The 68,266-nt window shown below is 39.7% G+C and overlaps 1 protein-coding gene across 1 annotated transcript; it reads left to right on the top strand.

The window, feature by feature from the left end:
* Positions 1-23,759: 23,759 nt before the first annotated feature.
* BAIAP2L1 (BAI1 associated protein 2 like 1) lies at positions 23,760-58,921 on the top strand. The gene is made up of 14 exons (XM_027656572.1): positions 23,760-23,907; positions 31,850-31,925; positions 34,837-34,923; positions 50,389-50,450; positions 50,546-50,617; positions 50,933-51,070; positions 52,275-52,427; positions 52,836-53,003; positions 53,682-53,832; positions 55,011-55,218; positions 55,519-55,593; positions 55,927-56,080; positions 58,203-58,243; positions 58,770-58,921. The coding sequence occupies exons 1-14, from the start codon at positions 23,857-23,859 to the stop codon at positions 58,843-58,845; spliced, it is 1,512 nt and encodes a 503-aa protein (XP_027512373.1). The 5' UTR covers positions 23,760-23,856; the 3' UTR covers positions 58,846-58,921.
* The last annotated feature ends 9,345 nt before the right edge of the window (positions 58,922-68,266 follow it).

The raw sequence follows: 68,266 nt of genomic DNA, 5'->3' as shown, positions 1-68,266 counted from the left end.
ATTCTTTATTGGTATTTATAGAATATTTGGATCACAGAATGTTTTGGGTTGAAGGGGCATTAAAGATCATGCAGTCCTAAGCCCCCTGCCATGAACAGGTTGCTCCAAGCCCCATCCAGGCTGACCCTGAACACTTCCAGGAATAGGGCACCCACAACTTCCTTGGGCAACCTGTGTCAGAGCCTCACCACCCCCACAGTGAAGAATCTCTTCCTTCTATCTCATCTAAATCTACCCTCATTCAGTTTAAAGCTATTACCCCTTGTCATACCAACTCATTCCAGCCCATTCACATCCTTCTTATGCTGGGGGCCCCAGAGCTGGATGCAGCACTGCAGGTGGGATGGTGGGATCTCACAGGAGCAGAGTAGAGGGGCAGAATCACTTCCCTTCCTGTTGGTCCCACTTCTCTTGATGCAGCCCAGGACAGGTTTGGCTTTTTGAGCAGCCAGTGCACACTGACAGGTCACGTTGAGTTCCTTGGCCACCAGTATCCCCAAGTCTTTCTCCTCAGGGCTGCTCTCAACTGATATTATAAATAGTTGTAGGAATATTATAAAATAGAAAATATTCATCATTTGAAACATCCTATTTCAACAACATTCAGAGGACATTCTTTGTTCCATAGCGCTTGTTAAATTTGCAAATTGCATAGTAACTGAGATATATTTCAAGAAGCTGTACTCTAACATGGCTATAACATGCCATTAGTAGATGTATGGTACCGGGTTTTATATGAACCAATGTCGTCATCCCAGAGAGCAGATTTTAATGAATTGCAAACCCATGCACTTGAAGCAGCAGTAACACACCTTGGGGAGTACTTCCATCCTGTTGCTTGAGAAGGTTTGCATACAAAACAGCACTTCCTCAAATGCAAACATAAAACTCTGGCTTCTCAAGTAAAGACTATAATTCACAGACTGAATTTTTCACTGAAGCTGAGATGCACCCCACATAGCTGGGAGAAGAGGGGAGTCATTCCCTCATCTATCCACTATTCCCACAGCCATCTCAGACCTGGTGTAGTGAAGGACAGTTTTAGGGATGCTCTACATTATACCAACCCCCCAGGTCATTCTTCCAGTGTGCAATCACCTGTGCCCAACCACGCTGGCCAACTGCTTTTCAGTAACTCTCCAACCAAGTAATCTCTTGTTCTAGTTCTGTCTCCCCAGGATAGTCTTCCTCAGGGAAATCCTCAACCATCTGGTTAGCTCAGCTTTCAACTAGCTTTGATCCAAGAAAGTGGCTCAAAGCAGTAAGAAAACCAAAAATATAGATATTCCTCTTGGTATTTTGCATATATTGAACCAGACACTGATCTTAGTTTCATTAATGTAAATCCAGAAGAACTTCACTGAGGACAAGGATATAGGGAAGGGAACATGACTGTGCTGTTCTGCCCAATATCAAACACAGCTGTTTTTTAAGTAAACAAAGAAAACACCACCACTGTGCAAAAAAACAAAAAAGACTTTCAGCTCCTATAAATCAGCATTGCTTTGCTGAAGTCAAGTGAGTTATGAAAATTCACATCAACTGCACATTTCCTCCCATGTGTGATGAAGAGTGTTCTGTTTGCTCCCCTGGGCCTCAGCTCAGGCACTGGATGAATACAACTGGTTTTTTTTTCCAAAATGAGTATTAACATATTTCCTCCTGAGTCGCATACTTCTAGCTTTTACACACTGCACACTGCCAAGATGACTAAAAAAGCTTTAAAACATAGCTAAATGTTTTTTCAATTAAAAGAAAAAACCAATGACATTTTTTTTCTTACACAATTAGAAAACTCACCTCATTTTATTGCCATTTATTGTACCAAAATGCTAAAAAAGCAATTTGCAGTAGAGAACAGATCTCAGGATAATACAAAATGTTGAACAAAATGAAAAAGGAAACTTTGAGACAGAGCAACCAGCAGCCCTGAAAAGGCCACACAGAACAATGTGGAATGAGAGATTTTAGCCAGGAATCATAAGGAACAAGATACCAATAAAATTATAATGAAAAAAATTATGAGTCTGCACATAGGTAACTAACCGTAATCTTGTAATCAAAGTTATTCTTACATCAATTTTATGGATTGAAATTCAGACAGTACTCAGATTTCAGAAGATAAAACAGGCTAAGATCTCCTCCATTAACAAACAGGACACACAACATCAGAAACCTAAAGTTGGAAGTCTGTTTTTCAAAGAAAGTTGTCATGGTTTGGTCACAACTGGATGTCAATAAACATCATGTTATTATGTTTTCACAGAACAATGTTGCATTAATATTTTCAAAGCATACTCAAGACATTTGTAATTTTCAGGGGAAAGGATACATTTTAACAAATTCAGACACTCTGTGTGTATTATTGCATTGTCTCATGAAAAAAACCACTCCTAAACAGACAAAGGCACCTCTTCAATTCCAGATAATGTACACATAGTGTGCCCTGAAAAGTATTATTGACTTGTAAAGTCAGGTATGCCCAAGTTAGAAAGCATCAGAATTAGATCTCTTTGTGTTTATTGAATTTAGCAAATCCTTGTGTACATGCTGAAACCCTGGGCTGTCACCTTACCTGTCACATGCTCTCTAATTTTAGTGCACAACAGAGTCATTCCTCGTGTTGGGTTTGCTGCAGTAACATGAAGGGTATCCTTTTAATACAGAAATGTTTTATTCTTAAAGGCTTATTTCTACTGCACTGAAGCCATTACCAAAATGTCAGTCAAATCCAGTGGGATGATGATTAGTCATATTAAATCCTGCTTGATATTCTACAGATTTTTGTGGCTTTCTAACAGTGCTTACAACAGTGTGGGGGCTGGTGTAGAGGGACAACACCCCCCTGTTCCTGGGAAAGTCATCTGCCCATTGATGTGTCCTGCTCATGAGCCTCAGAGTGACAAATCTGAATAGTGTCAGTAGACCTGGAGACTGAAACTGCCTAAAATACCCTAAATTTTAAAATAATTCTGCAAATAGTCTTACACTGCACTGAAAACAAACTGAAATAAGGGACATTACCCCCCCCCCCAAAAAAAAAAAAACCCCACACATGAAGAAGACAAAAAAGTAATTTTAAGCCGTTCAAGTTTTGTAAGCTTGCAGTAGGCTGTAGCAACAGAATTGTTTATGCAGTTATACATCTGCTGAGATGGATAAAAACAGAAAATAAAATTATTATCCCTTTTATCAGCACAGGTAGGTAAAAATATTCCACTCCTTACTGACTCGGCAGCAACTTTGCAAGTAATTATCAATTCGTGAGATGAGGAGATAGAGCAAAAAAGGAGATTACTGCCCAGTACTCAATCTTCAGTGCTTTGTTTCAAGAAATATAAGATAGCAGTATTTTCTATTTTAAAACTAAAAATGTACTCTTCCTACATCTGAAGTAAATGAAACCTTAGCAACACACCCATTCTGAACTTTGGGGAAGTCTTGATTCTGCCTTGAGCTGCAGTTACTTCATTTGTTCTACATTTATTCAGAACAACAGTCTAGATCACTAATTTTACTCCCATGCCTATGAATTTGCATCCTGCACACAGTATCTTCATAGCAAGGCAGCCCTAAAACACTTCACACTTGCTGCAATTGCTTAACGCCCAGGAAATCAGGTTTGCAACTCAGAACCAAAAAGAATACTAGTTTCTGTAGAAATAGGGAGGAGATAAGGTCAGAAACACTCTGTTAGGATTTGGAAGAGATTATGGGATCATTTGATTAGGTGAACTGACATATTAAGCATCTTACATCAGGACTATTTATTCTGTGCTCTTTTTTGCTTCAGAGTTGAAATACAGATGCTGCTTTCAAGTTGTAAAGTCTAGGTAGAAAACTGCAGACTGTTTTTGACACAGAACCACCAAACTGGAACTCTCTCTGACCCATATTTCTCAATTTTCTGTTCTGTGCATGAAGCCCATTTCCTCCCCAGAATTTTGCATGAAATGGATTGGTACTGGAGGCCAAAATCGTGAGAGCTGATGGCAGTTAAGTCATCTTGTTGCACTTGCTAAAAATAAGGCTGAAGGATATGTGTTCTCACAACTGACAGTTATCATTCTGACATAACACTTATCACAATGTGAAAGTGCTCCCAGAATCCGGCAATGAATTTTTAATATGTACAGAACCGAGAGACATTTTAATTTCTTCTTTAAAAGGATGAAAAATCTAAAAAGCACTAAAAAGTAATTTTATTCTCTTTTAAAAGTGCTTTCAAAGAGAGTGTTAACAGCTGATTTATTTTATTCCTCCTACATTCGTCTGTTTGTCTTCACCATTTCACTTTGAGGAAAAGCTGTACAACTGTTTTAACTTGTGGGCTGTTATTTTTTTTTTAGGTTGACTAGCATTGTCACATCCAGTTCCTCTGTAAATCACTCCATAAGGCTCTGCACTTTTCCTCAAGTTTTAATTTTGCTCTGTTATCTGTAAAGTCTGCATCAGAACAATGACTCTGCTCATCCATTAAACTGTTGTACCATATGTCAGCGATACGGTTCCAAAATGCTTTTTAAGCTTTGCATTCCAGATAAACACTCTCACACACGTTTATTCACAGCAGCAGCTGCTTCAAGAACTCCTGTTGTGTTGAACACCTACAAGCATCCAGCCTTAGACAGAAGTGCCAGAGATACACATGTATTTCCTACCTATTAGATGTCAAATTTGCTGTCACTTCTACCACCCACAGGTGGGCTGAACAGTTTTTAAACATCCATTTCCAAATGCCCTCCTGCCTCCTGCTATCCGGGACTGCCTCCATGAGGGAGCATTATTGGCTTTCCATTAGACAATAGAAAGCAAAGCAGAATTCAGGAGAGCTGCTTTGCCTGAAATGAAAGCAATTAAGTTAAATGGTAAAGCTCTCAGCAGTCATTCAGATATGAGTGTGTTTTTTCAGTGATACATTGAAATCAAGTTACAGAAAAAAAAAAAATCTCATATTAGTACGTTTTACAAGTACACTGGCATGGCTGTTAAGATCACCCTACTCAAAATGCAGCTTTTATTGTATTACTTCATTTGACTCAGTTCTGTTTTTGAAATAAGAAAATGTAGACTGCACGGACTTTATCAAAAATACATCAATGGTTTTACCACCTCCAAGCATTAAAAATGCTGTTTTCTCTGTGGGATGGAAGACATTGTTAAGTATTAACAGTTTGGATTCACTTTCTTGCTCTAACACAAAAATGATGCTATATTCAAGTTGTATGACTTCTCTTTGCTTTAGTTTTCAAACTCTGAAAGAAACAAGAAGTTTCTGCACTTACTACAAAGTACTGTTGTAAGGCTTTGTTAATTCACACATTGTTTTTTCATTCCTCACAGCATCATCTCTACAACTAGTCCCATTAATTCTAGTGAAAATTCTCAGGAGAACTTCTATTGCTCTTTGTGCAGAACAGAGAAAAATTTTTCATTAAGAAACAAGAGTTTATTCCCACTCCCTCCCTCACCTGCCCCTGCCTTCAGTGCTTTTCCTAATTAAATCACATTAACTCCTTGAGAGCAACAGAAAGAAAAATACTTTAAGTTGTATTTCTTACCTGCCCTTCTTAAATGGGAAAAGACCCACCTTACAACTAAACTAGTTGAAGCCCTGGCAGCATAAACAGAAGTTTTCCCTTCTCACTATACTTACAAACATATACAAGTTCCCTTTCCTTTTTACTTTAGCCTCAGGCTCCTAGTATGTAGAAACCTGCTGCCTAAAATGAAACTTATATATTTAATAAGAATTCAGGGCTGTCTGAAGAGAATTGGCTCTTTTATTAACTACATAAGTCTGAAACTCAGTTAGGCAGTGTTCAGAGTTCTGTAAATATAAGTCTATATTTCACCATGGACATGTTCAGTGACTTAAAAGCAATATAAACAGGGTAATCCCTAAAGGGACATGGCATCCTTTTCTCACTGCAGTCATATCCATCCCAGTTACTGGGTGCTTTACTTTACTATACTTTATTTCTTACAATGTTTTAGTGGAGGTTTTGTGTTGTTTTTTTTTTTTTTGTACAAGAAAAAGTACTGGTAAAGAAAAAGCAGAATGTGAATAGCAAAGATGTTGCTTATGTTTTATACAACATCCAAAATTCAACAACTGTATAGAGCATGTTGGTACAACACAATGTTTTGGTCAGGAATAGAGCTACATTTCTGTGCTACCTAAAAATGAAACTGGAGGAGACTGCAGAGGGAAAGAAATTCCTTCCCTGCCTACACTGTACTGCTATAAAGGTTCCATATAGCAAGATATCATGCACATGCCATATCTTATACAGCAGCCCTATCTTAATTTGAAAAAAAAAAAAAAACCACAAACAAACACAAAGAGAATCTTCTTAAGCCTCATGTTTCAGGCAACTGTTGCCATTTTGCAAATCCTTTTTGGGTAAAGAAGTTGAACAACTCTTAAATCTAAAAAACCTCTCACAAGGTTCTCCTTGAAAAAAAAACCAAACAACACCTATTTTTTTCTAGACACATTGAACTGGCAATACTTCCCCACAGAAAAGGTCTCAATCTGCAAAAGATGCACCACTTTGACACACAGCCAGAGACTGTGGATGTAGGGGACTGGCAGCGTGGAAGCAGCACACTGGAAAGATGAAGGTGCAACCACTGGCACCAGCACTTTACCAGTCTGTGGGTACTTCTGCTGCCTCCTTGGAGAACATCTCCCTGGGCAGCCTTACTGCTCCACTGCTGGGATTGCACAGCCAGAACAGCACTTAGGCCAGGGCTTTAGTCTTCAGTAGTGCTGGTTTAACTTGCACAGAGCTAGAACTGCACACTAGAGTTGGCAAGGAGAGGAACCAAACTGATTTGAACAGGCACAGTAATTACTTCCACAGAGTCTAAAGACAAAAAGGATCCAATATGATGTAGCAAATAGAAAGGATCACTCAAGATGGATTTGTGGGCCTCGAGATTCACAGTGTTGAAGGACAAAGACTAGAGACTAGACACATTTCCTATGGAACATGTGCAAATAACTGCCAAGTGCAGACTGTCCTAAAGAGTGATGTCAAAGGATTTCAATTAAAGATAGAAAGGATTTATTTCTTCCATGGTTTCACAACAGAGTTATCAAAGACAATGTATAAGGACTGAAACTGTAAAACATTTTAATGCTTCTGGAAACAGATAGTGGGGAAACTGTTTTTCCCCCCAGATAGTACTAAAGCCTGGAAGAGTGAGCAGTCTATATTCATCCTCTGTGTTGCAAGGCAAGCTGGGCACATATCATTTGGGAGTGAATGACAGATTTAGTTGTACTGCTGAGACAAAGTACAAAAGCAAAGGATGTCATCAAAATTATGTGAAAAGGCAACCAGTGTAATCTAAGATGTAATCAACACCTTACTTTAAAAACTGTTCCAAATTTTTTCAGATCTCCAGAGACAACCGAAAATAGAGACTGAAATTACTCACTATGAGGCTCCGGAACCATAACCAAAATTAACTACAGTGACTAAGCATACTTGTCTTGCCAGTAATGAAAAAAAAAGAGACATCCTTTGTCCATGATAATTTGACAGTAGTTGTTATTATTAACATGGAAATAAAGTGATCAATGTCCTCTCTTTAAAATACAGAATTTTTCAAATTAACAGGTGACAAGGTGAGCAATCTCACTGGAGCCCAAGTATAAGGATACTGAAAGGGAATATTTCACACTGAATAGGATGATGCAAAGACTGCTGAAGAGTTGCAGAGAGCAGAAGTCCACTTCAAGACTTCTACACAGTGGGCAGGGATTAATAAAGCAATGGAGAAAACACCAGTGTCAGTGAAAATCCAACATGCAGTCAACTACATCACAGACTAGCAGAGAATTCAGAAAAGACTTATGGTCAAATCCACAACTAGTTAGTCATAAATGGCCTTACTGCAGACACTTGAGAGCAACCACAATGAACAATTTTCATCAGAATTTTCATTGTAACACACAGGTCTCTGAATCTTGCAGGTGATATCCTGCTCTCACTCTCTGCACCAAAGTTTCCAGTGCTTTCAGGAAAGCAGCAGAATTAAACAAGGCTGAAAAATACTGATTTCCATCATGTGGGCTGAGATTTCCCAGTCTTGGTTTTAGTTTAGAGCTGCTATTTTTATGTATTCAGGATTGTGAATTCAGCCATCATTTCATTATGGAAAGTGAAAAATGATGCTTACAGTGTTACTCTTTACTTGTAAGGGAACACCCTGCTCATGTAGCTTGACATTTTGGAACTTGCACATCTTTACAGAAATAGGTTCCCAAGCTTGGTTAGATCCAACACAACTCGGAAATCTGTTCCCCAGCAGCACTCAGAAAATACAAGCACCTAAATTCAAACACCCATGTTTTGAACAGCAAAGCTCAGAGAGGTTCAGAAGCACTTCAGTGCCTATTCCCAGCTAATTACAATTCAGCAAGGATATGAAAAGATGCTGCCACTCTGCCCACAGCTCTGCAGAATCCAACTGCAGCAGGAGTCCCCTTCATACTGGAACTCAGCTAGGGAAGGAAAGATGCTGGTTGCGCTCCCAGATCCCTGGACTATTTGTGCTTCCTGACCAGTGAATTCCCTGTTGACATAACTCCCAAATAAATAGACTGCAGAATTAGTGTTTCTGTTCATTCTCTCCCTCCAGGCCCACTTTGTGCTGTGGCCCAGCCTCAGCAGGCTGAGGAGGACCCTCTGTCTGCTCACCACACCACCCACAGCCTGGGACTGCAACATCTTCCATCTGGGTCTAAATTTTCCTGATTTGGGGAGCTGTGAACAGCTTATTATTGTATGTAGTTTGCCTAATAGGAAACCATAAATATCATTTTCAGAACAGACCTATTTTTCTGGTTCAAAGATTACAATTATCTTCAACTTAAGCTTTCACAGCAAGATGATATATTTTCTGTCTAGTTGTGGAAGTCTACAGACTGAAAGGTCAAATGGCCCTCTGTCCACTCAGGAGCCAAGAACTGAAAGAACAGGAGCCAAGTCCTTATCTGAAAGGAGATACCTCCCCAAATTTCACGGCTCTGGTGTCAGAACGATGGGGTTTGGAAAAACCAAATAACCTCAATATAGTTTTATTAGGCTTTTAATTTTTTTTTTCTCTTGGGGAAAAAAGAACAAACATTTACATTAACACCTGAACCTTTACTTTTAAACCTATGGGTCAGGTACCAGCTTGCCAAGCCATCCATTGTGAATGGGACTTGTGTGTTTGTACCAAGCCACTGGAATCTGGCACAGCCTCATGTGCCTGGAACACTTTATAGAGTGACTATAATCAATGATCAATAATGAAGAAGTGCAAGAATACAACCCATACAGATTTAGTGTCTATGCCTATATTGCACTTTTTACTATAGTCTTTACTTACACCATCAAAATACTGCTTTTCAAATATTCCAATATAATATCAAGCACTTTTCTTAAGGACTAATTTAGAACTGCACACGCTGAAGTGATTTATACTTTAATTCCCGTGCACTTATCTAAATTGAATTTAATCTGACATCTTATTACTAAGTTCTATTACATTCTCCTGGAGCTCTTAGTAATCTTTTCTAGTATTGCCTAATTTATATAAATTTATGGCATTGCCATGTATTGACACCCTGCTTTTCACCATTACTCTGGGCAGATAACATAGTAATACATCACCTGGTGTACAAAGCCTCAAATAACCCCAATACTTGACTTCTTTCTAGTCCTTCCCAGTCAGAAGACTTGCTCTTTATGTCTCCTACCTCCTCCTGCCTGGCTCAACTTTCCCCCTGCCTTAGTTGCTCCAATTTTACTTAATAACTTTGAACGAGTAACTACAGCAAAAACCTTTCAAATGTCTAAATATATGATAGCTCTTCGTTCTCTTTTATTCTATGTTTCATCAAATCCTTCAAGAATTTTTGGCAGTTGAAAAGATATCATTTACCTTTACTGAAGCTATGTGGATTTGTTCTTTGAATTACTTCATATAATATCACTCATAAATACATATATAATAGATTTTTTAGTACTTTTTATGATATTCTCAATTGCTTTTCTGGATTCTTCCTATTCTTCTAAGACAAATCTCTATCATTTAGAAGGATGAATAGAACCTGAGTACCCATCAATCTTTAGCAAGCTGTGGTCTTGTTATCACTGTTACTCTGAAAAATTCTGTAAGATTTCCACAAAAACTTCCATTAGAAATTTTCCACTATACAGATTTGAAGCCTAATTTCTTCCCTGACATTACAGAGGATTCATGAAAATTGGGTAAAGAGATGATGGATACTGAAGTACTTCTCTCACCCTTTCAAAGAACTGCCATCTCCTAAGACCAGCTGGTTTCCTTTCAACAAAAATCAGAAAAAAGGGCTACACACATTCTTCCAAAAAAAAAAAAAGTTGGAAACACTGTGCTCATTCCACTTACAGTTTTACAGCTCTCACCCAAAACACCCAGGTTCAAGTCCTGCCTCAAGGTGAAGTAACTCAGAGCTATAGTTGATATTTCACAAGAGAAAATTATTGTGCTCAGACTATCAATTGTTTCTGTATTTGTGTAAAATAGTTACTGGATAAGCACTAAGGAACTGGACAAAACACAGAAACATCTCCAGAGATAAGGTGTAGATCCAAAGGTTCTCCACTCACAGCTGACTTCATGGATCCTAGAATGTTACGATTGAGTTCATCCCATCCTTGGGTTTGGTAATGATAAATCTCAAATATTTTTCATGGATAGCAACACATTCCTGAACAAAAGAACTGTAACTTCAGGTGTCCCAAAGCTGAGGCCTTGGAAAGCTTTAGGATCACGATTCTAGACAGAGGAGCCTACACTACAGCTAAATTTACTCAGATTATTTTTTGACTCTGACATTATATTCCTGAATAACTGAAATGCATTCACTGTCATTTTGTAACAAAATCAAAATAAATGTTATATCCAGAGTTCATACATTTGAAGACTAGGGTCCAGTGGCAGCTGTGGCATTTGGCACAGTGAAAGATGACTGGTAAATGGGGGCTGAAATTGCACTTATTTGCCTCCCCTGCTCTCCTCTTTTGAAAATACTCAAGGTCAATGGCAATGCTTGGGTTTATTGTAAAGAAGACAGCTATCTGCAGAGAAATGTTCCCCTTGGAGTTCTTAAAAATTCATATTAAAGAAAATAACAATGAACATTATTTGAGTATAAATTGAAAAATATATTTCAGTTCTGTTAAGTTAATCAGACTTAAATCTCCACGGGAAACTAGCAACACTGCTCTCAGTTTAAATGCTCCCAAAAATTTACAGCTTCATTTTGCCAACTTTTCCCCAAAACAAGCTCCCCTGAATTTACACAGCCTAGAAGGCTATTCAACAACAGCTGAACAAAGTGTGTGAAGAAGAGGTTTAATATGCTGATGAGAAATAGTGCAGGAAAAAGCAGCAGCAGCTCCTGAAGAAAGTCCTCCTTTTTATTCAGATGAAAGATACCTCAGTGATGCATCACTGCTTTCTACACTTTAGATCAACAGTGGCACATCAATTTTCTTCTTACATTTGCACATCGCTCGATGACCAGAAATGTTAATTAGCATAAGTTTTCTCTGGCCCCATCATTAGCATCAAAGTGAGAAAATTATCAGGGAGGGGGACAGACAGAATGATGCAAAAGCTACTTAAAAGATGAACAAAACTTCGTAGTTTCTCATACTCAGTGCAGAAGTGCTGAACTGAGTCAGGCTGTAAAGCTGCCCTAGCACGGGATCTGTTCACAATCTGTTTACAGAGAGACCAGGTAAGTGTGGATCAACAACACTGTGGCTTCATCTATTTTTCACTTTTCTCTCTGAGCCAAGGCATAAAAATGTGTGACATTGGAGTAAATGCCAATGCTGTTGGTTTTGATACATTTTCCTTAAAAAGTACACAGGGCTTCCTGACCCAGAGGAAGGCAGTGCTGCCAACAGATCAGCCAGCTGGGATGAGCTGTGCTCCTTCCCAACAAACAATACAGACAAACAGAACCAGTGTATGTTGAATTTTCTTACCAAGTCCCAAAGGATGACATTAGAATTCAGATACTGTTTCAGGTTCTGGAATGAGCCAATGCTGAGCTGGACTCTTGGTGCTGAATGAATGCAAGGAAAGAAGGGGGCACCTGCCCCATCAAAATACATCACTCTGCTGGAACAATTCCCTCTCCTCCTCTTCATGTCTCTCTCTCTCTCATACACTGTCAGTGTTCAACTTCCAGTACAATACAATTGTTATATAAATGTCTGTGTGTAGAGAGGAAGGGATATAATAGGAATCATGAAGATGGATGAGTATTAGGATGTAGTCTTTGAAGTGGATTTTGTGTTTAGAAATTACTGGTTTTAATACAATAGGAATACAAAACCACACACTTGTGTGTTTTGCAATAAAGAGGTGAATTTCAGTTGTATTCTCGCTACAGATTCAGGGGGTTAAAATGCTTGTTTCCATAGTGAAACAAGACAAAAAGACAAAAATTTAGAAAAAATAAAAAAAATTAAAAATCAGGAACTGCTTGTTCTGTTCCCAGGCAAAGAGAACTGTATCCAGGAAAAACATTTGATGTAGGTAAGACAAAATGTTTAAAAGTATTCCTTATTTTTATCTTCTTTTAAACAATACGGAGAAACTCAAAAAGATTTCGTTTCACTGTAATACATGACATCTAATTAATTTCAGGCCTAAAAAAAAAAATAAATTTTTTTTTTCAAAAATTAAACCATCTCTCACATAAAAGCTCAGTTTCAATGATTTAGCCTTTCTAACACACACACAAAAAAGCAATCAGAAAAAGAATCGACTGTTCCAGCTCTCAGTAACTTACACACATTTGCAGTTATTTGACAGCTTTCTTGGTCAAGACTCCGGGAACTTCCTGTCATCCACTAGTTGCTGTGTTATATGAAGCTCCTCTGGAATCACATTTTCACACTAGTTCCTTCAATGAAAGACTGAATTCTATCACCTGCTCCATCACTGGCTGCATTTGGTTATTATTCTCACTTTCTTTGCAATAACTGCACTTAAGATGAACCAACTTGATGTTCCCAGGAGCAACTTCTGCTACAAGTCAGTCGACAGCTTAAGTTTCTGTCTCATTTTAGAAACTGTGTGATAGCACAGCTCTTATAACTGCAATCCCTAAGTAATAACACGATTGCACCGACCTCTGATGATTACTTTTAATTTATATACAGTTTAGTCCTTTTTCACCTTCTGGTCTTGTTTAAGAATATAACAACACAGCAACCTTGACAAAATTGGAATCAACTGTTAATTAGTATTCCCTATAATGGAGATGAAAGCCAAGGTATTCTGACTAAGAGGATGCCACACAAGGCATTCTGACTAAGAGGATACTGCATTTATTACATTAAGCTATATATAACTGCATCAAATGGAATTTTTAAGCATTTTAACTTGAGCATTTTATGCGTTAGTAATTCACTTAATTATTTTCTCTAGAGAACAAGTGGTATAATATCGTGCTGATGCACAGGGAGTTATATGAATAAATCTTCAGGCATCAGGATAGGATCAGATACCCCAGAGCCTCACTTAAATCAATAAAAGCAGGAGGAAGTAGGGGGAAAGATGCTGCTTCTGGCTTATTTCACAGCACTCTACAGCAGGTACACTGATCATGCTGGAGACCTACTTGCCTCAACTTAATGAAAATGTAATTCAAATTTTCACACTTCCATAAAAGTAAAAAGCTACCTGTGTTACATTCTCATTTAAAATGCCTCTGATAGACCTCTTGCTTCATGATAATCACGTTCTAATGAATCTGAGCTTTTAGGTCACATTATATTTCTGCAAGGTCACTACAATCTCAGAAAACAGGTGAGAATGAATCAGTGGGAAGAGTGAGAGGGTACAAAAAAGAAACTTCACCAACAATTCCCTACAGAAAAATTAATGAATATGTCACTATTCTCTAACACATAACCTCGCTAACTCAACTAAAATAGCCTCCCTTTAAAATACTTTCTGCACTGGGGCCTATTTTTATAACCCTAAATTTGATATGGGAAATATTACATCTGTAATCAATGACTGCAGAGAGAAATTGAGATGGGAAAGAGTCCTAAAACGAGCAGGAAGGGCAAGGAGTAAGGGAACATAATGTTAGAGAGCTGGAAATGGGAAACAGGACTTCTCTTAGTTTGTGTGTACGTGCTTTATTTTATACAATATTTTCATTCTATGACATTGGTAAATAGAATTTGTAGCTGGGGTAGGATAAATTGAAAGTTAAAGAAATAGAATGAGACTGGTACAAAATTTGCAATGAAAAAGGTGCTCAGAATTTGAAGTGCACCTGACCCAGCTATACCTGCTGCTACAGGTGGGTGGCACCCAGGGAGTTCCATCTTCAGACCTGGAACTCCACCACAGCTCTGGTAAAATCTGGATCACACTGTGAGTCAGAGCAGCATTAACATCAAACAGAATTCGAGCTACAGCACTGCCCTAATTCATGTGCTGCTACCCACTTTCTTGGTGGACTGTGTTGGCAGCTGAGACCAACTCAGAAGCAAAACCAAATTTCCAATTCTTGTTTTGTTCAGAGATTTCAACTGACTGGAGAAAAGTTTACTTTAAGGTGCTCTGGAGGATGTCTGTTATCAAGTGATTCCTCCTATGTGAGTGGGATTCCTACTTAGTCACTGTCTGCCTTTTCAACTACTCTGTGCTGCTGCAGAAGAAGGGATGTGAAGAGCTAATAAAATATTATACATTTTTACATTAGCTCATTAATATTACCCAAACAGCACAGACTGTTGGCTGCACTTAGCGAGCTGAATATTTCTGAATATTTTAGGAAAAATATCCAGTTGCTAGCTGGTGAATCACAACAAAAAAAATGCTCACATCTCTAAAAAGTTATCCATCAATGTAAGTAATGCGTGGTTTTAAATTCCCAGTTACACGGCCCATTTGTCCTGGCCATTTTGATGTCATTCCTGACGTGATGCTACGTAATTGCCACAGTTCTCTTGAGGTCATGGAAAGTTCCACAACAAAAGAAAATCAAAAGAAAGTAACTGCTCTTTTTTCCCTCCCTGCCTGCAGTTATTGCAGTGACCAGTTTCATTGCTGCTACTAATGAAGGTGTTCATGATCTCCTTGTCCATTTGCCACAACACTGCCTGTCTTTCACCTTTCTGTTTTCTGTGAGTATAGATTTTGGTCCTTGAATGTCAAGGATGCTTTTATTCTTTTTATAGTCATTATTCCACTATGAATACATATCACCCACCATAAACCACGATTTCAGCCCTCTCCTTAGTAATGGTAATGTTGTCATTGTGGCACTGTTACAGCTCTCATCTTACCTGTGTAATTTGCAACATCCTTTTTTGCCTGAAGTGCCATCCATGGGTATAGACAGACCTAAACTGGTTACACTGCCCACAGCTCTCACAGTAAAGCAGTTCTGCTGCTGAAAGGCTACAGGCTTAGATAAAAAAGCTTGGGGAAAAGAGGTTGTGGATATTCTCCCTGTGTATTTCTCCTGCAGCGCTGAAGAAGAACTACTTGTATTGATATTTTCATCAGTAGTATTCATTCTGCACACCACCTCATGCCTTAGTAATTTCCAGAAAAATCAACACAACAGGTTAATACTTGCAGTGTTACTTGAAGAGTTAGTCGTGAAACTGAGAATTAAAATGGACTAGAGGTGCAGGACTTCTTGAAAGAAAGACCCAGCTGCTCACGGTGAGGATTTTGGAGGATTCAGAAATTGTAGGAGAGAGATGAACCATCTGTTCTGTCATCTGGGGGAGGAAGGGGACTTAGTATACTGATCTAGAATAAACTCATAGTACAATATTACATCTTTTCTGGGTATTCCAAAAAAGGAGACAATCTTAATTGTCCTTTTTTTAAATTCATTACTATGTATGGTAATACTCTTGGTTCAACCTTATGTCTTGTTCTGTAAATACTATACACAGAACACCCAAAAGCAGAACTAGATGACCAGAACTCTGATGACTTTTCACACTTAAAAGCATAAAAGCAATGTCATATCCCTGATCATCTAAAAATTTCAGATCTAAACTGATACCTGAATTTTGCTGCTTAGGCCCTTGCCTCCATTGTAAAGAGGGAGTTTGAGTGGGTTTTCACTATTGTCCTTTTGATTTACTTTTAGTTGCTAAGCAGTGTTACAATAGTAACAAATGTGGGCAGAGATATAAAACTTTATATAACACTTCAGCTGCAAGTACGTGTGTTCCATGATACTAATGAAAAACAGGTTGACAAAGAAATTCCATCTACACAGCACAACCAAGAGATAGATGAAGAGCACCTAATACAAATGAGTCATGTACAACAGCAAACTCCCAATATTTTAGGAGTCAAAGGAGAAGGAAATATTATCAAATTGTTTCACAAATCCTGTCAGTGCAAGAATTTCCTGAGTAATTGTTTTCTCTCTTAAAAGTTCGCATTATTCAAAGTTTAACAAAAACTCAAGGGAATAAAAATGAAAGCTGGGCTTCAATAAATTAAATCAAAAACTCTCATTAATTCTAGTTCAACTAAATTCTGTCCTAAATTTAGGAGAAAGACATCAATCTCATGGTCAAAAGAAGATCCACTCCTTCCCTCTTTCCTAGTTTGGACAAGCAGTATTGTACAGGCTTTGTATATGAACAAGAGCCTTAAAATTTAACATATCATTTAACATTTCTAAATTTAACATTTAGAAGCCCCTGAAGTTATCTTGATATTCAATTCAACGAATTCTAGAATGGAACAGCAGTAATATGCAGCATAGAGCAATTTGATATATCACCTGCATCCAGAAACTAGGTTCTCTGCTTCCAGGACAGTTAGTTCTAAAATATCCCCACAAACATCTGAAACTGAAATTATAGTCCTTTATGTGAAGAAGACAAAAGAACAGTAAAATGCTTCTTTCTCAGAAGCCATACAACTGACCAGCTGCAATGTCTGTATTGAATCACAACCTAAACAATTCTTACCTAGTAAGTTACCTATAACTCTGGCTTAACAACATGGAAGAATTATGCCTTAGAACCCCACTGAAAGTCAGTGCCCACTGCACCATTGTCAGAAGCCAAGTGCTTTCTTCTCTTCACATGTCAGGTCAGGATGACAAATAAGCTCTTTAGTTCACTCCTAGATCCCAGTCCTCTTGATCACCCACAAAACACAGGACAGTTTACACTCAGGATCTCCTTTGTTGCTACCTTACCTTTCAAATGAAATTTGAGCTGCACCCTGAGAAAAGCTCACTGCAAGGAGCTGCTTAAAGGCCAAACATGTCCAGCCACACCGGAGCCAGCTGCCCCCACTCACCCTCTGCTGGAACACCCCAACGTGCCCTCTGGCTCTCACACCCTCTGCAGACCCCCAGGGCACACTCCCACACACCGAGTACCTGCATTGTCATTCCATGCAAACACCACAGGCTACAACACAGCCCTGGGATTAGTTCAGGCACTTTGAACAGAAAAACCAAACCAAAGTACTGGTTAAGGGTTCCCAGCCCAGGGTGGAGCCCAGCAGTGACCCAAACCAAGTGTTGGCCAGCACAGATGCAGCCAGCATGTCCTGGAGCAAACCTGCCAGGAGCCAGGTGGATTTGAGCCACCCCACACCACTTTGCCTCCAGGCTGAGAATCTCTCCTTGTGATACAGCCCACATATTTTATTTTTGAATGAGAAAGCTGAGCAGAAGTGACGAATGTCAAGCCAAGCTCTTTCAGGAAATTCATAGAAACTGAACTGACTTCAATGAAGCCAGTTAATCAGGAGCCAAAAGCCACCTACCTGGGATCACTCTGACTTCCCAAACCACGCTACTCTCCCAATCTCAATGTAACTGGAAGTCTAGTTTGACCCTAGAGCTATCACCTTTCAAACAGCCAGTGATTAATCAATCATCCTCTTCCTGCAAATCTCCAAGACTGCCTTTTGCCAGTCTGATCTAATCATCATCTTCCCACCTTTGCAGAACAGTCACAGCCTCCAACCACCTCCTTGCTCAAACATTTTGCAAGGTGCAGGACCTCAAGTGGAGACAGAAACTGTCAGCACCACTTTGGGTCTGCCAGGAGACACACTCACAGCACACACCAGGCTGCACAGACCCCTGGGACAGGCAGGATTAGAAACATCCATCACAGGCTGCACGGCTGCTCCCAGGATTTGCGTGGCTCTGCATCAACCATCACTGCCCATGCATTTTCTGGAAAACACTGTATTGTCACTAGCCAGTGGGTGTCTAGAAACAAGGAGTGGGCAGGCACAGCAGTGTTAGATTCTACTTCAGCAGCTTCCCAGAACAGCAACTGAACATAAGAGGAGAAGGCAGGCTCATAACGAGTCCGTACAAAGAAACTTCAGTGGGGTTCCATCCAAAAATATCCATGTACGGTTTTGGAATCATATTTTTATCACCAAAAAATAAAAATAGATTACTTTTTGGGTGTCAGTACAGCTTCTAAAAAATATCCACAACTGAATGGTAAGACAGGAAGAATATAATGTAATCTTTTTAATAGTTTGTTATTAATACCATCTACCCTGAACACTTTTCTAGTAATTCTCCATGGCAGCAAGGCTGCATAAAATAGAGGGGTTAATGAGCCACAAGTTTCTTTGCAGTGTGGAAATGACATTCTAGGATTTTTGCCATTTTTAAAGTACAATCAAACTACCAGTATTATCTACTTGGTCTATCTTTTCGTAACTGGGAAAAGGAAGAGGTAAAAGTACAACATTGAAATTTGAGTTCTCTGACGATACTCACAGGAGTGCTGCTTTACACCTGGTGCATGTTGAGTTCCCAGCCCAGCAACAGCATCACATTCCACTTGAGGTCTTTATGTTCTACCCCATAACAAAACACTGGCAACTCCTACTCTGGTTCTGATACCCACTCTATTGACATTACTAAGAGCAGCAAGGTGCAGATCTATGTTTAGCTGCACACTCGACACTCAGCCCCAGGCAAAACCAGTTTATCCATTTGGAGCAGTGCACACCTGTTCTTAGTTAATCCCCAGCTGACAAATTACAAAAGGGAGAATAACAAACACGCAGGTATTTAAAATACTGTTTTCAGCGTGAGTCATAAAACCCTGGAACCTAAATGGATTAGAAGTTTATAACAGGAGTTTCACCAGGATGTTGGCTTGCTGCTAGGGCTGACTTCCAAAATAAAGTTACAGATCCCAAGGTATGTTTAAGTTTCAATAACATGAACATACTAACAGCACTTACACTCTTGAGAAAAAATTCTAAGGCTGTGTCTGAGCAATATAAATGCTGTTTCATTTGCTTACCGCTAATATCTATCTTGTTACATTAAAAAGCACTTCGAGAAAGCCTTGTGCATGCAGATGATATTTCTTCTCCTCCATCGTGCATAGCTCGCTTGCCATCTAGTGGGCACAGCACGCGAATTAAAGCATCACTACTTTCAGCAAGAAATGAGCAGTCACAAAATGTGTGGGTATAGGAGTTTTGAACTAAATATTTCAATTAACAGCAGAAAACTATTAGCACAGCTAGCAGTACTGCTTATTAGGTTCCCTCGAATGTGAAATTTTGTCTATATTCTAGGCAATCTCAAAAAAGACCTTTTAAAAAACACATTCTTCCATAACACACACTCTTTTTAACGCTCAAAAAACCAAACCACAATTATGAAATCGATTATATAATTCATCTTATAAATCTGCCGAAATAATTTGCAACATGAGACAATTGAGATACAAAACACAGGCATCCAAAGCACTCATCTCCAAGATAAAACCATCATCCTATTTTTAGTCTGGAGAAAGAGGAGTTAATCAAAAGCATCTTGCACTTCTTTGATTCAACCCTGCAAAATACAGTGAATTAATTACACGTTTAAATTAGGCATTTGATTAAGTGTCTTCCTTGACCAGAGATCACAGTATCTTGCTGACCTATAAGTCTGAGTGACAGCTCATTTGCTTTGAAACCAGCTCAGGACAATGAACAGCAGGGAACAAAATGATTTTGTGCTTGCTTGCATCAATTAAAAAATGGTGTAAATCCTTTAAATGATCCAGAGCTGACTCAGACCAAAAGGGTCAGTAAACTTTCAGAAGTTTTATATAATTCTACCAAATTACACTTTATGTGAGTTTTAGTGTACATTTGTATTGTCAGTATGAAGGGGATTAAAATACTTGAATAATTCCTTATAAGTGTCAACTGAGGACAAAAAATATCAATCAGCAAAGCAAGCTGGTAGAGTCACTTTAATTTCCTGTTCAGAAAATTTTATTCTGACTCTGTTGTTTGACATCACTCAATAACACACCGTGTACACTTTTTTTTTCCTTAATCAAGTTAAACATCTGCTAATGACCACAGGGAATGAAATAGGCCACAGCTGGCTGTATCATGCATATGTGATCACTGCTTAGCCACAATTTATGTAATTAGTTACAGTCATATTAAGCTACTCAAAACACATGTTAAAGATCTAATGATAAGCTGACATTAATGGGCCTTTCCAGCATGCTTAAACCTTTCCAAAGAAGGTTCGAATATGTCACTGGCATGCAAACAGGACACATACAGAAAACAATCACACATCAAATCATTACTGCTTTTAAAGAAATACTCAAAGGAATATTTCTGAGTACATACATTTTCAAAAGCTATATCAACAATACCATTTTCTCACTACAGTCTCAGTTCTATAAGGCTGACAAGACATGGGGAAATTTTTACTGCTGCTACTCATGTTCCAAAACTTAAATGCTGCAAGGGAGAGCTGGCCTTCTGTAGGGAATATATATAAGGACTTATTTTGAGTGAGTCCCTCCCTTGACAGCGGTTTTGCTAAATCTATGTGGTTCTGCCTTTGGCCAGCATGGAATGAACTGCTGGATCTGGGCCCAGAGCAGGCACTGCCCAGGAATACAAGCAGGAAGCCAAGTTCAGGTGCCAACGGCCTCAGTCCCAGCCCAGCCCCTGTGCCTGGCTGCTCTTGTTCATACCCACCTGCCAAGGGCCAGGAGCACCTTTTAACCATGGCAAGAGTGAGACCAGGAGATGCTGAAGTCCAAGTCATCACTTTGAAACAGGGGGTCTGCTGGAATCATGCATAATTACAAGCCTACCAACATTTCAGTTTGACGTCAGGAAAGTGTCATGTGAGGCAGAAGGGCAGGTAATGAGGAAGGAGTTTTGTTTTCTCAATAGGCAACGTGTCACAGTCTAATATCCAAGCTCTCAATACAACACAGAGGATGTTAGTTAAGCTAGAGGAGCTCAGCTGGATGGGTGACTTCCCTCAGGGAACAGACCCACATGAAACGTTAACAATTATTGTCTCCTGTAACACTGTAGATGATTTTCTTTACTTGCCATGTTACAGGGTGTTTCAAATAGAACTCTCCATTCTGTTCCTCAACTGTTCCTTCCTGAAGACTTTCAAAATTGCCCTGGATGAAGCCCTGAGCAAGCTAATGCTGAAATTAGCCCTACTCTGATGGGAGACTGGACCAGGTAAGCTACTAACCTGCCAGGTTCCCTCTAACCTGAACTCAAGCAGTTATTGCTTGAGACACAGTGAAAAGAACAGACATAATTACAACAACATGGGTTCACCACCCAAGTAAGAATATTTCCTTCTTCCTCTTTCTGGACAATGAAACCCTATATGTATTAAAAGTAAGCGTCAAAAGAAGTAATCAGACCATTCTAACTTCTTGTTTTTTGCACACATCAGGATTGACTCCATCTAACATAACACTAATCTTAACACGATGTAGGATCAAAAATCCCCTATTAAGAGACCAAAATATTTACATTTGTATTACAAGTACAAGCAGACTTTTGTTTTCTAGTGAATTTGAAAATTTATGATTTATAGCAATGGTCTGGATACTTAAAGAGCTGGATTTACCTGTCCATATAGTTTCTTTCTGATATGCATATTTCATTAACACTTACATTGTTATTTACTATGACTGAACCTAGTGTGCCAACTGGAAACAAACACCCTGAATGCCAGGTGAGCTCCCAGAGCTCCATAGGGTTCAGAGGAAAGACAAATGTTTTGTCCCTAACAGGAATAACACTCTCTGCTATACAGCAAATTGCTAGCTCCTTTAGCAAGAATCAGGAAAGGAAAACCTATTCTACATCTTCCTTTGGGTACTTGCTCCTTCAAATTTGAATGCCAGCCTGTTAGGGAAGGAGATCCTTTCCAAGCATTGGCATATGGTAACATAAAAGCAGTAGTACCCAGGCATGATCTGTTTCCAAAGTTGTAAAACTCTCTTCAGACAAGAGACTTGTGACTCTTCACCTCCTGCTCAGGCAAACAGCCACATCACATTCTAGACAACTGATTGTATGAGCAAATACTGCTTAATGGGAACATAAATTGTAGAGCTGGGCCCAAAATAATTCATTACACCTAAAAGATAACATTATAAATTGAATTGAAAGGCAATTAATACCATACCTACCAGAAGTTTGCAAAGACCTCACCTGGGAGTACGAAGTGCCATAAAACCCCCTCTCTGCCCTGAGATTTAGCTGCAATCAAGATAACACTCTAAGTACCCACTTTTTTTTCCATATGGTAAATTGTAATTGTAATTCTAAAGGCACCTCCAATGCTCAAATGAAAACACTTTTACAGCTCTTGAAACCTGGTAACAACCTCCTTCCACATCAGAGTCCAACATCTAGGGTTCTGTTCCAAGTCCAGTTTTCTCTGTCTGCCATGATTTTATTGCTGCAATAAAGTGAGGGAATCAGAGGGAAAGACAGAAACCAAGAGAGGGATGGCCAATGTATCAGTACAGTGATTGCATCTCACACACTCAACACCCAGCACCAAATCTAGTTTTCAGTACCTAAGGTTATGAAATTCCCACAAGGTCCTTCAAGGTAGTGCTGGTATTACTTTATCAGAAAGATATCCCAACTAACATACTTTAAATTAATCTCACAATCTCTGGCCAATTTATGGTCCACAAAAATTTACAACTTCCCAATGCCTTCCTCACCAGCCCTGCTTCATGAAGGCCTTGTGAGTCAGTTCACAGAGGAAAGGTGACTGGGAGCACTGTTTTATAGGTGTGCATTTGAAAGAAATAGGAAAATGTAGCACGTAGCACAAAGCTCGGGCAGTGCACTGGGCCAGGGTCCGGGAGAAAGACATTGTTACCCGTGCCTGAGGGGCTCTGAGAAAACCCCCCTCATGGGAAGCTGCTGTGGAAGAGAGCAAGAGAATCACTCCTCGCCTCAACAGCATCACTAGGGCTACAGTAATTAATTTTGACAAGACTAACTAATTAATTCCTACAGAACCCTCACTTAATTGCTGGGAGAAAAAGTTTACCTCCGACTTCCCTGGGGCACCAACAGAGTTGAAATGACCTCCACACAGCCCAGGCTGGGCTTTGGCAGCGAGGCTGGGGCTCCCGGAGAGGGAGGCTGGGAGGAGGAAGAGTAGGAGGAGGGAGGAGGTGGCAGCTCAGGTAGCGGCGGGCGGGCCGTCCAGGAGATCCTCCCCTCCCAGCCCAGCCCTGCCCTGCCCTGCCCTGCCGTGCCCGGCGAGGCGCGGTGCGGTGATGCGATCCCGTCGCTCCCCGCCCAGCCCAGCCAGTCCTGCCGCGTCGGGAGCCGCGGCCCCGCAGGTCCCGCCCCGGCGGCGCTGCCCCGGCTGGTTCCGCAAGTTTTTGACAGTTTGTTCGCGGCCGAGGGGGAGCCGAGGCTGCCGCGGCGCTGCGCTGGGGCCGGGGCGCTCCGCAGGACCGAGCTCTGCCCGCCGGCACCATGTCCCGGGACCCCGAGGAGGTGAACAAGCTGACGGAGAACACGTACAAAGTGAGTGCGGGCCGGGGAGGGGCTCCCGCTCCCACCTTTGCCCCGGGGGCCGCGCCGGGCTCGGGGCGGCCGCGGCTCCTGGCGCGGAAACGCAGCGACCTCCTCTTTTCGTTGTTTCTGCCCCTCTCCCTGTCTCCCTCTCCGTGAGTGATCCGGCCCGCCCCGCTGTGTCGGGCCCCTCGCCTTCCCCAGCCAGGGCGGGCACGGCCGCGACAGCCCCGGGACAAGGCGGGTGTTCAGACCGGTTCCTCGGTTCTCCTGAGTTCCCTCGCTGTGTTTTGGTGATAAGGCGGTTTGGTGATTGTGGTCCCTCTGCTTGAACCGTTTCTTCACAGGGGCCACAGCCTAAAAATGGCTCAACGCTGAGTTAAGTTGCTTGCCGGCGTCCCGAGCTGATAATCAGATTTATGGTGGTGCACCCAAGCGCTGCCTCAAAGCACCGGCTGCTGCGGGCAGCCCCATTCGTGTCAGTAGCTTTTGAACTTTCCAAAATGCCTCGTTATTTGTAGAATTTAAAATATTTTGCTTGTGGCCACCAGACGCTTGTCTTCAACTTTTTCTCCCTATAAACGCAGTCCTTCCAAAACACATCAATTCTAACTGGGCAAAATTCCCTTTAGAATCGGACTTTTGGCTGGGCAGCATTGGATCCGTAATCCTCATTCTGTACAGTGTGTTGAACTAGAGAAAGCACTCAAATTTGCATGAGTGAATGCATTTGCAAATTTAACTTACAGCTGCAGTGCACTTGCAGCTTTGAGCCCAAAGGAAAGCTTTCTGAGGGGTTGTTCTATTTTACTGTTTACTAAACCTTACTGGTTTACTACCAAATGTTTTCATATTTTTGAAGATGTTGTTGTCATCACTGAAAGGTCTCTGAAAAGATTTACTGGGAGTAAATTTTGATGTTTGTTACTTCTGTTGTTCTTCAACACACTTAAGTCAATTTTACCCCTTTGATTACACCGGTTAACTGGGGACATGTTGTATTTGCTGTTTACTTTCTTTGGATTTAGATATCAGTTTAATGCAAAATTACTTTAAAAAAAAAAAAAAAAAAAAAAAAAAAAAGATTACCTGGCTATAAAATTTGTCCTCTGAACCAGAGCAGGTCATCTTAAACAGTCTGGTGCTTTTTGATATCAGTTACGTTCGTGGCAAGGCCATAAGCAAACATAAAATCCTCTCTCAGAAGAGCACCCTGTAAATACAGGCTCACAGAAGAGAAACCTGGGAAGTTGACTGTTCAGGGCTGTGCCAACAAAAGAATGTTCTACCTTGTCTATTGACTTCTAGAATGTAGCTAAAACAGTTTTACAGAGGAGGGGGAAGAAAATATCCTGTGTGTTTTAATGGGTATGATTTAAAATAGGCTTTAAAGGAATAACAGACCTCTAAATAAGCAAAACCTTCCCTGTTATTCAGTACTTATTTCCTGGGAAAGTTTACCCTTTTGTTTTGTGTTTTAAACTAATTCAAAGGGATACTTAAGATTGAAATAACCAGCAAAAACACAGTAATACAAAGTTAATGTTGACAGTGTGATGAAATGCCTTCTGTGTAGGTATGTTGAGAGGTCTGGTATGTTGTATCACATAGCTTGAACTCACAGACCTGGAAACCCTCCTGCCCTGCCCTCATTAAAAATTGAAACTTTATCCAGATAAGGTATAAAGGCTGCTTCAGACAGAAAATGGATTCAGCATCTACTTTAAAGTAGTTATTTCTATATCAAAGTTGAAATCTTAAAAAGTTTGTCACTTCTTAGGGGCAGAGAGGAGTAGCCTGTGTATTCAGCACTGGCTGTGACTGTAATCACAGCTCTCTCATCTAAAACAAATGAACACCTCTTTGTGCTGTGCTTCAGCCTGCTCTGCTTTGTTCAGTGGTGCTCGTGGAACTTCTGCTCTTGCTGTGCCATCCTGGCCGTACCCTGCTTGAAACACCGTGCTGGGATGGATGAAATTCATAGCTTCTGTTTGTGCCTCTCCTACTAGCAAAAGGAAAGTCTTGGTCTGGGAAAACCAATTCAGTGTAATGCAGTGATGGCATCTGTGCTGCAGGGCTGAACACAGGCTTTGGACTTCTCAAAAAAAATCAACTTTTGGATGACCTGGAAAAGTAATAGAAAATTAAATTTAATACCTTGCTGGCCTGCTATTTTTGGGAGGTTTTGTTGTGTGTTTGCTTTTTTTTTTCTTCTCACAGTGCTAATCCATTGGATTTATTAAATACATAGTAACCTGTGTTATACAAAGCTTCAAAATACACTCACAGAATTCATCAGGTGACCCTTTTATTTTTATCTTGTTCTTCCTTTCTGTTGGCAACAACACCAGAAAGTGAATACCTCAATGTTTTTCAGCTACCCTGACTAAGTAAACAACATAATTCACAAATATGTGTGCACACACAAAACCCAGGGCTGACATTTACCCTTTATGTAATACCTGAAGAATCGCCCTAACGCATGATAGGAATGGCTCGTGCAAAATGAAGCCCAAGGGTGTGGGAGTCAATGACTAAAGAGGGCACAGCCTCCCTTCTGCCAAGGAACTGCTCAGAGGTTCCCTGGTATGACACAGCCCTGCCCTTGTCGCTCACCGAGGTGATGTGACGTGATGTGAGGGGACACTGTGTGACCCCCTCACACACAGAGTCGATTTGTAACCCCAGGAAAGTTGTTATGTCTTGGTGTGTCCCCACAGCACACACAGTGTTGTTTTATCTGCTGTATGTGGGGGAAAACTACTTGGCATCCAGCTGGGATATACACAGAGTGCAGGGGAAAGGGGACAAAACAGGAAAGTGCTGAGTTCCAGACCTGTCCTGTCTGTGTGGGCTGAGGGCTGGGCAGGCGGTCACCGAGTGCTCCCGTGGTTTGAGGTTTCCGGAGCTCTTCAGAATGGCAGGATAGCTGTGATTCACTGGCATTGCTAATCTTGGTTTTTAAAGATCTGTCGCTCTGTATTCAAGTGAATCTTACTCAGAAATTTCGATTATCAACCAAAGTATAATCTAAAAAAACAAACCAAAACAGCCCCTCCAAAAAAACTCTTTGCTCAATGGAGTGATGTGTTCTCCTCAGGGGCATTGTAGAATTACTTTGGCAACCTATATTGTTTTATCGTGGAAATATATCTGATAAATTCTGTTTAAAGTCCAAAATTCCGTGTTTCCGTATTTTAAAAAGACTGACAATTAGAATAAATTACCAGACTTATTTACCAAAACTAAAATTCACCTGTGGTCCTAGCACATGCTGCAGTCAGGCTGTCATTTAGCATCCCTGAAATACAAATCTAACTTGTGAGAAGAGGAGCCTTTGGAAGCTTGTGTGTGTGTGTGTAAAATCCAGTTCCATCTTGGTGCAAATTATCTCTTTTGACCTTACTGTTATGCCTACTTAGAGTCTATCCTTGGGCAGGTGTTCATAACCTGGAAAAGTCTGTATTTGAAACACAGCGATGGATGACATATAAATGTTTCTCTTAAACAAGAAATGTTCCATCAAGATGACTGGTAATTAGTCATAAGAATTACTCTTTTTGAATAAACACTGGCACCTTAATTTATTCTTTTCCGTTCCGATAAAATTCTTTTAAAACAATATTAAGCTAACTTAAAACTGAGATAGCTTAACATGAGATGTGCTGAGGGCTCAACTGTGCCCTTCTGAAGACTGTATTATGGATTTCAAAAGCTAAAGGAGATAAAATGCAGTAATTTACAAAATGCTTCAAGTACAGTAGAACACAGTATGATTTACTTTTTTTATGGCTTTTGAATCTCCTCAAGTGTATTCTCAGACATAGCATGGCAACACTATACTTTAAAAAAAAATTACTCATTTTCAAAATAAGAAATAACAATTTAAATTAAATCATTAGTTGCTATACAAAGGTTAGCTATGAACAGTTATAGTGATGGTAATATCAGTGATGATGCACATCAAGATCTACTTTGCTAGTTTTATAATTTCAGATTTCTATCCAAATACATTGCTATTCACTCTTGCAAAAGTGCCTGCAGGATGTAAACTTGAATCTTCAGGGAGCCTATGCATTGTTCAGTTGTGTTCATACCTGCTGAGCTATTGTTCAGTGAGGTGTGTCTTTAAGTAAAAAGCAATGCTGAGCATTTACAGGAAGGCACTTTTACAATGGCTGTCATTTGTTTTGAAGATTAGTGTTGTTTATACGACTATCAGGAACTGTGGGAGATATAATACCTACACACAAGAAGTGGAAATACAAGGCTTCTTCCTCCTCAGTCAGCTCTGTGCTACCAGGCTGAATAACTCACATTGGCTTCATGATGTGAAAGGCACACAGCAACTTTATAACAGATTATATGAGCATTCAATGACTCAAATGACCAGAATAGGTTTCACTTATGCTTTTTTTCTTGGGAGGTCACTTTTGCCAACTCTAAAGGTCTCTGCATAAAACATGTTTCTAGTTGCCTGTTTTGAAAATGTTTCCCTTTATTTCCATTCATCCTAAATAATAGAAAGCTGTAGGATCTGATCATGTGCCTCCTCTTCTCGTTAATTATTCTGTCCATGAGAGGTAGAGTGTCACTGGAATATAGGACACATGATTGGCAATTAGGAGGCCGTGTTTTTGTGCTCACTGTGCAGTCAAACAACGTATTCTGAACCACTTTGTCTCTCCCAGGCTCTTTCTTACCTCGTGATCTTTATTTGGATTAAGACAGAGGTTTCATTTCCACATCTGTGTACACCATGACAAATAACAAGATTGTGTTATTTTCAGAGACTTCTGACAATTTTAAATTAGTGGTTCTCTGGATCAGAAATTCTTCTTTGGTCCTCTGTCCTGCTTTTTTAGAAGTTTTGAGATCTAGCTTTAATGTATGACTTGAAATTTTGCACTGATGTTCAGTCCCACTCATTTTCATGACCTTTTCCTTAGACTACAAGTAAGAGAAGCTTTAAAACTGTAAGAAAAAGCAACTGTACAAATTGATTTGAGTTGCTCTTGTCCCCTGTAACTTCTGAAGCTGAATAAAATATTACAATAATTTTAATTGATCTGAAATGTCTTGGCCATGTCAAATTCATACCTGATCCTGAAGAGGGAGTTGCCTGTGACAGTTCCCCTTTTTGAAATAGTGCTCTAGATACTTCTCCCTGGGCAGTACTTCAAAGACAGTCAGTGGTTAAATGTGGTTAACTGTATGAAAAGACCACTAGAAGCATGGCCAGGTTTTTTGTTTGCTTTGAGAATCTAGTCTTCAGTAGAAATTAAAAAAAACCCCACATATTATGCTTCTTTCTAATGTATGAAAGGGAAATAATCTCAGAATTATTCCACTGGGTCACCTTGGAGACCTGGCGGGGGGTCAGGGAGAGCTCAGTCTATCAAACAGAGCTAAGTCTATCAAACACCAACCCTTAGCAGGAAAGCAGACGAGCCCTGCCCAGTGCTGTGAGGATCAGCAAACCATACCCTGTGTTAAACCAAGCAGATTCCAAAGGGGAATTTCCATTGCAAAGGTTTTTGCCGTTTCTCGGGCGTTCACGTCTGGAGACTGGTTCTGCTAACAATCAACCACTGTGGCAGAGCAAAGCCTGAAACACTTCCAGAGACTGCCTGGTCTGATGGAGAAAAGATCCACTAGTTGTACTCCTTCCAGCCACTGCAGGCACTGAGCTGTAAATTGTTTCTTCATCTGTCCCAGCAGTTTTACATGCACAGTGAGCAGAGGTGATGTACTGGAGCTCTTCCTCTGAGTCCCTTGTGTTTCAGTGGAGCTGTTGTGTTCCCACAGGGTAGTCTGTGTCTGCTGTACTTGGAAAACTGCTATGGATCAAGTGGGTCTAGTGAAAATCAAGAGCTGTGGGGCCTGGCTTCAGAGAGGGGAGCGGTTCAGGGTAATTTTATTGGGGTTTGTTCACTTCCTCCCAAATGAAAACTAATAACACAGGTGCAATCACTGTTTTTTGTTTGAAATCTGAATTAGAAGATGTCAAGAAAATTCGAATATTAACCTCTGAATGTTTAAGACAGTAATTTAAAAACCCAATACTTCAAGACAAATAAGTGTCATGTTACCATCAGAATTTTTGGATAGGCAGCAAAAACGGTTTTACTCTGTAATTTTTTGTTTCAAGGAGCAGCGTTAACAGGGGCAGAATCTGTTCTTCAGGAAAATTATTTTCAGTACAGAGTGGTAATTCAAGGTGACATTGAAATTCTTACCTGCCATAAATACACACCACCATCATACACCTTCCTTTCCCAATATCCTTGAAATACAGAACTCTCTATCCTAAAACAATCCCCTAATTCAACTTTTTTTTTTTTCCTTGTGATTCACTGACTCCACGTATGGCAACAGACATCTTTAGTACACAGCTGGGAAGAAATAGGAAAATGTTGGAATAGGAAGAAACAACTTGCTCCTTGGAACAAGTGTGTCCCAGTCCCACTGCCTCAGCAACTAGGAGGGCAACAGGCACAGCAGCAACACTGACAGGAGCAAATTACAGAGCTGGGGCTGGAGGAGGGATGTTCCCAGACACTCCAGCTTGAATATCCATGCAGTTAAGTTGTTAAAATAGCCCTTGGCATTGTTGGCCCAACCTGAAACACACTTTCCCAAATGATTTCTGGATGTGGTTTGTGAGTTAACACAAATCAAGGGCCTGGGGACAATAGCTGGTTTGTTTGCAGTGATTGCATTTTGGTGGGTGAGAGTTTAATGGGACAGACCAGAAAACAATCCCAGTTGCATTTAATTTGTACACAAAGGCAGAGGGGCCAGGTATTGTCATTCTGTGTCTGCTATTAATTTATACTCTACTAGTATTGGAATCTAATAGTTTTAATTTTTTTTAAAATCTATATTTTAACTCAATATGACTGTTAAAGTGTTATTGGAGCTAATTCTTTTCTTCACTTTTTAAATGGAATAGAGTTAGGTATAGTGATATCTTTGAAAAATTAAATAAAATTCTGTCTGCCTGAAAATAAGACACATGTGATGGTATTGCTGGGTTTTTTTTGGGTCCATCTATGTACTAAACATAAATATTTGCATTCTGTTAGTAGTATAACAGACAAAAGCTTGATACTATTTCACTTATCTTGAGTCTTGTACTTCTTGTAAACAGAAAGCATCTGTTTTGAATTCCTTGAACTTGAAAGTTCTGCTGTGTGAGCAATAATGAGTTGTGTCATAAAAGTATTGCTTTTGGAATACCACTATTTATGCTACATGTGTTCAAGATATAAAGAACAGGATTCTGAGGAGTGAATAATTGCTACATTTATAGCAGTTGCTTTTCCTTTTGCAGTGCTCATAGCAAGTAACTTTGCAATATTGATTTGGGGGGAAGGAGGAGAGTTGTCTTTGACCAGACAGAGGAGAAACTGAAGCTTTTGATTAGGGACAACTCAAACTTTGTGGGGGATTTTCCTTTTGGGACTGGGCAAAAGCTTCTTCTCCCTCCTTCACCTCCCAACTTTAGGCAAACACAAATTTGGATTCCCACTTCATAGCTTAACCTTTTTTCTACTTTTTGCAAAGACTATGGCTAAAAACCTTTATGGATAAAGATTTTTCTCTCATCTTTATTCCACCATCACCTACCATAGAAGACAGTTTAGTGCAAACTTTGATCACATGCTTGACATCCTTTTGTATTATAAACAGCCACATTCCTTTCTACCCTTGTGAAATAGTTTACCTTTTTTTTCCTGTTTGTTGATCTTAAATGCTCAGGTTTTTTCTCTTCCATCCTTTGCTCTCCTCTGTATCCCAAATCTTCCAGTTTTCATCCATCCACAGACTTTTCAGATGGATGCTGCACATATGAAACTGAAAACTAGACCTAAGTGACACTGAGATAAACACTTCCATGCACTGTTAAATTACCTTTGTTATAACACAGATTTTGTTTTCTCTTCACTAGAATGTTATGGAACAGTTCAATCCAGGACTGAGGAATTTAATAAATCTGGGGAAGAATTATGAAAAAGCTGTTAATGGTAAGTTTTCTAAGTGCTAACTTTAGAAAGATTGTTTAATTTTCATTTAAATATACATATTAGACATGAGGGTTGTGTATAAGTTTAATTTCCAAGTTGAACTTTGGATGTGTATAGTAAGAGAAAAAAAAACAAACAACAATTAACAAGCACAAACACACAAACCTATGTACCTTCTCCCCAACCTTTTGGGGTTTTTTCCACTGTTTGTGAGGAAGTTGCCTCACAAACACTTAGGCACAGAGCTACTGCAAAATAAACTGAAAGTAGGTTTAAATAACCCATATTAGAATAATAACATAAATGGAAAAAAACACCAAAGTGATGTAAATTTGATATTCTTGGGTTTTCACTGAAAATATCTTCCAAAGATGTTTCACATCCTTAGATCTCTTCCTGCTCACCTACACACGTCACTGCCTAAGGAACCCTGAGAACAGAACAATGTGAATGAATATGAGTTGCAGTAGTGGATTCCTTTTGTTGTTGTTGCCCATGCTAATGCTGATGGTATTTTTTAATGGATTCAAAATCAGAATGAATATATTTGAATTTAAGGACATTTTAGAATCCAGTTGTTTACTTCCATCACTGACTTCACAGAAGCTATCTAGGAAGGGGCTTCCAGGACTGGGCTCTTGTTTCCCAAAGCCTACACTGTAGGACCTGCTAGAGCTTGCTCCATTTCACCCATGCAGACCTGTTGAACTGCTTGATATCATATTAAAGCAATGTAAAATGTCTCTAATTTTGCCTCGCTCGAGCCCATGGCGTGTCTTTGCCCTACATGTAATCTAGTACTCTGAGAAATGTGATCCTGCAGAAGTAGTGCATAGCCAAACAGACATTAAAATCTCTCTTCATGCAAATTTTAGGCCAGGCTTGAGAAAAAAGATAAAACCAGAGCCTGCTGGAAATGAAAACAGGGAAATGTTGATTTACCTGTAGTAGTGCCTAACCTGATGGATGAACACGTGGTTACCTAATACCTGACCTTAGGAATTACAGGTAGTGCCAGAAGTAGCAAAAAGTGTTTTCATATTCACTTGAAATATTTCTATACCAGTTTCTCAGGGTTCTGCTTTTCACACACTTTGCTGTTGATGTGTTACACTGTGCCTCTTTTGATTCAGTTTGTCACCAGGAGTTCACAATACAACTGTGCAGAGCACAGAGGAGAGGCCGGGGGGTGTTGTGTTCTGGCACCTTTGCCTTTAGGACTGGCTGATAAAGCAGAGCTGCCACGAGTGCTTAATTTCCAAGGGACGTGTACAATGTTGCAACAACTGTTGCAAAGTCATCTTTGGACTCTCATAAATTGTTAATCTTTCCACCATCAGTCCTGAGCGGCGTAAATAGATCTGGAGCACGGAGTAAATACTCTGTTGCTAAACAAACACTTTGTAGCTTTCCAAAAAAAAAGCCAGAGTAGGTTGACAATGAACATAAAACTTGGGAGATCTCCCAATAGGTTTATAATGTATTTTTAAATATTTTATGGACAAAAGGTCAAAGCTCCTTTTCTGTAGTAGATTAAAAGCCATAGTACTGGTGAGGGGACTGTAAAAAGTGGAGTTCTTGATTTAGTTTGGTTAGCACAGGGGAAATCACACATTTTTTTCAACTTTTTAGTACCTGTATTAGGAGAAAAGAGTGAGTTGAGGCTGCCTTGAGGAAACACAGATAGGAGGAATTGGACTGGCATCAAACTCCTTGTGCAGGTGGCACACTGTGCTCCACCACAGCACCACCATAATTCTTCAGTTCAGAAAGACTGAACACAGAGCACCTATGAGATGGAGATGAGGCAGGAATTACCCTTTTCTAGTGCAACAGAGCCTCAAAAAGAATCTTTGTTTCATTTGGAAAATTCTCACACTTCTCAGTGAATATAGTGTTATGCGACCAAAGATGTCACCTTACTAGTAAAAGCCATAAAATACAGACCTGTAATTGGCAATTATATTCCTCTCAGAGAAAAAAAAAAAAACAAACCAACAACAAAACAAGTATTCTAAAGTCAACAGCAAGTCTGCTTGGCTTTACCTTTCAGTGAAGAATGTTTTACTATACAAAAAAATTATGAAAACTAACTTTGATAAGTATTTTTCACTGCCCTTTTACATTAGTCAGTTTGTCCTTGTTATTTCTTTTCTTTGTGGGTGCAGATCAGTTCTAGACACTGTGAAGATGCAAGGCAGCCACTGCAGATCTACTCCCTGAGTAAAGTGCTTGTCCCCACTGGCCTTCCTGCAGTTTGAGTCCTGACATTTCCGTGTTCATTCTGGCAAAACTGGCTATGCTGTTTAAATCAGCCATAACCAGGAAATGATTAACTGGGAATAACTGGAACCTTCATGATATATATTAAGAACTTATTGGTTCCTGTAACAGCCAACTTAAGCAGGAAATGGTAATTTGTTTTTGAAGGGCTCCAGGTTTCCTTGTGGCAATGACAGGTCCCTTGTCTCGTGGCCAGTTGCCATTTCTCACATCACTGCTCTGCCTGGTCAATACAAGAGATCTTGGCATTTCTGGTAAATTTGGGGCTGCATTTTGGGTTTTTTCCTCCAGTTTTATTGGTACCAAGGAATTTCCTTATGTCCTGACCAATGGCTTATGGCTAAACCTCCCCACCGGCTGCTGATTGCCCCTGGGTCTGCATGAAAATTGGAACTAAATAAGAGGCTGAAACTTCATTAATGTCTTCTGGTGTTCTGTCTTTGTCTCCTGCTTTCACAAATCAGCAGGAGCACAGGGGCTACTGTAACTCTATGATAGATTTCCTTGTTGCCATATCCTCCTCTCTTACTCTCTGTGCCCTGGATTACAAGACTTCAGAGGATCATAGATTAATAAAAAATTGAAGATATTTTGATGTCTTTTAACACTTTTTTTTCCTCACCCCCAGTTATGATAGTGGCTGGAAGAGCGTATTATGACAGCCTTGCAAAGATTGGGGATATATCAGCTGGTTCTCCAGTTTCTAAAGAATTGGGTAAGTGAAATCCTTCAAAATATAAACTTTATTTTTGTTTTCCTGCTGGCACTTCACAGAACTAATGGGAAGTAGATAAGGATCAGTAGAAGTATGTTTTAAATGACACATAGATGGAAAGGATGAGATGCCTTTAAGGTATATTGTTTCATATTGTTTCTCAAGACACTTAAAATGTTTTGACAAAGTGACCTTTTCTTTTTCTCCTTTTGTGAATATGTATCTGCCTGTGCATTCAAAAGCATGTATTTTTAAGTTCATATAATTCTAAAATAAATACAAAAAAAATACATAGCTTGACTTTTAATGCAGAGATGAATGTTGAAATACTTTTGCAGTAGAACATTGTTGTGAGGAGTGCTAGTGTATGACAGCAGTTCTAAACTAAAACCATTTTCTGGATGAGTTTCATTGTGAAGGGTTCAGGTTTACCTCACTACTTTTGATCAAGTGTATCAATAAAAAGTTCTCCTATGCATTATATTTATTTTCTAGTTGAGCTTTTAAAAGAGAAACTAGACTCAAAGATGGATTAATTTTACATTATATAAATCTACTACAAGTTCTGTACTTTCCTGAAAATAATTTCTGAATTTTTGAAAGATTTTCATCTGCACTTGACCTTGACAATTTCACTTTTGTAGGCTGGCAGTATAATTCTAATTTAGGCAAAGAAGTACAAAGTATTTGTACTATTTCTTACATCACTACAAGACAAAGAAGTGGGAACTATACTGCAAAGAAGAAACATTTGTTTAATGCTTTTATTTGCTTTTTGACAAAAATAACTTGATGAAGAGTCTTATCTCAGAACTTTTGATTTTGGGCAGTTTAGGGCTCTTCCAGTGATGTAACATGGATCTGCTCCTCTAACCCACAATAGTCTGTTAATTCAGCTGATTAAAAAGGGTGGCTTTAGCAATTTTTTTTTAATAGCTTTGGTGAAGTGGAACTGAGGGGACAGAACTTCCTTGAACAGTGGCCACTGGTTTCTATGTGCTGCACACATTTTTATGATTTGTTCTGAAACCACTTCTGGGTGAGTGTGAACTCCCCTGTTCAAAGCTGGGAGCGGCAGAACAGCAAACAGGGCAAAGCAAACAGTCCTGATGGAGGTGCTTTCTGTGTTTGCTCTGCAGGGTGTTTGCAGAAAGCAGAGCTGCTGGTGTCAAACCACAGCACAAAAGTTAGAAGAGATGACTGTGCAGAGTCTTATAAAATATCAGAAAATGCACAATCACGATATCTGCAATCCAGCAGTTGGGCAGATGCAGGGAAGCAGCTGATTTATTGGATGTCACGTGACTGTGGGACATTGCTTGTTGGAAAATACTATCACTGGGCAATCTTGTGCTGAATTCTGAAAAGAACTGTTTTTTCCTATTATTGGGGACAATACAGAATTGTGATTGAAAATATATTTTTGCTTAATTATGAGTTCTTCTCTGCAGTTATAAACGTTTTTCTAAATATACTGTATTGAGAAAACATGGCCTTCTTCAGGATCAGGCCGCTAACCCTGCTTTCTGTTCACCTTCTGCTTTAATAGATTTTCCTGCAGAAAAATCTATTCTTCCTAAGGAAAACAATAACTCTGGATTTTTTTCACCATACTCTCTGATGCAATACTTAATTTAAAGATAAGGAAAGCTAGTGAACACTGGAAAAGGCAGGATAATATGGTTAGGAATCTGTGAGAGATTACTCGCATTTTCAAGAAAAGAATCTTACAGGTCTTGAAGCTGGGCTACAACACTGAAGTATTTGTCAAAGAAATATGAAATACTCAAATGTCTTTAAAAGTATCTGCTTAAAAAGAAAAAAAAATTAATTTACTATATACTTTTGTACTTTTATAATATTACAGTGAATGCTGAGCAATGTGGGATGTGTAAAGACCAGATCAAACTTTGCTCATCCATGGGCCCTATAACCCCAGGGGAGTTACTGTAGGTGCAGCCCCCTGTGGAATTGTCTCTTCCATGAGTTCCTTTAGACTTGCCAAAAGACATGTTATTGACCACTAGCAGCTCTATCATGCAAAATACTTCTGTTATCTTTACCAAAAAAGAGGTCATTTTACAGTTCAAACCCAAACCTGCTGGGTGACCTGGAGTATATTTACTGCCAAGTGTGATGTAAAGATTTGTATCAAAACCACAGTTAATCCTTCTCTTCTTCTCACAAGGAAACACAGAATATGGTCTTCTGAAATGAGCCAGTAAAATGGATACCAGCCCCACAGCAGGGCAGAAACAGAAATGGAACACCAGTACAGAGGGAATTTTTTGAAGTAGAGGGTAGAACACATAGAGGCCAGAGAAACAGTGGGGCAAAAAGTAAAAATGCCAGAAAAATGCTTTCTTCTGTCAGATGAGAGTGGAGCAGAAGGGGGAAACAAAGAGAATGAAATGGAAATCTGGATATTCCAGCTGATTCAGAGCTTTTGTACTAAGTATCTTTAACTTTCAAGTCTGGTTGAAGCCCTCTGGATTATTTTAATACAGAATATCTTAGGCAAATTGAGGCAGTAGAAGAATGTACTGCAGTCATAACACGGTCCTTATGAATAAGGATAAGGGATAAGTTGATTTAGTCAACATTCTTTCTAATTTCTTATTTCCCTAAATTTCTGAGCTTGTAGTCCCTCAGACTTGATGTGAGCATTTAGGAACAGAATTTATGTGGTTCAAGTTATTCTGCAGTATGGAATTTGCATACCTTATTTTCCTAGGCCCCTTTTGGAAATCCCTCTAGGAAGGAAAGATAGGAAACAAGAAACTGCATGTTTAAAAATGTAAAGATTTCATACTATTCAAATTTCAGGAAACCACAATAAAATAATGCACTAAAACCAATTTCATGGAGACACTGCACCACAGTGTTAAAATAGTAACTTTCGTGACGTGAAACACAGGTGTCTGAGGCTTTGTCATATTGATTTTTGGTGCTTATAATTTTAATAAACTCTCTCCTCTAGTAACACAGGCTGTCTTTGCAGCCTGCACAAGGAATCAGGAAGTTATTTCCTGCTTACTGGTGGAATACTGCTTTTCTTATCTTCCCAACTATCCTCTCTGGCACCTGCCAGTTGTTGTAGCTACATCTCATTTCATATTGTGGGTGTAAAGTCCCACTTTGTTGTGTAGCAATTGTATCTACAGCAGTCACCCACAATTACATTATGAGTCTGTACCTAGAGTTTATTGCTTAAGAACTAGGAAGTGTAAACTGTTAATTGCTTGTCTAAACAGAAAAAGAAATAAAAATGTTACATTGCATGTTCTTGATTGATGGAAGTAAAATGCAGAAGATCAGTATGTTAAAAGGACAATCAGAGGAGACAAAAATCCCTTCCTAAATCTAACCAAGACAGATAATTTATTTAAAGATTACTCTGAGTTATAGGCTTGTATTTTCATAGTTGCATTCTGTTAAAACTTACCTGGAAACAGGTATACAAAAGCTCATGTTCATCTGCAGTCTGAAATGTAAGAATTTGGAAAAATTTGGGTTCTCTTCAAGAGAAATTTTTCGGTTAAAAACCACTACAAATAATCTAGAGAAGCAAGTATTAGACTAAAAAGATTGCTCTATGCTGTGGTGGTCACAAACACAGAGAGATGGGGAGAAAAATCCCAAAATTCCTTATGGTGTGCATACAGTAATTGGAATTCTTGCCTAACAGAGGATGAGCCCTGAACTTGGTGTTCCTCTCATGCACAAAAGAATGGACTGTTCTTTAGGTCTAAAAGACAGGATTTGAACACATTCACAGAACATGTTTGCCCATCAAATGGTGTAATTTTAAATGTCTCCACACCCTCATCATGCATTAATACAGTAATACAGTGGTTGCAGTAACGCTGGGATGTGGATCCTGGGGCAGGGGTTCCTGCATAGGGAAGGAACATATTCATGTCTCCTTTTTTGAGAGCCTTTTATACTTCTCTGCAGGAAGCCAAATGTCTGCAGTTATTGGGGTAACTGCATATTAGCTGAGAGTCAAGGCTGATAAACCATCAGTCAGTGAGAGAACAAACCAGTGATGGTTGACAAATAGACCTGCAGTTTATCCAACAGCTGGCATTTCTTATAAATCTCTGTGAGCAAGCTACTAAGTCGGAGCTCTTGAGTAACAGCTAACAGGCTCATAGAGGTCCTTTGATAACTGTTTTTTAGCTTTTTGTAAAGAAAACTAACAACATTTTGATAATCATATATATATAATACTAATAGAATCAGTAGGGTGAGGTCCAATCTATGGAGTGGTCTATCTGATTTTTCTTTCCAGTGATAGCCACTTTATTTTACATTTGCAACTAAGAGAAGCCCTGTGGGCTTTTCTCTCTCCCTCATTTCTCTTTGCAGAAATGAGAGATTTTCTGTATCAGAAGCTGTGAGCTTTAAGTGGTCAACTCACAGAAAAATTTGGGAACTGAATTAGAAAATTCTTATTTTGCTAAGAAGAACATATCTACTTGCTGAAAAAACTCTATCAGACTGTAACATAAGGCAGCACCATATTTTTAAAATACTATCTTGCAAGTATTTGTCATTCAAAACTGTCTATTTTCCTCCTGATTACAAAGCAAAATTGCCACTTAGCAGGTACTTTTCTGAGCTATAGCTCTCTGTTGTTAATCCTGGGATACAGCACTTGTGTCACTCTCACTAGAGAGAAAGCCAAGCAGAAAAAGAGAAAAATACCATAGTTTAGGATGCATGTAGCTAGCTGCATTTCCATTAAAATAAAAGGGGAGGGGGGAGAGTTGTTGGCTTACTTTAGCATATACGTTGGCCCTGTCAGCTGGAATCCTGTTTCACTTGCCTTAGAAAGGTGACACCTCACACTCTTCCCCTCTCTGGCTCATTGCAGCTGGAGAGGAGGGATCTGTCATCTTGTCCCACCTCGCTGCATCCCTGTCATCCCTTCTGGAGCAACAATGTGCTACCTTTGGAATAGACTGTGTTGGATAGGAAGGCAAGTGAGGTGTGCCAGCAACTACAGAACCTTTAGCACCTCATCTGGTGGAAACTTCTGGGAAAGCAGCTTAGAGGCCGTGGTTTAAGCAGTTACAACCAGGCCAGCTTTTCCTATGGAGCATAAAACATTCCACTATACTTATAATGGAATTGCATTGGAAGAAGCCACTCCATTCCTGTGTTATGAAAGGAAACTACACAGAGAGTGTCTTGAAATGGAAATACAAAGTAGTCATGGGCTTTTTCAGGAATGAAGTTTTATATCTTCCAGTTTTATAAGTAGCATTCTGGGCTTGTACTGTACAGACCTCCAAGCTGCTATAAGAAAGGTGGAAAGAGATGAGCCAGGCTTGGGTCTGTTTTTCCCTGTTAAAATACAAAACAGAAATGATACTATCAAGAAATGCAGAGAATAAAAGGTGGGTTTGTTATTGAACATAAAGAATATAAATGCTTGAAAATGAATATTGCAGCTTGTTCTTACAGGACTGCCCAAAATAACAAGTTTATTCTGTGTACAATTATGTTGTTGTAACTTCTATTATGAAGACTTCCAGATAAGGTGCAAATTCTCTGGTTCTAGAAATGCCTGATAGGAGAAACAGAATATGACAATACCCTAGGCCTTTGGGAATGATTGCAGTAGCACCAGGGGAAGGAAAGAAGTCAGATATTCATAGGACTGCAGTGATATTTTTCTAGTTATTTTTTCAGACTAAGTTAGAAAATTGGTCATATTTTTCAGTCAATTGTAGTATTTTATTCCCCACCCCCTCCTGAACTTGAAAGCACCCTATAAACCAAAGCTGATTCTCCTGCTTTTAGTCAGTGATAAGATATGGTATCACACTCTTTCAGTCTACAGCCCTGAACTGCCCAGGTGGTTGAGCAGCTCACAGGGAGCACTGGCAGTGCTGTTCCTGGTGATGCCTGTGGCACCAGGGCAGGAGTGTTGGTACCTGCAGCTGTAGGAGCACCTGCCTGTGTGCCACAGCTCTGGACTTTTGCACAGAAATCCATAATGATACACATGAGCACACAGCCTCGAGGGGAAAATTAGATATTCAAAACACCTACAGGCTTGTGGCTGTATTGTAACTTATTTTCTTTGCACCCGACTTGTGTGAGGATTACAAGTCACTTGTTTAACACCACTGCAGCTCAAGTACTTGATATCTTCACGCTGTGCCTCAAAGGCCTGAGAAAATAGTGAAAGTACCATGAAGGGAATCCTTAAAGAATTTCTGACTATACTGGAACACTTAAATGTTATATGTGTCTTACATGTGGTGGAGACATCCTTCATCTTGCAGTAGAAACCCTGGGAAGGGTGCCCTGAACCTCACCTGTGTGTCCATGCAACGTTTCCTGTATTGTGGCTGGATCTGTCAAAAAAAGTGACTTCACTGCTGGAGGTGTGAGAACTGGCACTCTGTGTGCACACAGGTGTGTGCTACCCACAGCTTTTGAACTTACCCAAACACAGGAAAATCAGCTGGTGCTGGGGCTCCTACAGTGGCCAGGGGGTTGTTCTTCCTCAGTTGATGCTCCCACAGTGGCCAGGGGGTTGTTTTCCCTCAGCTGATGCTCTCACAGTGGCCAGGGGCTGTTCTCCCTCACATCTCCGAGCTGAGGATGCTTAGCAATCAGTCTTTCCTCACTGCCAGCCCCAGGTACGTCTGCTGGCAAAGAATTAAGAGAAAATAGACTTGGTTGTCCTCCCAGTGAGAGAAATAGATGGAAAATAGAAAGTAAATGACAACCTTGTGAAAAAAGCGACATCACATTTGTAACTTGCTTGTAAATCCTTTATTGACAGTCTGACTACATTTAGTCTCTAAAGTCAGCTTGATGAATTATTTCTCAACTAAAAAAAATGAAAAATCCAGTATCCATTGTAGTTGTCACAGTCCCAGGAGGAGGGGAGGGAACCAAAACCAATTGTCTTGGACTTCTGAGAAAAAGACATTTATCAAAACTTTCAGCTCAATTTGGGTGTGGGGTTTTTGGTGGCTTTTTTTGGACACTGCTGAGACTGTGAGACTCAGTGGCAGTTCGAAAGTGCTGTAATGAAAGTTGCAGTGATTCCTTGCATTTTATTGCATTTCATGTAACATTTATAGTGATGATAATGATAAATATTTATCCTCTCTTGTACTGAAACCCATAAAGAATTGTAGTTTTTGCTGGTTAGCATGATTTGTATGTTCCAGACCTACTGGAAAACAGAGATTAACTCTCTTACACGAGCTTCCTTAACTAATCTGCCTAAAACCAGCTGGACTTCACCCAGGCAAGTTGAGGCTTGTGGCTGTATTGTAACTTATTTTCTTTGCACCCAACTTGTGTGAGGATTACCAGTCCCTTGTTTAACAGCACTGCAGCTCAAGTATGAAAAGCTGCTGACATACAAACCTTGATATACTGTGGGTTTCTACGTTTGGGGAAAAAAAACACCAACAAAAAACCAAAAAACAACTGCCTGCAGCAGTCTTCATATATATTAGTAATGGAGTAACAGGTGGAAAAACAAGTTTGTCCTTTTTCATGCATTATTTATATGGCATATGCTTTTCCTTTCCTTTTTTTAGCATTAAAATTTAGTTTCTGTGCTTAGCAATCATCTGAAAAAAGATTAATATTTCATGTTAATTAACATCTGTTCAGTGATATAGTAGGTTTAAAAAAATTCTAATCTCTGAATATTTTTGACTAAGACATCAAAAGGGCTTGGGGGAGAAAGGCAAACTAGACTGCAGACTAAACTTTGCTAAATCTGCAATAAAGTCACATTCCTCTTTAAAATACAATGTAAGCTAAGGTGTTTGTTCCATTTAAAATCCAAAAATAGGAGCATCACACCAAGAATAAATTTAGAGTAACTGGCAATTGTAATGATCTTGATAATCTCATAAGTATTCACTCTTGTCAAGGCTTATGTGGGAATAGCTAATGGATGAGAAGTTCATTGCCCAATTTATAGCATGTAGTGCATGGTATAAATTGTGCAGTACTTCTTAAAATCACTTCTGTCAAGCTGAAAGAATTTGGCATTAATTTTAGTCTTAGTAAGGTATGTTTAAAATGCAAGTTTATCCCTGGGTTTGACTGATTATGGCTTATAAGCAGTCCTGGACTTTTTAAGGTATAAAGGAGCTGAGGAGTATTTTGTCTCTTTTAATACCTAAACATTCCAAAGTTTTAAAGAAAAATCATAATTTTAATTCAAGGAATTTAAATTCTGTCTCGAGTACTGGGAAAGTACTTCATTATGTGGTCCTATGATATTTTCTTCCACATGGTCAACAAAGTTTTAGGACAACAAAAAGATGACTATATAGTCGTGATCCTGGATTACAGAAGGAAATGCTGTTGTAAGAGGTGCTTGGCTACTGCAGTAGGAATGAGCTGTGCTCTATCCCTTCACTGTTTGTCGAATTCTGAAATGGCAAAAGGATTTTTGAATAACAGGATTCTTTGATTCTATTTCTCATGCTGAGGGCAATGTGTAGCCTAATGATGGGGAGGTGATCGAGAAGTATTGCCAAGGATGTGTCGGTGACACAGAGACAAGTTCTTGTACGTATATGCTGTGTTTGTACATACAAACATGTGCATTTTGAAATAAAGCAAATATTTTGGGAAGGACAGAACTTAGAGCTCAGCATTCACTGTAAAAGTAAAATGGCAAAAAGTTCCCCTTGGTCCAGCAGAAGTATGTTGTACCTAGAAAGTTGTCTGTGCTGGTTAAAGCCGTTGTGGACTCCTGGTCAAGTATGTTGGCTGTGACGTAGCTGGAAAGGCATAATTTGACTGGATAAAGACAGAGGCCATAGTTTGGGGGTTTTTTTTGGTTGAGGTTTTTTTTATTCACTTCAAGCAGATGAATTTTGGACTGTGGTCAAAGGCATAAAAAGTCTGCATGGGCTAAAATCCATTTTTCCCTATGAAGCCAAAGGAGGAACACAGCAGTGAAGTCCTGTGAGAAGGGGCAAGTAGAGCTCTGGGTTCACCAGACCCAACACCATTAATGCCCAACTCACAAAATTAGCAACAGTGTCCTGTACAACCCTATTTATTGCTTACTGGGTTTGTCTGGACGTGAGGGAAGATGCTTAGACTACTTAGAGTTGGACATCATCCAGGACTGGTTATCTCTTCTGTATCAATGAGACTAAAAAGATTTTAATATTTAGAAGTAATTAAACTTATGAAAAAACAATTAAAACTGAGCTATGAGGAAATTGAAACTTCTTAACTCTGAGCATTCAGTGAGTTTCAGATAATTACTTGAAATATTGTGTATTAACTTTATATGAGAAATTATGCTTTTTTTACATGTCCAGTAATATAATGTTCAGTTTCATTCCTCATGGTTCAGAATCATATCACTTTGGGGAATTTATTTTACTGGACTGGTATACAGATACACAGATTTCAGCCATTGTGTCATGGAGGGTTTTTTCATTTCTCTTAACCTGTGTTGAATCTGTTTTAAATTCATTAACTTATTTGCTTCTTATATCGCCAAAATGTTTCTGTTGTTCACTGTGAGAATTCTGCGTATTTTAAAACTAAAATTGACCTCAGAATGCTGTTTAGAACGTGAAGTTCTCCTTGCTTCTATTTTTATTTACAGACTTTATTTATTTATTTGTTTGTTTGTTTGTTTATGTACACTTCTAGCTTCAGGGCACTGCATCTACCATGTAGACTGGCCTTAAAATACTTCGCTGTAGTCTGAAATCTCTTCCCCTTTTCTCGATTTTAGGCTTTATTCTTTTTTTTTCTCTTCCCCTTCACCTCTGCAGTCACCTTCACCAAATGGCACTGAATGGTCATGTGTCAGTGCCATTTTGTAAAATGAACTACAGGGAGATTTACTCCTTGCTTCCTATTCCATGGTTGCTCATGCAGTAAGGAAAGGCAGACTTGACCTAGTCCTATTGATTTATGTGCATATTACTGTTAATTCTACAGAAGGAGGGGAGTGTGTTAAAGCACTCTGGACAAATTGTATTAGAAGCAAAGTGCAGTTAGAGCTGGGGAAGTTTTACATGACTTTGTCCTTCATTGTGATTTTATTCTTTCGTGTTAAATTCCATTAAAAATTTTAGCCTTCTTTAAAGCATCTGTTGCACAATTCAATCCTTCCTATGACAGAAGGATAAATTTAACACATTTGAAGCTGAACAGATGTTTTGTTCAATCATATTTATTTGTTATACTGTATTCCTTTGAAGCTTCCAATTTTACTACCTTCCAGGGGCTGCTGGCTTCAAAGGACTGTGTTTCTGACTTTCCTGTGTCATAAATGCCTTTCTTCTGGGCAAAGGATTACTTGGAAAAAAGAGAATCTTGCCAGCAATGGCATCTAATATTGCACTTGGACTGTATTGTCTCCATGTGTAGGTTTGACTCAGCCTTTCATTCTCTTGTTTAATGTAAATAATTATGTGGCTTCATCTCTAAGACACAAAGTTACTTGACCTGCCCTGAATACAAAATAGGACAACAGGAGGTAAATGAGTGATATAATTAAGTACTTTGTCTGTTCCCAGGCATCTAAGAAAGTCTCTCTATTAAGAGGCTTGAAATTTTTCAAGAGCAACCTTCCCTAAATAAAACAAATTTGAAGTATATTTCAAGTAAGATGATGCAATTACTACTTTTATTGATTTTTTTATACAGCTATTTAGTATTTTAAAAGGTTAAGTGATTTTGTTGGTAGCTGTTGATACTCCTTTCTATGACAGAACTCTATTGATTGAGTTCTATTCTTGTTTCTAACTTGAACAAATTCTTCTAGTCTTCTATTCACAAGAACAGTCAACATAAGGTGAAAAGGTAAATAACCTGAACAATCAGCCAGTGCAAACAGTGAGGTTGAAGTGTAACTGCTGCACAAGTTCTGGCCTTACAATGAGTTTTTCTGTTAGGAACTGCTTTCCTTGATTTCCATCTCCTGTGAAGACAGACTTTCAAGGCTGTCTTCTTGTTCAAGGGCTGCTGAGAGAGAGTAACAGTTGTGGAGAAATAACTGTTACACACTCTGGGCTAGTGATTTTTTAATTTCTTTTTGTAACAAACCCAGCACCATTAATGGAATTCCAGTCTGTCTTATTTTCTCAAGAGAAAATACAGATACAACCGACAACCTTGATTAAGCCTAAAAATATTCCACAAATTCCTGAAGTTTCAGCTTAAAAGACCTTTCTACTTGTGCACTGAACCTATTTGAAAGAAATAAATTACCATGGAACTTGGCATTACTGTTCATGGTCATATATCAGGTTATAGCTGTACTTCACAGCATAGTTTCAAGAACTATATATGAGAAATGTTTGTTTTATTTTTAAGTCATTTAAGGTGTTTGAGATGTACCCCCAAAATCCCTTTCTGAAAGAGGTTGTTGCTTCTCTTCCCTACCTCTAAGGTAATAGCAAAAGATCAGAACAAGTATCTGTGAACATGTACAGCTACTTTTTTGTTTTCTGAAACAAAGTGGGAATATTTAACGTCAGCTGCGTGTTTTAGTCACAAAGATTTCATGTTCAGAGTGTGGGAGATGGAAAGCAGAAAAAAAACTATCTTTGAAAGGCAAGTATTTTTTAATAGTTATGTTTATCAAGACCAGTGGTTTGGGTTTAGTGACTCATTGCATAATATGATGCCTAAAACTGGTTCAAGTTTACAGTAGGGCTGCCACAAATTGGACTTAAGTGGCCTGTTATCGTGTGCTCTGGTCATGTCATTGTATTTGATAGGTTTGGGCTTTGCCAATAACTGATGACAAGGTTAACACTTGGTTATTGTGTATTATGAGCTCTCATATATAAACCTGCTCATGAGCAGCTTTAATATATAGCAAAATAGTTTTAATTGATGTGAGAAATACATATTTGTCTTCATCTTAAGCATTTTTCTGTACCTTTCTGCAAGAGGAATAAAGACTGAATGTTAGGGCCTGGCCTTAGGTTATGCTGCTATTAATCCAGGGTAACCTGTCATCTTTCTTAAAGCTATTCTATAATTCACCATGGTAATTAAAATTCAAATATTATACTGAAGTTGTTCAATTTCCATTCTACTTGGACACTGTTACATGTAGAATAGGGGCTGTTTTGTCTTTCCTGACTTAGTCTTCTACAAAAACTTGCCTCCTTCTATAAATTTTATTTGGAAGGGCCATCAAAATGTGGTTAACCCATTACCTTAAACTGGCAATAAAGAAACATGTAAAAATGCTCTCTATTTATTCAAAGTGCAGAATCTGATGTATAATTTAAATTTTAATAGGTCAGAGCATGCTCACTGTGGGTTCTTTTCACATTTTGAATCAACATTTTGAAAGAGGAAGTTAAATGAGGGAGCCAGTACATGGAGTGCCTGTGGATTCCTAGTAGCAGGGAGGAGATCCCAGCATAAAGTGGGTTTTCTGATACACAGCACAGGGAGTCTTTGGTTGAGAGAAAAAGAAAATGCAATTAGAGAGAGAGACAGTCACTGTCATCCAAACACGCTGTTTAAAAGTGTTCTAGAACACTCTAAAATAAACCCCTAAAATAATCCAGTGCAAACCATTCAGAAGGAAGTGTAGTTTCTAAAGTTCTCCTCAGGACATGTTTTGGCAGTATTTTTCGTAACCGAGACGAAAAAAAAAAAACAAACCTGTTTCTACCCAAGCAGTCAAAGCCGAAAGACTTGAAGGCTGCAGTCAGTTCAGGAGACAAAAATAACCCCTGTGCGCGTCAGGTTTTCCAGCGCGGCCGGCCCAGGTGAATGGGGGTTTTATGGAGCAGGGGCAGGGCAGGAGAGAGGGAAGAGGGAGGGAAGAGGGAGGGAGGGAGCCACGCAGAGCTGAGTCAATACCCGACGTTGTTGGATGTCTGTCCCCGCCCGGAACGCCCGCGGTGGCTGCGCTGGCGCTGCCAAGGATTAGCTCAGTGCTCTGCTTTGGCTCAGAGCGTACTTCTCACAAAGAGGCAGAATAAGTTCATTTTAGAAGTACAAAAATCTATAAGGGTAATTATTTTGAGGGCCATTTCTACTCTCGCCCAGAATTTCTGTAGCTTCCCAAATAGCTTTCTAGTCTGCATATGTAAAACCACACAAACTTTGTCATTTTATTTGTATTTCTTGATTATATTTCCTGCTTTCTTGTAACAACATTTTCCTTTTTAAGTTGTAGATAAGCATTTACAAAACTCTTCTAATTTTAAAAGCTCTTTAGATTCTAAAATGTGTCATTTCATTTGAGTTGGTGAAACAAACACCATGGACTAAAGTGTATTCACTTCTGTAGCCTTAAAATAACACAGCTCAGGTCCGTTACTTCAAGTGTTTGTGTAACCACATTGTATTTACTTTTCTATTGCATGTGAGCAACTAATTACTATAGCATCTCTCTCTTCTTATAGTGTTTATATTTCTGTAGTCACCAGCAACTTTAAATAGGAACAAAAAAGGCATAGCACTCTGTTGGCTGGACAGAAGGACCCAGAGAAACTATACATATTTTTAAAAAGATACAGCACCTCTCTGCCATCTCCCATTCTGTGTGCAAATTCCTTTTTCTTGCTAGTCAAGGGGTTGTCTGATATCATTGTGTTCTGATTCTTTCTTCTAAGTCTTCTGTAGTCTGCTGTGCAAAGAGAGACTCCTGAAAATTCAGACCTGTGTTTCTTCCTGAACCACCTCATGCTTCCCCATAAACAGTAATACAGATCCACATTTTGCATTATTCAGTTAAATATCTGCTGTGTCATACACAGGAGATAAGGTTCTCGTTTCAAAGAAACTAAAATCTTGAGGTGGTGTAACTTGAGAATGGGAGAAAGGTGGTAACACATACCCAGGCACTATGAGAATGGTTCTGCCTTATGTGGGGAGGTTGCCAAATCACCAACCTGCACTGTGGGGAGACAAGTTTGGATGTTTGTGGAGATGAGAAAGGAGAAGATGAGAAGGTTCTCATGAAGAGGTCTGTCATTCATTTTATCAAGCCAAATTTTTTAATCTTTTGGGAGCTTTTCTGAGCATTATGGGATGATAAGTCTTTGCTAACTAACACAGAGCTTCTCAAAGACTACAGATGGTAGAAAACAAGATTTGTGCAGCAGCATGCAGTTAATGCATCCTCTCTTTTTTAACTCAAGAAATTAAACTGAAATTGTGTAAAATAACAAAGGAGGGACACAGAGTCCCATGCAGTGACTGCCAGCCATGTGCAGGAGTTTCAGAGCTGTGGGTTGCTCTGTAGCCCTGCCTGTGTGCTAGGACAGCAGGACTGCAGCTTAAATACTGCAGGCACCTGTGTGGCAAATACAGGTGGGACACCTGCAAGGCTGATAGAGGGATAGAGGGATTACTGGAGGAGGTGTGCCAGGGAACCAGCTGTGGAACTGAACCTGCCGGTCTTGCTGTGGAAATGGAATGCCAGGGAAACATATCTCCAGTCAAGCCTTTCAGATGCAGCCCAGTTTGGGATTCTCATTGTGGCCCTGGCACTTCCAGTTTTTGTAACGGCTCCTGGCTGGGAGTTGACTGATTTGGGTGAAGTCAAAATTCAGGGCCCTTCCAACTCCTCAGCAGTGTGTTGCAATCTCCCAGACCAGGCTGGCACACACTCTGTGTGTCAGTGCCCCAGCAAGGAAGGGAGTGGGGATGATGTGGCCATGTGCCCCAGGCGGGGTGATGTGGCTGCATGCAGGGCTGCACCGCAGTTTATGATGGTTTGTGCACAGAACCACACCCAAAAGACTGAGGGATTTTTCCTCTATATCCTCCTGAAGTAAAATGAACCAGTTCAGCTTTTAATTGCTCACAGTTCAGAGTAAGCAGGTTAAGTTTGTGCTGGAAGATAGCAGAGCAGAGCTGGCATACTCAGGATCTCTTGAGAGGATGCTGAGAAATCTGCTTTGTCCTGGCCCTTCGTTAATGCTGTACAGTTGGGCCACAACCACTGATAAAATGGGGGAATTCATTTTGTGCACCACCTCTGTTTTAGCAGGTGTGCTGTGGGGGAAGGGAAAGGTTACTTTGTTGATTCTGAAGGTGCTGTTACTTAATGAACATCAACGTTTAATTTTCAGCCTAAGAAAGGGAGAGCAGCTACTTGTACAGTAACAACTCCTGTGCTGTTCTCTGACTTGGCAAGAAAAGAAGCTGTTACTAAACCAACGGGAGCTATTCTGGAGAGAAGGAAGTATTTATTTTGTCTGGCACTCCATGCCACTTTTGCATAACAATGCATGATTAGTTATTCATCTATCACTTAGGAGCTGCTTGGTTTGTCTGTGGCCAGAGAGAGTTATTTATTTAAACCGCTGTGGTGAGCAACAGCAAGAAATTTCCTATCCCTCTAAAATAGAGTCTAGTTAATGAGTATATTAGGTAAATGTATTTTATTACTGCTCTTTGTTAACTAACTTCAGAACTCTATGAAAGAAACCAATGTGGTTGTATGTTTATCAACAGGCCAAGTTCTGGTAGAAATCTCAAGAACACACAAGAAACTTAATGACAGTCTAGAGGAGAGTGTAAGTTAAATTACTTTTTTAAATTCATTTTCCTTGTGAAATTATAAATTGCTTTTGCCAATTTTTAATAACTCTTCATTCATTTGTTTTTAAAGTTCAAAAAATTTCATAAAGAAATTATATCTGAACTGGAGAAGAAAACAGACCTGGATGTGAAATATATGACTGTAAGTATACATTCAATTGTAAAACTCCTATTTTATTTGTCTATTGCTAGTCAAAGAATTTTTTCAGAAATTGTTCCCAAATAATTAATTAATCAATAGGCTAGAAATTATACATAAAGATGGCCAAAATTTTCATGCTTAATTTAAGTTAAAAAGGGAATCAATTTTATGACTTCACAGGTCCTTAAAATGAAAGCAACTGTTGAACTCATTTGGTGGGTGTGAGAGATCTCAGGGATGGCAGAAGTGCCTCAGTCACTTACCCAGCTCCAGGGCTGAGGGCATTAAGAGCTGTTATAAATGCTTTGATTGCAGGCAACTTTAAAGAGGTACCAAACCGAACACAGGAGCAAACTGGATTCTTTAGAGAAGTCTCAGGCTGAGCTGAAAAAAATCAGAAGGAAAAGCCAAGGAGCACGAAATGTAACGAAATATGAGCATAAAGAAATGGAGGTCAGTGCACTGTCTCTTATTTGTTTCTTCCTTTGTATGAGAACTGGTCAACCGAAAATGTTAATGATTCCTGAAAGTTGGTTTGTATTAAAGGCACTCCTAGAGGATGTATTCCAGCTGAAATTGAGCTCTCCACTGTGTGTGTTCAGAGACTTCTGTTCTAGTTTCTAGATTTCATCCCTTGACCACTGGGTCAATTGATTTTTTTTTGTTGTTTTTAAGTACCTTTGTAGCTACACCTTCATGCAGAGTTTTACACAGGGAGTCAGCTAAGATATGCAAATTCAGTAGTAATTTGCTATAAATTTATTTCCCAAAGTAGGCAATGTCAACCTGTGTTATCAGTTACTGCCTTTCCTACTGCCTTTAATCCAGTATTGCCATCTTGAGGAGAAATCTGAAATGGCAGGGCACTGAAGACAAACTATTTTAAAATTAGGAATGGTTGTCATGTGTCTCTGAAAATACTTGCCATTGATACTTTTATTTGCACAATACTTGTACTTCGTGCTAGCTTATTTTTTTTCCATATTTTTCTATTTTAAAATTCAAATAAAGCTTTGTTTATAACTCAGTACAGTAAATGTAGATGGTAGGAGCTCCTATTTCTTAGTGCCTATCTTTTAACCTGCATTCATAACAGGTTTGTTTTTTTACGGTTCTGGCTCTGGGTCTGAGAGTTCAAGGATTAGCATTTAATCACAGTTTAGCCATGAATCCTCATAACCTCAGATAAATATAGTTGAGCCTTTTTAGTTCATTCACTTCCCCCCCTTAAATGAAGTAGAGATTCCTCAGAGCTTTGTGTGAGTAAAGGAACTACTGTGGAGCAGACAAGGTAATTAGTCTAATTAGACACCTGTGGCTGTACAATTGCTCAGCACAGTCACTGCTTTGATGCCAGGTTCTTATCTACTGCAGAGTTTTATTTAGAGGCTAAAAGACTTTCTTGTTTTGCTTCACTTCCCCCCCACCACGGCCCCTAAATAAGCTGTTGATGCCTGTAGGGACAATACACCTTTACCTGATGGGATGGGGAAGTCAGGTGTGTGCAGGAAAAGAGAAGGGCTTGGAAGTAGAGCCACGCACTCCACCTTTCCAAAAGCTATTTCTCAGGCTTTTGGAGTTTACTTCAGTAGTTGGATATAGTGTCAAATAAAATTCAGAGGCTTTATGTGAATTTTTTTTCCTTTTTTCCCCTCAGTATTTGGAAACAGTGAGCTCTCGCCAGAGCGATATCCAGCGGTTCATTGCAGAAGGCTGCAGAGAAGCTCTCCTTGAAGAGAAAAGAAGGTTCTGTTTCCTGGTTGACAAGCACTGCAGCTTTACCCAGCACATGCACTTCTACCACGTGCAGGTCAGTGAACAGAAATGAAATCCCTGAAATCCAGTCCTAGAGGAGATCTTCAGTATCTCCTGCAGCACATAGATCACACTGCCAGAAATATCCAGGGAACACTGAACTGCCAGACAAGTGTTGTGGTCAGTTCATAGAAAATGCTTACAATACACTATTCTATGAAATGTATTATAGCAACAATCAAGGGTTGTTGTGACTTTTTAAATCCAGTATCTGACCCTGCAAAAGGAGAGTCCCTTTTTACAACATATTATTTGTTTCAAAGAGGTATGGCTAAGAAAAATCTTAGAAAATACTTCCATGTTGCTGGTGTTAACAGTTTAGTGTAATGAAAGTTAGCCAGTAGGTCTGTGCAATTTTATGAAAAAGCATATCTCTGACAAGTACCTTTTAACTTGGATGCAGTGTGCAGACTTCCTAAAATCCAAGCTGCCTGGGTGGCAGGAAACCTGCAGTGATGCCACCAAAGTGCCTGAAAAAGTCAGAATGATGATAGATGAAATAAGGACACCTGGATCCACTCCAGTCTCGGGAACGCCACAGCCTTCACCAATGGTAGAGAGAAATACCATGGTATGTTGTTCTCTGATGGGAGTGGAGGGGCTTCACTAGGTTTTGTTTTTCCAGCCAAACATTTGGGATGGAGTCTATAATGTATCTCAGTGGGAATATACTTGGGTTGGGTGTGGAACCAAAATCCTTAAGCTGAAGCTCTGCTACAGCAAAAATATACAGTACAGCAGAGAGAAGCCCAGCCTCAGGACTACTTTTGTTCTAACCATTCCATTTCCAACATTCTTGTCTGTAAGTGATAGTAATTACATACTCAGTAGTTCAAAATAGACTTAAACAAAATCTTATTTTCTATTTTCTTTCCTTCTTGCCTTCCTGATTCTTATTAGCTTATTAGATACAGGTTGAATTCTCATTTCTGTTTGTATGTTCTGTCACCATTAGTTGCTGAATTTCTAAATGATTACAGTGAACTTCTAAACAAGAAAAATCTGAAGATCATCATGCTATTTGTGGGGAAAAAAAAGGTTATCATAGCCTTCCACTAACAAGTGTTTATCAAGGGACAGAAGCCTCTTACAAACCTATCAGCAATTCCATAGGAACATGACATAAAGATGTCATGTCTCAGTATATATCATTTGGGAGCATTTAAGCACTGCTCTCTAGAATTCAATCTTGCAAATAAGTGATGGCTGTCTCCTCAGTGTTGTGATGTTGTTGTTTTTGTGACTTTAGATTGGAAATGATTTTTATCCTCATCACGAAAATGCATCCAACGTGCCCCCAGCTCCCACAGGCAGGGCCTACACGAGTCCACTTGTTGATATGTTCAACAATCCTGCCACAGCTCCCAAAGCACCTTCTGAGAAACTAAATCATTCAGCAGGTGAGTGTCCCTTTGTTGCAAATTGGGTAAGTGTGAATGACATCCAGTAGCATTCAAAATTACCTCAGGGCTTCTCCACTACCACGATGACATGAATTCCAGGATGTGTAGAGGAGTAGGAAACGGTCTTTACAAAGCATTTACGATCCTCTTATAACAGTGGAGAGATGTGTTATAAGAGAATTTTTTGCAGTAAAATGCAGGTCAGGGTAGGTAGATTCTATTTTAATCACTTTCTGTGTGTCACTGATTAACTCAACTTAAGTGCCCTTATGAATTCCAGTGTTATCAGCAGAAGGCACTTGGCAGTTTTGAACAGGATACATCCGAGGGATTGTTTCGCTGCACAAAACAACATAAACACTCTGCCAGTCCCACTTTGGGTTCCTTTAAGGGCACTTAGCAGTAAGGGAGGAATGCACAAGGGACAAAATGAGCACAGTCTTCTGCTCCTTTCCTGAAATGTAAAATCCTATTAAGATTTATTTTCCAAGTTTCTAATATATTTATTTTTTTACTCTCTCTGACATAGGGAAGGGAAAGAACTAACCCTAGCTCACAGTATAAGAAATTAAGAACTCCTAAATGTGATAGTAGCAATTCCAGCATTTCTTCCTTGAAAATGCATTTACAATACATTGTACTAACCAAATAACACAGTTTTGAGCTCTCCTTTATTTTGTCTTCCAGTAAACATCTAGTTTAAATATCTGCAAAGTGCCAAGTATCTGCAACTCTCCTTGATGCTGAAGCTGAGTGTGAGGCACATTTGAAAGTGAAATCTTGGATTTTATAGACAGCTACTTTTTATAATGGAAAATTTTCGAAGGCCTTTCTTTTACAGCTGTGATTGTTTAGCACTTTTCATGCCAAAAAGGGAAAAATGTACCCAGTTAAAACCTACAGAACTTTTTATGCCTGGTGGTTCAACTTTATTGTGCTGGGTGTGTGTATATAAATGCACGTGCTGTTAAGAACTTCATGGTGATAAGAAACATTGGCAGGTAACTGAGAGGTGTCTAAGTAGAAAGTACAAGGTCTCAGAACTTGATTTGCACTTGATTGTTCCTTTGGTTTTTTTCCTGTCAGATTACTAATTGCATTTAATTTTGTTAGTGTGGCTAATTTTTTCCTTTAATTTCTTTTTTTTTTTTCTTCATGTTTCTTTTTTTTGACAGAGAATTCAGATGATGCCAGTTTATCGCGTTCAACTTCTGTTGCCACGGGACTAAACATAATGAAAAGGCAAAAAGTGAAGACAATCTTCCCACATACTGCTGGAAGCAACAAGACATTGCTCAGCTTTTCCCAGGGGGATATCATCACACTGCTGGTAGCTGAGGAAAAGGATGGCTGGCTCTATGGGGAGCATGACACAACCAGAGTGTAAGATAATCAATATATTATCCACCTTGAACATGAAGGAAAAGCAAGTTTCATCAGATTTTGTTAGCAGATGGGAAATGGTTTTCTACCTTTTTTGTTGGCTGTCTAGGGGACTTGGAGGCTTTCTGTAAGGAAAATCACTGCACTTATTTTAGAGAGGTTTTCCACACTAATTTGGCATCATCCGAAATTGAGTCTTCAAAAATTAAATCTCAGTTTGTTCAGTCTATGGTTTAGTCCAAGTTGTCTTTTGAAAGATTTTTCCAATGTATATAATATAAAAAACCTTTCTCATTACAGAAAAGGATGGTTTCCATCGTCGTACACGAGACCACTAGAAGAATTAGAAGACAAAGCCTTTGCCCCAGTGCCAAGGTAACATTTTGGGTGGCACTTGCAGAAATGCCCAAATCTTCACTAACATTTATTAGAAATGTTATTTCTGTGCTCATGTTCTTTGAGGTTCAGTAACATGTCTAACAATCTGCAGCAGGAGGGCTTGATTACATGAAAGTCTTTTAATGGTTACACAAAGACCCAAGAACGAGCTTTGGAACAGCTGTAATTCAGAGTCCCACTGACTTCAGGGGCATTTTACACCATTACTAACTTCCAGCTCATGCCCTTTTGTGCTCTCCTGGTGCTAGGGATAAGTGAGAGATGTACTGTAGGAACTGAGAACGGCATTTGTTGGGTTCTGTCTTGCAGCCCTGCACCAATCCGAAGTGTTAGTTCTGTAAATCTTGTGGAGAAAGGTGAAGTTGTCCTCCCACCACCAGACTACCTGGGGGCTTCACAGGCAGAGTCTGCCAAAGGTCCTGCTCCTAAAACACCGACGGACAGAGCGGAGCAGGCAGGGCCGGTGAGTGATCCGTGCTGGGAACCCAAACGTTCCACCCTGCTTACCCTCTTCACCTGCTCTTAAATGAGGCCCTGGAATCCTCTACCTTGTGCTTGACTTCAGCCCTGTGATGCAGCTGTGCTCAGGAGTATCAGGAGTTTGGGCATTTCAACCCATCCATCCTGACAGGAAGGGAGAATTGTTCAGGGACATTGACTGACAGTAGTAAGAGACATTCTGCATAGCAAAGCTTCTCAGCAACGGAATCTGTTAAACATGAAAAGAAATTCTCACAGAAAGTAGTACAAATCCATCATCTGTAGTGATTTTGGAGATGTGGGGCACAGGGAACTCTGTATTCAGGAACCCCACAAAAGTTGGTGGTGGGTTTGCAGCTGTCACTGAGGGAGAGCTGTACTAACTCATGTCTATTTAGTAAAGATGCAGCTGAGTGGAAATACATTTTTTATGAACAAATACTGCTACACAGTGCTATTATTTCTGCTATTAAGTCAGCATTCAAACTGACTCAAAATGAATCTAATCAAATTACACAATTACTAGCTTTTTCTTGCTGCTCATTTAAGTATTTTGCTGATCTGTATCTAAGGATGTTTTTGAGACTTTCTTCAAAAACCCTCTTGAAGCAGAGATCACATTCTGAAGGGAAAAGAAATCTCTAATATATATAAAATAATGGAAGCTGATAACTCCTAAGAGTGGAAAATAAACACATCATTTTTGATAATCTAAATTTCCACATGGAAAGCAAGATTAAAATAAATTAGGGATTCTGGAGTATAAAATAATGACCACTTTTGTTGAGGCACCCCCTAAATTCTTACTGTGACCCCACCTTACTTGTTACCTTACAAAACACGAGAGCTGTAGAGGGGAGCTGCTGCACTTGCACCCAAGTCTTTTGCTCCTAAGTCACTATTTATTTTCATTCTTTTGGGAAGTTGCAGAGCTTCCTTGTCTTTCCTGCTTCCGTGCAAGTCTCAAACCCCCACTCCCTCACAAGGCTTTGGAAATAAGCCCAACATTGTACCAGGCTGGCTTGGAGACTCACACAGGATTTACATACTGTGTAAAACAGTCTGCTCACTGTGCCTTCCGTGCAGAAGCAGGAAATTATTCAAGGCATCTTATTTTTGTTTCAGACTACACAGAAAAAATAGCTCAGGATTTCAAGAAGATGAGGAATGGTTCTAGCCAGTTACGTTGTTCATGCTGTGCTGCAGAGGACAGTACTGTGCAGAACAAGATCAACTAACAAAAACAGACTTAGTAGTTGACAAAGTCTTGATGAGAGTTGGTGTTCAGTAAGATGTAATTCAGGCATTTGTTCATTTTAATTAATTTTAAGGGCTAATTAGACCTAAATCACAGTCTAAGTCTATTTACAACTGATGTACATGACCAATTTTATTGAAATTACAAGTCAAGTGTGAGTTAAGAACTCTGCTGAATAAGGTCCTGAATAAATAGAGGTTTCTTCACCTGCATCGTGGTATCATGAATATGGTAACTGGCAGCTGCTGGTACAACCTGGTGTGCCTGGAAAGGAAAGGCTGATAGGCCTTGGTTCAGCCCTGAAATTTGAAATATTAAAACCAAAATGGCCATATAGACTAAATTATTGGTACAAGTCAAGTTGCTCCATAAAAGGTGACTGCATATTCCTGCTTCTAGATGTAAAAATGTATATTCCAATTTTCACTTTGAGCTTTATCTGACACTGATTAGAAGTAATTAGTTTCCAGTTTAAAATACATCATTAAGCAAGAGGGAGGGGGAAAGTAGGAATTAGCTGTTTGCCAAAACTCCCCCATAGCACAACTGGTTTGCCAAAGGCATCAGTTTTCCATTTTATCCCACCTGAAATGCTGCATCCTGGAGCAGCCTGGGACAGAGCCACACTGCCACCTCTTGGGTTACCTTTACTTCACAGCACTACTGTAACCTAATTTTGATGTTCTGAAAGAATCCTGTTCAGTTCAGCTGAACCACATAATAATTGTTCTAAATGGCTAAATATTTTAGCCTACTTGAATGACAGGGTCTCTTTTCCTTAGCAAGATAGTGAGGGTACCTGTAGCATATCTTCATAAACTTACGTAAATATCTTTTTCTTTTACAGAAACCCAACATGAATGGCATTACAAAACCACCTTTTCTAAGGTATATTTTTCACACTTTTAAACTGATTTATTTGTGTTGATTTTTATATTAGCTTATATTATTATATCTCTTGTAAGGGAAAGTAATGATGTTTATCATTCATTTCTCTGGGACCTTTCCCAGGCACTGGTAAAACACTTGTCCCACTTGGCCTCAAGCGAAGTACGATGAACAGGCCCTTCTCAGAAGAATGTAGGTCTCCAGTAATTTGACAGGGAGCAGGACTTAACCTTTCTTTAACTGTCTTTTAAGATTTAAAAGCAAAAATCTTTGAAGAGTGGGAGTTGTTTAAAAAAGTCCAGATCTAACTGAGCATTAACTTCCCAAATTTTGAGTCACTGCAAAGTGAATCCACACATGTAACCTTGTTTTACTAATTCGAGTTAAACTAAAGAGTTGCACAGAATCCTTTAGTCTCAAACCATCACTTACTGTTTGAAGACAACTTCTGTGAAGATGTTGAATTGTTTAAATTTGGGGTTGGATTGCAGCAAGCCTTTGAGTAACTTTATGCATTTCTTTTTAGTGGAGAAAATCCCTTTGCAACGGTGAAGCTCAGACCAACAGTAACAAACGACAGATCAGCACCGATTATCCGATGAATACACGGTCCGGACACACGACCTTCTTCCTTACCAACACACCAGTTCAGTAATGACAATTGCTATCTCAACTTCTTCTAAAAAATTTATTTAAATGTAATTACTGTATAATATTGGCATACTGGAACGGAGCTCTGATGTTTTGTTAAAACCTTTGCTTTCTAATGAGGTAATTGCTTTGGGCTAGTGTTTGAGCACCTGGGCTTGATTTTACAGTATGCCTTTTTTGTAGTAGGATTTGTGAAAATGCTGGAGGATAGTTTGGATGCTCTAGTGAATCAGTGTAAGTAATAGCTCACAGATCTGAATCTTTGGCATTCATTATTTGGAAGCTGCAATGGTAAGTTCTAGAATATAAGCCTACATATGCCACCTACTAAGGATAACAGTGATTTTTTTTTTTTTTTTTCAAACAGAACAATGTAACAACTGCCTTATTCCAGAATAGAGAATCACCTGTATAAATGATTATACATTATTTTGTGTAAGAAAGAAACCTTAGGTTATAAATAAATATTTATCCTTTAAGAATAGACGACTTCTAAAGCTTTGCTTGACGTTCACATACAAATTTTCAAGTGTTAACAGAACCCCATTTTCAGTCTAATGTTGTACTGTTAACACATTCTTCAATGATAGTTTTGTCTTTAAAACGTGTTGTCAAACTTTAGTCTGATAAAAAGTCATAATAAAGCAGTGCCACAATTTTTTCTCAAGTGCCAATATAAAAAGCTGCCTTTGAAGTTCCTCCGTGACTGCAGCCTTCCCAAAAGAGAAACAGCTGAAGTTGGAAAAGTTTTGGTTCGGGAGCCGAGCAAAGGCCTGAATGCTGGCACAGTGCGGTAGCTGAGTTAAGTGGAACTGAGCTTTTAACTTCAGCCACAAGCAGAGCTGAGCAGTTTGTTACCTCAGACTCAGGTGTGGTAACTCCAGCAGAGCCAGCTTGTCCAAAAGCCTTTTCCTACAGTAATAATCACCTCAGAAATTAGCCTAGAATGCTAGAAACTAACTCTGCCCCAGCAGCAGGTGCTTCATCCCTGCACAGCTCGGGGGATACTTCCCACTGCTATGAAGTCTGTATTGTGACTGCTGCCAGTGATTAATCCTTACTCCAAATCACTCTATTTTACATATGTACGTGCTTCCTGCAGCATCCCCTGGATCATTCGGTTTGTGGTGCCTACTTCTACTACTATAAACAGTCAATTCAAGTCATGTGAAATGCCTTTCAGTTACTTAATATCAAAAAATAGTATATGAGCTTGTGCTGGCTCCTCTCATGCTGCCTTTCAAGTTCAAGGCCGAGGACACTGCTAGAGAGCCCTGCATAAATATCCACCATCCCAGTTTGAAACACCAGCTTTTCAGAAGAGGAACTTACACCTGAGTCCATTTTCTAAAGCATATTAGAGGCAAGTCAATCTAGACTGTATGAGCTTTCAATAATTCAGTATCAGAATTAAATATCTAACATGTAAAAACTTTTACTGAGGGCAGCTCATGGTTGGCAGCACCCCGGCCTCTTTCTAGAGGCAGACAGAAAGTTCTGCTGTCTTTGAAGCAACACATCTGCATGAAGCAAAACCTTCACTAATTAAAGCAGGGCTCTGACTGTGTGTTATTACCTGTGCCTTCAGAGAGGGGCTGTTACTCTAGTGGTAGTACAGTTGCAAAACTTCCTTCAAATATCTGATGTCCTAAACAAGTACAGCCTTAAACCATGGTTTATCATCAGCATAAAGATTCTGGCAAATATTTGTCCTTCATTGTAGCTAGGATTACTAACTCTGCTTGCAGACTATGTGTTATCAGACACATCAGTCACATATTTAATAATCCAGCCACAAGTTGAGGATTGCAAAAGGGAAAGCAGTTTTATTTAGTTTTCAACAGGTGCCACTAAACATGGAAAACAAGTCAGGTTTTCATGTTTTGCAATGCACATGCTCATAAAAGATTAAGTTTAAATTACATGCAAGAGACTAAATTTCTTCACACTTTACAAAACAGGTCTGAAGCAAATAACATGATTGTACATGACATTTACATTAGAAAGAGTACGCTAACAGTTGTAGCTTCCGTAAGCACGGCCACGTTCATCCCCTCAGCCAAAAGCTGCCCCACAATTAGGGCATCTTCTCTGCCTCAGTGCAAGGCAGAACAGAATCCCAATTGGAAAGAATACAATGGCACACAAAACACCAAGACAGGTGAAGGTGTCCTCCAACACGCCAACCCTGCAAAAAGGGAAAACAGACTCAGTCAAGGACACACACCAAGTTTGGCCCCCAGTTACCACTTTGTGATTTGGCAGTCACTGAGAACCACACCATCTTATAGAGTAAGATAAAGTACAAGGTTTGGGGGTTGTTCCTTGTTTCTACTTGGAAAAACTGATGTCCCTTTAGAACTGTAGGAAAACCAACTATTGATGTCACCTACCTTCAGCTGAGTCCCAGCCCCATGACCACCCTACATAAGAAATTCTGTTTCAGCAACAGCAGAAGTTTAGAAAGGAGTCAGGAACTGAAACTGAAGTGCTGTATCTGAGCATCCCCCAAAATGAAGACAAACAGTAAAACCAGAGTATTCAGACTTTAGAAATTTGTGCAGCTTTACTAAACAGAAAAAAATTGCAGTTTAGCAAAACACTCCAACAAGATGTATCCTCTTAGATTCCCTGGTACAGTGAAAGTCAACACAAACAGAGCTGAGTGACCCTGAAGTACAGGCCATGAGCAAAGTGCCAAGGCCAACAAGCTGCTGCTTTCCTCCGAGAAGTCACGGACAATCCACTGTACGTGTAAATAGAGCAAAGGAAGGAAGACACGGGCTCAGAGACCATTTCCTTACAGCAACTGGCTGAAACACTGCAACTTGATTAAACTTCAGAAACATTCACCTTCCCTTCAACCATCAGCAGAAGCCAAAGGCTTCTCAAAGTGCTCTTGGTGTTCTGCTGCTTACGCAACTTCATGTTCAGCTTAAGCTTTCCCTCATTTTAATGCACTTTATTTCTGTTTGCAGAATTCTTGTGATAAGAGTCAACTCTGCATCTGGTATAAAGGAACTGTCAGGTACCATTGACCCCAGCAGTAGTTTTATCTTTTCATGTCCTCAGACAACACTCCTTTAAGACAACAAGTTAAAAAATGTAGACTAATGCTCAAATCACCACATGGACTGCAGCCTTGGTGCACAAGTGTCCCACAGCTCAGACTTGTGCAGCCTGTGCTGGTCATTGTAGCTATTCCCACAAACTCAGTATAACATCACTCCTGTTCCCTGCGAGTCAGGCAGTCCCAGAGCTCCAGCTGTGGGGCAGGCCCTTTGTCACCAACCAGCCCTTACACCCCCGCTGGCTCCATGAGCAGTGGGCCTGTGAGGGTCAGAGAGAAAGGCACCATGTCCCCCCAGCACACAACACATCTCTGCCTCTGCACAAAGTGCTGCCCAGAGGACATGGAGGAGCCCAGGCCAGTTTGCTGGGAAGCCAAAACTCCCCCTTTGCTCAGCATGTGTGTGAGTCAGTGACTCACAGCACTTGCCCTGCATCACCTCAGCAAACAGAACTCACAAAACACAGGCACTGGATTTGCACAGCTTGGTCCATATTTCTTTTTTAGGCTGTGCCTGGTGTTCTGCTACAAAGAACTTCAGCTCAGGATTCCCATCAGCCCATCAGAGCAGTGCCTGCTTCCCTGCTTCTCTCACCACAGAGCATTCCCCAAAGTGAAATACCAGTGGGGAAACCAGTCAGAAGGGACAGAACTGCTGGGGAAAGAAACATGGAAGGAGTTACTGAAAAATTAGGAACAGAACAGCAGGCACTGTCACTACTAGAAAACAGGCAAACATCATAGTAAACTTTTCCCACATAATAGGGAATATTAATGCTTCATCCAGACCACTGTATACAGCTTTGGTCCTAATAAAAAAAAAAAAAAAAAAAAAAAAAAAAAAAAGAAGGCAAAAAGGAAAAAAAAAAAAAAAAAAAAAAAAAAAAAAGGGGGATTAATAAGGGCCATAAGGAAAGAAAAACATGAAAAAAAATGTAGCTCCCATCAATTTACCCTTGCTACCCAACTCTCAACTCCTAATCCCAAATCAGTCGTTATATCATTAGCCAGTGCCAGGACACATCAAAATCTGCTTGCTAGGTCAAGTTCAGAGCACACTAACCCAAGGGGAGATGCTTTTATTAGACTGACTTTTAAAGCAGAGCTGAAGAGCCTCACATTAAACCTTTCAGAGATTTCCCACTAGCTGCCTACCTGAGCACATCACTAGGTATGATGGGGATTATGTAGCATGGCTTAAGGCTCACAGGAGAGCTTTAGCAAAATTCCTTTGCTGTACAACCTCTTTACCTAGGCTGTATCTGGACAGTTAAATTTTAAAATTACCTTGCAAGTGACCCTCAAAATTAGACTGCAATTAAAGAATGGAGTCAGCAAACAAGGCTCTCATACCATCGCCTTCATTCACTGGGGAAAAGATGTGCTACTGGAAGTGCCATCTCCTGGGAAGGCTCTGGTGCTAGGGCTGGAATGCAAAGGGATTCAGGACTGTTGGAAGAGCCAGGGCAAAAAAGATCCTGTAGCATTCAGCCAGAACTGTCCAGTCTGGATGCAGCAGCTGAATTTGGCCATTTGTCCTTGTGGAAATGCAGGAAATGCTGAGCACCCTCAGGCCAAACAAAAACCAGCAGCAGAAGCTTAGGAGGTGAGGCCTCTCCTTTTCCAATGCCCACAGGTTAACCCAGTAGCACAACATATGTACAGAGGCTCAGACACACTCTGGATGTTTCTGAGTAATTCAAGATTCAGTAGCTTGCACTACTACACAGCTCCATCCAAGAAAGGCAAAGCCTCTTTTCCAGGCATTTCAGTGCCATCACAAATAACACTACTTTGGAAATGCTCACTAAGTGCAGGACACAGCATGTTACAGCTGTTGTATTTCCTGCCTTGCTTTGCTGTCACACTAATGCCATTTTTTCCTCTCACACACATTGAGCATTCCCCTCCTGCAGGCATTGTTTGCTACTGTTTTGAAATCTTTTCCTTGTCTCTCAATTCCATATTCAGTTCCTGCCCTGAAGCCTACATTTGTTAAAAGTAAGCCAGTGTGTCTAGTTAAGGGTATAAGCAGCCAGTTGATGTGACCCTACAGAAAAAACACTAGAGGGGGATCAATCAGGGTACTTCTGGTCAGCCCTGAGCAGCCATGACTGTGGCCTAACCCATTCCAATGAACCCTCTTAATCAGCTTGCAAGGCCCAAGTCCATTGGTCAGCATATGTCCCTGATGCTTAAAATAGAATTTATTTTAAACTCCCTTCCCCCTAAACAGAGTTATTCAGAAGCGTTTTCTGGTCATGCAAAATGCCAAGTAAAAATAAAAAAAATTGCCACCCATATTCAACACCAGATCCAGGGAAAAGGCCCAGGGAGGGACAAAGCAAAGCACAGGGAGCACTGCTGGGTCAGCATTGGAGCGAGAGCAGGGGTAGCCCAGCCCAGGATCAGACCAAGGCAGCTCCAAGGGACACTCACTGGGAAGCTGATCAGAGCTGGACTTGCATGACCCCCACAACACACTTGTTGTTTCAGAGCCAGTTCCTGTCACATCTACAACAGAGACATTACTACTGCAGCATTAGCTACAGAAACTCTTCTTGGCTTCTGTTGATTTGTGTCACCACCTAATTTTAGATGAACACTTACCCAATCACTGCTTAGCCAGTTACTAAATTTAAAAGGAGAAAAAAAATACTTTTTATCAGGGAACCCATGAATATCTTAGTTTTTACCTGAGCTACAGAGTGATTAGAGACTCCATATTCAAACTGTAGATTTACTAATGTAACCAAACACAAATTTTCTTCTACAGCATAAACCACATAAAAGCTGATTATAACTGCACCACTCCCTCTCTAAAAATAAAGTGGAAAGGTTTATTTATACTGCAAGCAGCATCTTGGATTTAAGCTATAACTGCAGCAGCCAACTCCATATAGTAAGGTCAATTATTCCCACTGACAAGTATTTAAAACCAAATTGGTTTTCAGACAACCCTCTTTTTCAAATTAAGTCTTAAAACATTAAGATCTTAAGTCAAATGCTCAGGATCAGAGGGTCAATAATGAGATCTGTGAACACAGCATTGGTATGATTTAACACAAGCATTTTTAGACTTATCACTACATCACAGTGGATTACACTCAATTTTCAAATCAGTATCCCATCTCCTCCCACTAAGGTTGGTTGAGTTTCAAACTTTAGATTTCAATAGGAACATCAGACCAGAGACTTTGGAAGCTACACACTAAACCTTTAATTGTGAACACGCAAACAAAACCAGACAGCTTTTCTTTATCATCTCCTGGCCAATGCAACAGCAGCAGCTAGGTTAAATAGGCTTAAATCTCACCTGCAAGCAGCAGAACAAAAAGAATTGACAATTATATGTGCAACTACTGAGTAAGTAATACTTCACAGTTTTAATTTCCATTAAAAGAAGAGAGGTGTCAGCTCCTCCAGCCTCAGTCTGATGGCATCTTGAATGGTTGTTGATCCATATTCACAGAAAGGACCCCAAATCTCTACACAGACATGGTTTACCCTCCTCAATACAAGTTGTACATACATGTAAATGCAATTATCCTTAAAAGTCAACTTCAAGTAAAAGACACAACAGCATTTGCAGATTTATCTGAATTTCCTTAAGTTTTAGGCCCATTTCCCATACAGAGGGCTGGCTGCAGAGCCAGAGAAGTTCTGGCACTGGGAACAGCCTGTGTCTAGCTGTTGTCTTTCTTGAAATGCCTCCAAATCACCAGCCTTCTCTAAGGCAGGAGTACCACTGCTTTAATTCCAGTTCTGAGAACACACTAATTAGGAGAAAAGCCTCATGGCTTCACACCAATGTCCAGCCTCACAAACAAGGCTCAGCACACCAGTTAGAGTTCCCTCATGGTGGAGGTCTCTCAGGATGAGCTCAGCTGAGCCCTGGTGTGGGTTTTCCTCCCTAGTCTGCATGCACAGCCACATCACTACCACCTCTGGTCACCAAGAAACAAGGCCAGTTTCCTACTCTCTCCCAGAAAAACTCATTGCTACAAAGAAATCCTAATTATCACAATACAGGCAAGTATTCTCCAACACAAACGGTGACATTAATAAAAAAAATACGTACTGTAACTCAGACCCACTGACAGGCTGGGCATTAGGGACCATGCTATCATTTTTATACAGTCCCATTAGGGAATATATTCCTGCTGTGTCTTATTAATCACAAAGTCTCACAAAAAAAAACGTGTTTTGATTATTGTCCACAAATTGGGTCACATCAGTAGAACAAAACTCCTCAGAAGCAGCCAGAGCTATGGTGTCCTCATCTGGGACCCTGGTACAGGCTCACCCCTCCTCTCCACAGGGCTTGGGGAGAAACTTCCTGCTAAGCAGCTGCTGTCAGGCTGAGGGGGGGAAGTGAGAGCTCTCCTAGTCAGAAATTCCAAACAGCTCTGCTGGATCAAGGCTCTGTCCTTCACAATCACGTGTGTGAGCCAGTGCTGTATTTCCCACCCCAGCTGCTCCAGCCTCCAAACCACAGCAGAGCAGGGATGGACACCCTGGCACAGCACACACCTACCTGGGGTACCTTTTCTTTTTTTAATTCTTTTCATATTTAACCAGTACAGATTATGAAATTATATTAAGAATATTTACATAAAGTTTAAATATCGTAGTTGTGAATAACTACAGAAAACCTGTATCCTGAGCAGCCTCTTATCAAACCCCACACAGCATTTGTGACTGAAATAATGGAAGTTAAAGTAAAAAAATTAAATTTTGAAGGACCTGATCAGCTAAGTGCAATTTTCCCCAGAGTCTATTCACTCAGGAGACATGCATTTAATTGAAGAAAACAAAATTTCAACCAAAACCTGACAACTTACTGCTTTGTCAAGTCAAGCAAAAAAATACCAAATTTAAAAAAACAAACAAAAAAAAACCAACCAAACAAACAAAAAAATCCACAAAAACTGTAGCAAGGAGAATGCTTTAAGAGATGTGAGAATAAATACAGTTTTAATCAAACTTGTCTCATCTTCCAGACCTAGAGGAAGCTTCAGTGTTAGAACTTGGGATCCACTACAGTGCTTCTCCAGCAGATGTTCTGTGTTTGTCAGAAGTGAAAGCTGCCACAATACAGCAGCGTGATGTCCTTTCCCTCACCCTTTCTCCCAAGCAACAGAATATTATTAAATAGGAAAATAAAAATCCAGTGGAGCCCATCATAAGATCTCTGCTAGATTTTGAAGAAACTGGCTTTTGCAACCATCAGATCAAAAGAATGTTTTCACAATTTTTAAAGGGATCTTTCTTCTGTTAAGTAACAGGAAAGCAAACATTCCTGTGCAGTTAGTTCTACCTTCTACCCAACAGCGGAAGATGGAGAAAGAGAAAATGAAAGTGAGCCCAAGAGAAGCAGCCAGGCTGCATTCTCCAAGCTAAAAAGACAATTACACAGCTGGACCTCTAAAGTCAGTGTGTCTGTAATGACTCAATCTGTACTTGGGAACATGAAATAGTTTAAAAGCAGGACCTGGCTGATACTTAGATGTCCACTAGAAGAACAAAGCTGACAAGATTCTGCAACCCAGTTTAATTCGCTGTACATCAGGGTTGGGAGTAGAACGCTGAGACAACAGGACTACAACCACCCAAAACATTCTAATAATGTAAGGAAGGATGGAACACACATTAATACTGAGGTCTGTAATTAGAAAGCAACACTGACCAATTAGGAATGAGCATGATCTGACTAAAAAATAGCTCTAAGCAAGAGGTACAGCTTGCAAGACAAGAGAGTCACCCCTCAGATGGCAAGAAAGCTTGAAAGAGAAGGGAAAGAATGCAATTACCACGGGCATACTACTGACTTGGCAGTTACTTCTGGAGATACTTTGTACTTTTTATGTACCTTTTATTACTGAATACCATAAATAAAGCCTAAAGATCAACAGTGCTCTAGCCATCTTACTAATCCCAAGATCACTTGTCATTGCAATAAAGCAGACACCAACCCAAATAACTGTGTATTTCTCCTCAACATCATATATTTTAAGTGGGAAATGGTTCTTATTTCAACTAGCAACATTAATACATGCCGTAGTGCAAAAGACTGCTTTATATTTCTGATGGCAGAAATCCTCTTGATGGCCTTAAAAGTAACATGACAACTGACCTGGCAGTTTATTAATTATGTTTTTTATGTACCATTAACAGCTTTTTATCTTTTTCAATGCCCCTTCAACAACTTTTCTGTTCAGTGTTGTATTCTGGAATGTGCAGTTACACTCTTTCTCCATAAAATAGGTTTCCAGGGCAAGAAAATGAACTAGAACTGTGTT

Source organism: Corapipo altera, unplaced genomic scaffold (genome assembly GCF_003945725.1).
Source record: "Corapipo altera isolate COAL_440 unplaced genomic scaffold, ASM394572v1 104, whole genome shotgun sequence".
Lineage (NCBI taxonomy): Eukaryota > Metazoa > Chordata > Aves > Passeriformes > Pipridae > Corapipo > Corapipo altera.
This window is presented reverse-complemented; position numbering and strand designations above follow the sequence as displayed.

What these genes read in the sequence shown, in the direction of transcription:
- BAIAP2L1 (XM_027656572.1), top strand. Translation starts at nt 23,857, where the DNA reads ATGTCCCGGGACCCCGAGGAGGTGAACAAGCTGACGGAGAACACGTAC. An exon ending in TGGTAGAGAGAAATACCATG is followed by an intron (nt 53,004 to 53,681) that starts GTATGTTGTTCT and finishes TTGTGACTTTAG; the next exon opens with ATTGGAAATGATTTTTATCC. An exon ending in GAAACTAAATCATTCAGCAG is followed by an intron (nt 53,833 to 55,010) that starts GTGAGTGTCCCT and finishes TTTTTTTGACAG; the next exon opens with AGAATTCAGATGATGCCAGT.